This window comes from Lineus longissimus, chromosome 19 (genome assembly GCF_910592395.1).
Source record: "Lineus longissimus chromosome 19, tnLinLong1.2, whole genome shotgun sequence".
Classification (NCBI taxonomy): domain Eukaryota; kingdom Metazoa; phylum Nemertea; class Pilidiophora; order Heteronemertea; family Lineidae; genus Lineus; species Lineus longissimus.
Genome location: NC_088326.1, coordinates 10,422,943 through 10,495,031, shown reverse-complemented (window position 1 = coordinate 10,495,031; position 72,089 = coordinate 10,422,943). Strand labels below are relative to the sequence as shown.

The 72,089-nt window shown below is 41.7% G+C and overlaps 1 protein-coding gene and 3 non-coding genes across 4 annotated transcripts; 1 reads left to right on the top strand and 3 right to left on the bottom strand.

Moving 5' to 3' along the window:
• Window positions 1-53,168: 53,168 nt before the first annotated feature.
• Trnag-ucc (transfer RNA glycine (anticodon UCC)) lies at window positions 53,169-53,240 on the bottom strand. Its single transcript has one exon. It is a non-coding gene; the product is annotated as a tRNA-Gly (tRNA).
• An 829-nt stretch (window positions 53,241-54,069) lies between these two features.
• Trnag-ucc (transfer RNA glycine (anticodon UCC)) lies at window positions 54,070-54,141 on the bottom strand. The gene has a single exon. It is a non-coding gene; the product is annotated as a tRNA-Gly (tRNA).
• A 658-nt stretch (window positions 54,142-54,799) lies between these two features.
• On the bottom strand, window positions 54,800-54,871 carry Trnag-ucc (transfer RNA glycine (anticodon UCC)). The gene has a single exon. It is a non-coding gene; the product is annotated as a tRNA-Gly (tRNA).
• A 6,850-nt stretch (window positions 54,872-61,721) lies between these two features.
• LOC135502939 (hairy/enhancer-of-split related with YRPW motif protein 1-like) lies at window positions 61,722-71,883 on the top strand. Its single transcript, XM_064796154.1, has 5 exons — window positions 61,722-61,878; window positions 62,602-62,650; window positions 63,821-63,904; window positions 65,166-65,238; window positions 70,248-71,883. Exons 1-5 carry the CDS (start codon window positions 61,796-61,798, stop codon window positions 70,925-70,927), a joined length of 969 nt encoding a protein of 322 aa, XP_064652224.1. The 5' UTR covers window positions 61,722-61,795; the 3' UTR covers window positions 70,928-71,883.
• The last annotated feature ends 206 nt before the right edge of the window (window positions 71,884-72,089 follow it).

Here is a 72,089-nt window from a genome sequence, read left to right as displayed (position 1 = left end):
GGAATTTTTGATAGAATGGAGATAAGTGGTCTCAAGAAGGCTTTCCTTTCTAGAAAATTGCACTGCAAATAGGCGGCATCGGAATATCTTGCATTTGTTGTGAAAACAAGAATGTTAAAAAGTGTATGATCCACGACCCGCTGTTATTACAAAACAATCCTTTGTAGACTAACAAGGAATCCTGTAGTAATTTTACGAAGATTGTTAAAGAGACACGAGTTCTACGGTGCTGTAGCTTCTGACATACCTCAGGACCGTAGATGAGGAAATAATGATTGAAAATAGGGCAGATAATAGAACTGGACCCAATGACAGGCAGCGGCCTTCCCATCAATGATAGAATGGCAAAATGCTGTAAGCGCCATATCCAGCGTATGTGTGTTGGAGTCAACCATACCACGGCATGGCCCAATGACTGATCTGTCCTCCAAATTTCAGAGCATTCGGGCCAATAGTAGACCTTCGTGAAAAAAGTATCCAAGACTTTAGCATCATGCATTGCCATGGTTCATCCAATGCTCAATCAAGGTAAAATATAGAATGTGCCATGCCTTGGTTGTTCAATCTAAACGTAGGCATTGAACTGATCCTCGTTGATGTTGAAGAAATCCTCGGTTTGATATTTGTGAGATTTTTTATTCAACTTAAATTTCCGTTGCAAGATTGAGAGTTCTTTTCGAAACTTATCAGATTAAAACCTGCTTTGATGATTTTTTCAAGATTCCGGACACGTCGGATCGCTTCCGATATGCCGCCTACGTTATTAACAATCATATGCCAAAAGTCATCCTTTGTTTAATTGAATAGATCGTACACAAGTATTGCGCAAGTCGGCACTTTAATTCGGCCTTTAATCACAGGTTCTTAATTGTTATCAATGAACTTAGCAATTAAATTGAAAGATTTAATTAGTGGGGTAAGCGACTGAGACACGTGGTACGCGCGTCGTCTGCGCCGCTAGATCGTAGGCTTTGTTTACCTTTTTCAAAGTAGAAACCACATCAAACAAAATGGCAGCCGACTTTGGTTATGCTCCCACTTCAAAGTATAGCAAGAACAAAGAAGAATGTGCACTTCAAACACCACAGCGTGTGAAAATTGAAAGTTGACATTCTTAACGTAATAATGCGCCACTTTCCACGTTTTTATATTTCCCCATTTTATGAGACTTGATCGGTTTAGCTGTGAACGCCTAATTAGTGTTTTAAACATCACTGAACACATCCTTTCTCGATTCTTATTGACTAATAAACCAGCGAAATATAAAGCAAAGAAATTGAATTAATCGTCGCAAATTAAAGGCTTCCGAAAAATCGTAAACTAAAACCGTTAATTAGTGTTTTGCTGCATGTTTTTTTTAGAAATTTGAGCCGGATTAAGCGCCTTTTTAGAAAAATACATCTGTTCTTTTAGTCCGTATCACCTTGATGCAGGATCCTGTGACAAACAGGCTCTGCCTCAGCAGTAGAGATCAGGTGTCCACAAAGTGTCCTATCCATTAATTTACACTTCACAGCAAGACTATAAAACCCACTGTACATATTTGTTCAGTGCGAGTGTGCATTACACACAAAATTTGGTCATTCTTGTGATGGGGTCGGGGCAAATTTACGTGGCGTTTTACCTTTGAACTGATTGCTCTGTCGCATCGGGGGTTCGGGTTAACACCCTGGTTAACCTTGGGACAACACTCCAATGGGATTTAGTAAATGATGGGGGAACAATCTAAGCGTCGCTCTAACCTGCCCGTCTCACTAAGTCGATTCGAAGGATTTTCGTCACTGAACTGAAAACTAGGCTGGTTTCGCAACACCTACGGAAGAATAAGTACGGACAGCACAGGTCTGGCGTGTCATTAAGTCATATGGCTATTCATTTAAACGGTACTCACAAATCATCTATGCTTAGGTGTTCGAGGAATCGGTGATTTTTTCAAAATGGCGTCAATATTAAAGCACATTTGTTCGTACTTCCACAAGTACGTTTGTAGTACTTCTTGGCTGCGAAACTAGTCTATTATCGTGTTGATACAATAGTGCGAATGACATAATGTAGGCCTAGGCCTTTGCTTGTATCCAATACACCACTGTTGATTTACTCTTGCCTGGTTACACCATTGCCCAAGTAACATCAAAGAGGTTCTATTTACCTACATTTCCTGCAGTCGCTTGACGATAAGTCGTAAATCGCATACTAACAAAATCTTATTTTCGGTGATATTAAACCTTTTCAGGGCGTTTCCACTCCACTGGTGCCCCTGGTGCAGGACAAGGTCAAAGGCCAAAAATGAAATATTCTACTTTCACACTTCGGTCCACGGCTTTTGTTCCCGTTCCGCTGATCCTGCTGCGCTCAGTCAGGGGGTTTGGAATCCTCCCTGACTTTCTCACGCCAAATCTCCTCACCCACGCGAAACTGTCACAACACAATCTCACCGCATTGTCCGCACCTTTCATCAAGTTCGTGATAACAGAAAAAGAATAAAAACAGGCAACAAAGTCGTAATGGCGTGCGCATGCGCCGTGGGGCGTTTTAAACAGGTGCGTGCTCCTGTTGACGAATTTGTGGATGATGTCATTTGACCTTTGACCCGAGACTTGCTCTTCCTTTCAACGAAAGAATGTGAGGTATTTGCCTCGTGTTGTTGTTCCTGGTATCTTCTGATGTCAAACCTCTGTTTATGGAAATATTCGTGCGTGGGAGAGTGGCGGATCTAGAAATCTTGGAAAGGGGTAGGGCCAGATGCGCCGACTCCTAATTCGAGACATCATGCAAGGCAGACTTTGAACTCTCGACACATGCGTCTAAGACGTCCATGATATGAGGCTTCCCGTGATTAGAGTGCACGGAACGACGTCATAGCCAGTTTGAACAAATCGAAAGTTCTCTCCCGTATCCGTATCGATTTTACGTATGATGTAAGGCAATTTGTGACGCGGCCATATACATATACGGAGACGTCATACACGAGGATTTTTGATTTCCCCAAACTTGCTAATAATAAGAGTTCAGGCATGCGCGAGGAGACTGGGGTTCTTAGATTAGCGTATGGATCAACACCAAGCCTCTCATGCATCTGACCAAGACTTCATAAAGACTCGTCTTTATGAATTCTTGATTGGACTACATCTTTATCAAACCACTGAGGGCCAAGCAAATCACACCGGCAGTCTCGCCAACTCACCATAAGATATCTTAAGTACTGCTATCAAACCACACACATAAATAAGATATCCATGTCAATTGGCAAACCAACACTCTTCGACAATCATTTCACCTAATCGAGTGGCCGGGAACGCGCCTCAAAGTCTAAAATTACACAGAAAACTTTGTTGTCGGTCTTTTCACGATAGATTTAGTAAATATCTTGGAATCTTTCAAGGACATGTCTGACCATCAAGTGGTTGTAGGCAGGTGGTGGTCCGATTTTTTCCTTTTTCTAAAAGCTGTTGACTTTTTCAATTTCTTACATATTAAATTTTGATGAGATTTTCAAGTCTCGTTGAAGTATTTTTTATAATTTCCTAAACCTACATGTATGAATGTATTTCTGTTGACTTCTCATACATCTTTTGGATGTAATAAATGCAGTTTTACGGTCCAGAAATGTCTTTCTTCGGAAGTGCTGCAGCAACCAAGTGACCTCGAGAAACGCTTCCTTGCCTGAAGCCTCCCAGAGGTCAAGGTTAGATGGTACAACGGCGTTTGTGGGCGCCAAGTAGATCAGATTAAGTTACACGATGTCATCGATAGGGGTCTCTCCCATCTTAGATTACATGACAACTATTCACGTTTGTACGAGGACTGTATCTAATGCTGCATGAAAACACATCCCAGTCTACCGTCTTGTACCGTTTACTCTATAATAGTGCTATATCGAAGTCCCAACTTTAATTTTAGTCCCCTTGGTGACAGATAAGGCTCCAAATTCAAAAGTCCCTCGTCGAGGATCAACCAAATCCTATTTCAATAAGAACTAATACAATTTTAATTCTCAGCGTGTAGCCCAGCGGTCACTAACTTTCCCAAGTGACCAACAGCGAATACGGGAGATTATCATTAGGTTATCCCTTGACGTTTCTGGGGGATCGAAAAGGCCGTTAGGGCCTTAGAGTCAAATCCAATATGCTTCACAATGCCCCGTAATGAATATTAACATACCTCTTGGATCAGTTTTTTCCTTCGAATTTTGTTATGCTTATCCGAATATTTTGAACTTACAATAAAGTTTTGGATTTTATATTTTTTTCGCTGATTCTGGATGATTTTAGCAATCGATGTTTTGGCTATGGTATGTCAAGCGGCGATCACAATACCGGTGCAATGTTTTTGAGTGTTTCTGTTTTTGAGTGTTTCCCCTCATTGTTTGGGAACGCTCAAAAATAGATTGACAAGTTTTTCTGTGTATCCCCCTATTGAAAAGTCGTGGTCTCTCTAGCTGCCTATTGTTTGGAAACACTGACACATGGGGAACAACCACAGATGTTACACCGGCAACTGTTCAGTAAGTTGTATGTCTGTTTCACATCCTCGGAAGTAGGCCTTTAGATCTCTCCTCAACGATACTCTCACATAGTCTGTGTAAGACTCACACCTAGCAAGGAAGTTTACCTCTATGCAAATAGTTGTGTGAGTGTCTGCTACGAGAGGATGCTGTTTCAAGACTGTTTTAGACCTTGTTTATAGTTCAGTCGCTCTGGTTAAAAACAAACGGAACAATTGGAACTGTTTTTGCAGGCATTATCATTTGCAATCGGTCCCAACACATACTTAATTATAATGGAATTTTCTAACAGTCTTTACAGTGCACCCCCCTCCCCCAACCCCCTCCCCCCCACCACCACCTTCGTACTTATTCAGGCTCGAGGGGGAGGAGGCAAAATGCCACTTTTTTATTTTCAAGACCAAAATAATTTAAAAGCTTAGTGTTCGCCTAATTGTGGTCATGCTCACTTTTGAAAAACGCCGCATAGAGATAATAAAACCAAAATCACAACTGACGATGAGATGCTCCCTTGCATTCAAAGGTCATCAGCCTAGCTGATCACAGCCCTGACAGCAGTGGTCCTTGGCGGCGGTCACAAATCGTCCAAGTGTGTTTATGGGAACCCCATGATATTATGATAATCTTCCGAGGTTGTCTAAATAAAGCGGCAAATCCCCTGTGACCGTGCTCATTTGGGGTCCAAGCTCAACTGGATGTGTGATCTACCGTCCATGATCCCTAAATCGCATTAACAGACGACAAGTTGACCACAGCCTGGTCACATGACGACCGCCATTGTTTTGCATCCAGGGTCATCAAAACCTCGTACCAAGCTTATTATTGTGTAATTCCATTGTAAAAAGCATTTGGAACACTGTTTATTGTTCAAAATACGAGGTTGAGTGCAAATAGGGGTCACAATCGCGTGGATTTGGCACTGGTCGTGCGTGCTGAAGTCCCGAGAACAGCCGATTAGAATTCGTAGATGATTGGAAAAACATTCCCCTAATCAATACGATTTAGTCCCGATGATCCAAAAACCTTATTATAGTTGATGGGATTTAGTGCCGCTTGTCAATAGGAAAAGTACCCATGTTATGCAAGGCGCATGGTATCTAACGCAGTTGTCGTTACACTGTTTTCATTTTGGATAAAAACAAAAAAAATCATAATAGGTTTACTGGCTCACAGCTTGTTTTGTTTACATATAGGTTTATTTCAAGATGGCCACTAACTTGAGAAAATGCAATACTAAATTTTATTTAGATGACGTTTGTCCCAAATCCAAATAACTAATTGAAATGTTTTCATTTTGATTACCAGTAATTCTTTTATAGTTAGCAATCACAAAAAAAGAATATTAAGCACAAAATGCGATTACCCTGCACAAGATGTTTTCGGCAATTGAGGTTAGTTGAAAGTTTTTGGCCGAGCTGGTTCGTCGCCTTACGGACCATGTTTATCTGACTCATTTCCTCCAATTCTGAATACAATGGCCTTAGTATGTCCATCATTTTCTTAGGCCTTTAGACTTGGTCATTTATCCCACATACCTGTTCTCATCGAATAATAAGCTTATACTACCAATCAAATAAGTCCCAACAACATACTTAGCATACCTTTCATTGTTAGTCTTAATATTCAAAATAATGTTCTTAATTAGATTTAATGTTTTAACAATAGTAAAAGCAGTTTAGAATAAGATTACTATTATTTGCTTGGGCCTTTTCCCATGCTAAGTTAATGATGGACACCTTTCTTTAGGCCCATAACATGATTAAGTTGATTAGGCCTGGAGCCCCGTTATAGTTGTGACAATCAGTTTAGGCTTATTCTGCCAATGATAAGATTGGTGCTTGGTAAACGTTCTGATACACCGTGAGAATGGAGAAAATTCGAAACATGCTGTCTGAAATCCTTAGCAAGTGGTGGGGCTACGAAGAGGCGTAAACAAGGGTCATGTCCGTACAAAGATTATCGGTATTTTTTTTTTACAAATATCAGGAAAAACTTAAAGTAGCAGCATAACTTTATGATTAAGTTAATAAATATCATCCCACGACAAGAAAGGAAAGCCTGTATCAGAAATTTATTGAGGGACGGCATTTCCTCTTTTACTTCAGTGTTCGCTCTCCACTTGGATCTGATGAGTATTCCTCCTCCAAGGCGAGCTGCATGCACGTTTTACGTACCACGGTCTGGCGCCAATTGTGTTAATTGGCCTTGTGACCCTGTGTTCGGCCAGAAAAAGGTCCAACGTAAGATATTTATGTTATTCAGTTGATTGTGCATGCTTTTGCTTGCCCTCGCATCGACTCAGATACAAGACACCTCAATGCACCTCTCATTCGAAGAACTGTGCAGTGACATTTTGCCAGGATGTATTTGACGAACTGCTTAATATGAAAGATCATACTGCGATGGTGTCGTGATATGCCATGCTGACTGCTTCCCATGCATGCATGTCCGTGCAGTTCCTCGGCAATCTCGGAAGATTCATCTCTTGATACAAAGATACCATCAGTGCCAGAGGGCAACACCTTTAATCCGGACTTCTTAACTTAAAGTATCGGTCCCTTTCTCTTTCTATGACCTTTGCCTAATATTTCTGTGACCCTGCACATCTTGATAATATAAATTTGGCATCAAACTTGCTATACTTGGGGTAATCCAGGTAATCCCTTCTTCACTGAGACCCTTTTCTAATTCAAAGTTTCACCTCTGGCATTTTGATCCCACCTGACTATGCTGATTCTTGCATCTGACCAAAAGTTCAAATTTTGAAGTCAACTTTTCACCTTGGTGTTCCGATTCTTCTGCATATGAAACTGTTTCCCCGTGCGACATCTTCAATACACGTGCGGTAGCCATTTTGAAAAGCGCACGCGCGCCACAGGGCATGATGGGACCGTTACGTCATTTCCTTTGTTATTATCTCAGAGGAATACAATATCCTCTTCCAAAGGATGGCTAACTTCTTCGGGCAGAAACGGATTCCGTGGTCTTTAATTTTGATTAAAGGAAGTGAAATCGTTTGTAAAATATGTTCAGCACGTGGTCTCAAGTTTCGGTTATTTCGGGTACGAATTGGGCAAAGTTACGCGATGTTCTGTGAGGATTCCAACCCACCGCGCGAACGGTTGCAATATCTCACCAAAATGAGCATCTAAGGACGTAAAATTACGCAAACTGTGTCAGATATTCTGCCCCGTCGTGTTCCAAACATCATCTCATCAACTTTATGAATTGAAATTAAATTCCGAGGTATGAATTAATGGGAATTGCAGTTTCGGTCGGTTGGATTTGCCGAGTTTCAAGCAAATTTGATTGGGGTATGGGTCCAGGGACGCTATGGTCATTCCAATTGGGTGGTTTATGGACTGTGGAGGGTGTTGGTCACAGATGGAATGGGACTAACTGATCGGGTGTTATGATGATGTTACGTAGTCCTTGTACCCGCTTTGGATATTTTCGGTAGGATCCCGCAGTGTTCGCAAGCTGGTGGTACCAACCGAATAAAGTTTGGTGAGAAATTTCGAATCACAGATGAGATTTGAATTTGAACAAATTACATGTAGGTCATTTCCAACCTTCGGCAGCAGCAACAGTCAGAAAAAAAGACAAGGGCTATAGACCAGTCATCCCAAATGAACATACAGTTGGAATTCAAAGTAAAATGCCCTGGGGATTTTTCAAAAGCGGTCACTCAACCCCCTGACAATAACGTTTAAAATTTTAATTGCTAATCTAACAGATTTTTCTATAAATTAAAAGTATTAGCCCACATTCTAGACAGCAAGTCAGCTTCTCTGAGGAAGATGGTACATTGCACTTGTGAGAACTATACCTGTAATTTTACTTTTACCAATAAAAGTTTTTAAATTGTCCGTCGGCGAAATCTTTTGTCTGACAGAAAACAACTTTCTTGTTAGGCTTTATTGCTTTGAAACCTTGATAAAACCTTGATTTCAGTTTTATTGCATGATTAGATAGTCACCTAGATTAGTAACTTCACCAGACACGATTCTCAAAGTTTCAGTTAAAGAGATTTTTTACAGTTATAGTGAAGATTTTCTTAGAATTTACGGAATTTGTCTTGATTTTTTGTATAAATATTGATACTGCTCGTGGACAACGAAAAGGGTTTTGATGTAAGTCTACACGAGTAAATTAATAACCCGCAGATGTCGAACCTATGGCTGACTTGGAGACAACAAGGTTCTGAAGAACTTTATGGCTCAAAATAAAATTCCAATTAAAAGCCATTTACAGAATTCCATCAGCCTTAAAATAGATTTAAAGCGTGTTATGAGGGCCCTTAAAACACAGCATGATTTTGAGGTTATTTCGCGTTATGTTGTAATTCTTTTATTTGTGAATAAAATCACTGATTCCACAAAAGGTGTCCCATTATATCAAACTGACAATCCATTATATCTCAGTCACCTCCACGGTTTTCAAAACAGACCTCCTCTGGTCGAAACTCTTTGAATCCGACCCCAGCAGAAGGTATCCCCGGATTTGAAACTTGTCATCTGACCTTGGAAAAATCTCAATGACAAATCAAAATGGAAGCCCGAGGAATCTGTATTGTCCTACAGAACTTGAATAGGATGGAACGAGAGTTCTTGAGGCGTTCCCCTAAGGTGCCACGTGGGGGTACAGGCAACCAGCGGCGAAGACAAATCTTTAGTACATTAATTCCAATTAGTATACGGCACGCCACTTTGTGCCCTTTCGCATTTTCTATAGACCCGCCCTGAAACAATTGCGATGGCGTTTGAGTTTTACAAGAACCCATAGCGAAACAATACAAGTGATATCCGTCGGCCATTTACAAAACCAATGGTTTTTAGCTGCGAAAAGAAATCTTTGTTTTCTTACCGATAAAGATCACTTGATGTTTACTTTTCGGCCATAAAGTTGTTTAAAGCCTTGATAATGAATTCTTGTCCATGGAAATGCGAGAAATTAATGTTTTCCCTTAGAAAATTGTGACATTTGGGAATTCGTCATGAGAGGTCTCTATCCGTGGGCTAAGGAGGCAAGAAAGTTATGGTTTTGAGAGCTCTCCACTGCTTGGGGCTGTAAGGCAAACATGTTATGAGATGACTTCTGGGAGTGACGCGTCGCATTTCAACCTTGTACAGCCCTGTCCCTCCCAAGGGGAAACTGCAAACGAGTTTTTTTCTATCATTCCTTTTTAATACTTTATGTAAAAACATTTAGAAATTTGCGGATATCTGACGGATATCATTATCACATCTTTCAGTGGATATCGAGTTGACATTATTGAAAGAAAGGCGTCAGAATGATGCCCCTTGAATGACTTCAGAATGATCTCGGCTCGTCATTCGCATGTTTTGCCTGTGATCCATGACATATCAACTGATGCTATCCGCTGATATTTTCATCCGTAAGAAACCCGAACCTTTTCACTCATGGACGACATTTCCTCGGGAATAGTTAGTCATGGTTGGGTCATGAAAAGCATACGATGATCGACGCCCCAGTGACAAAGTTTGCATCCGACACACCCCATGGAGCCAAGACAAGTAAAGTACTAAACAATACATAATATGTCCAATAAAAGTCTACCGCCTTCCACTCATCAGGCAACAAAGGTTGCTAATTCAGGCCATATGGTTTTTGTTGTGTATTGATGAACGTGACAAACAAAGAAGTACGAATCGATGGTTCAGTGATTACGCCATGTTATGCGAATTGTCGGCTTTGTCTATATCGGGCTAGAATAGTGCAATTCCTAGTTTCTTACGATTCACCTCATTACTTTTGAAAAAATGCTGGTGGTGAAGTGATGACTTTAATCATTTTTTTAGGAATAGAACGATAACTTTCCTTTGTCTCAATTATTTAAAAGCATAACTTCCTCCTCTCGTCATCAAAGAATGATTTGGATTGCCAAGCTACGGTATACGGTATGTTACATTCGGCAACATGACTGGATCGACGGATCGTATAAACCCTAACCTTCAAAGTGTCTTCTCTTCACATCCTGGTTGTATCTTCAACTCTAGCACAGAGCCGGCCTGATCACTGCACTGCACTGCAATTAATACATCCATACATACATACTTCACAACATTTTCAAATGTATCTATAAGAACATTCCATACTTCGGGAATTTTCCTATCACATTTTCGAATGTTGTTATGCTACGATTAAACCATCCATTTACGACATTTTCCATGGCATTTTCGAAATTTTTCGTTCTGCGATTGAAAATGCATATATACTTCACGACTTTCCAGGTGATATTCAAATGTTTTTCTAAGATTAAAACAGTCTGTACTTCAATACATTTCAAATGGCATTTTCGAGCTTTCCCCAAGAATCGCACCATTCATTCGATTCAGCCTCACCTCATATGTCACTCATTGTCGCAATTATTAGCGTCATTAATTGAACGAGTTGATTCCGGCCCGCACAATTGCAAAATATTGCAAACAGTTTTGTCACTACAACATACAATTATTGAATGACAATAGCAGTCATGGAAAAATCGAAGTTAATTCCGTTGTTTCCCGCTGGTGTCGCTGTGGGGTTTCATTTGGTTTGTTATCTCCGTCCTATTGTGTTTTTGTCTCTGTCCCATTGTATTGATTGGTGTGTACTTGGCAGCAGCATTTACTTGTCTGAATATCTCCACAATACAATTCATTCCCTCTTCCTCATGTACATACAGGGTGAAAGAAGATTGTCTTGCTATTTTAGACGCAAAAGCACGTTTTGTTCTTAACATTTTGTGATTAAAAAGTACATGTAATTGTGATAAGACTTTATGTGAATTGAGAGTTGTTGACAAAATCTCTCAAATTCTCGACAATCTTATCACGATTAGCGAGAAAATCGGCTCCGTCAGAATATGCGACCTTTTCCAGCGGCATTTTTAAGGGTAAATAGCTGAGTGAGCATCGATGCGAAATCGATCGATCGAATGCGATCGCTTCATTTTTTCATTCCCGGACACGTAATGTAAAACATTTTTTCAACTGGAAAATTTGGTAAGACCCTTTTTACACCCTGCAGAAAGACATATAAGTCATGTACGGCGCCATGAACTGTACCGAATTTTTCAGGCCCGTCCATCGACCGCCACTTGTACGATTGACAGCTTGACAGCTAATTATCGACGTAATCAAGTTCTATCTATCCTTGCTTGGGGGCGCTACATGTTAGAGTTCATTTCACCGTAAGTTGAACTCGATTACAAGCATGCATGGATTCATAAATTCTCCACTAAGGCCTATATGCAATTTGATTTCATGGCTCGTCAGTCACCTATCGGAAATGGGTGAGGGATTCTTTCATCTTTGGCTCATCTTTCATCTTTCACTCCTAAAAAAACAGAAAAACCATCGAACTCTTCGGCGAGTAAACTGAAATATGTGTGTGGCATTGGATATTTGTCATCAGCAGGGGTTAAACCACACTCAATTTTGGAATTTTAGATATTATTGTAGGTCTAGCGATGCAGGTAAAATATCAACATAAAGACCTGTTTTCGATTAAATTAAACCGACAGAGGGTCGTAATTAACCTTTTCGTTTTGTTGGGGGGGGGGGGGACAACACTTTTTTCGGTTCAAAAGAGGCCAAAACATGGGGTAGTTCCTCCCCACCCCCGCTTAATACGCCACCATATAGCTTTACTTCAACATCGGAGATGTCGATGTTGCTCAATCTCTCGATTATCTTAATTCATTGGTGACACTTTATTCCAATAGGAACGTACAGTCTGGACACAATGCGCCAGAAGCTCTCTGCATACATAGATTGTATTACAAGCGGCAATATCTCCGGAGTAGGCAGGCTTTCATGCATGATATGATATGATACTTTATTTCGTAACGAGTTAATGTTACAGACAGGTAGATACAAAGTCCAAGTACAAACTATATGTACATGAGCAAAGAATGGTGCATATACTAAATCAATGGTGCCGGTGTAATATATGTGAGTGTTTCCCGTGTGTGAGTGTTTCCCCTCATTGTTTGGGAACGCTCAAAAATAGATTGACAAGTTTTTCTGTGTATCCCCCCTATTGAAAAGTCATGGTCTCTCTAGCTGCCTATTGTTTGGAAACACTGACACATGGGGAACAACCACAGATGTTACACCGGCCAGCAGTCGAACTACCTACATTTGAAGAAATAAATAATATTTATAAATCACTGGAGTAGGCAGGCTTACATGCATTGTGATATTAAACCAAAGTTTATAATGAGTTAATTGATTACCCATATTCATGACAAAATTAATTTGGGAATACTCAAATTTCAGACGCAGCCACCGAATCGATTTAATCAATGTAAATTATTAAGCAGGAAATTTTAATCAAAATTTATTTCGTGCATTGTTAAAAAGGCCTCCATGAGATATATATTGTGTTATGGATGTCAAGTTGACTCCTCTCGGAGCAGTTCACCTCGAATGCGTAGATCTGCTTAAATTTATTTCAGTGTTCATGGTCCAGGATTCGGCTGGATACAAGAATACAAATTGACTTATATAATGTTTAGGACATGTAAGATGGCCTCTAAAATCTAAAAAATATAACAACCCGTTTGAATAATGCAGATAGTTCGAAGGTAACTAGTAATAAGATAAACCAAAAAATTGGTAGAGAGCCAAAAAAACTTGTTTCGTGTTCAACTTGTGTACAAAATCATAATTGTATTATCTCATGTTCAAATAACAAAACACAATTTGGACGTGAGCCAAAATATGTGTGTTGTCCTCTGTTTTCGGTGTCATCAAAATGTCAGACTCCCACCTGCTTTTTGGGAATAAACATACAATTATTCCAAGTTTATAACCAAAAGACTCGTGCCAATTTGAAATTATTCTTAACCAAATATACGTTTTTATAGTCGAATTGTGTAATTCGCGAGAATCACCCGATCTCTGGGTGCATCTCAAAGAAGAACAGGTGTGCGTCACGTGCCGGCACGCGCCAATACATCGTCTGATTGCCTGGTACTTATGTCATCCTCCAAATCGCGAACCTGTCGTGCGTGACGGAATAATGCGATGATGAAAAAAGAGACCGCAACTTTTCGGGATTGTGCAATGAACCGGAAATTGGCGTCACTCTATCGGCCAGGCGACCATATTGGGCGGGTTGTTTCGTCATTTTTATTAGAAAGTATCCTATGTATTCATTAATCAATCGCGACATTGTAGGTTACATGGCCAAATAATTCGGTTTTTCACATCCAACTGCTTGTTAACGGCCAGTGTTACGGTGAGAGCTTTGTTTATATATTGACCCGCCGTTAATCATAATCTGAAATTTCACTGACTGCATTTTTTGAGTTGTGATAGTCTCTGTCCAAAATATTTCTCAATCTGGTTTTTTTGCTTCTACTTGTACTTGTGCTGGCCTACAAAATGCCACGATTCTGTTTTTCCGGCGCACTGAGAACGATTGACAAAATCGCATTGGCCAATACAGGCACGTGACAGCATATTTTAATGAAGGTCATCAGCTTTTTTGCAGCGGGGATGTAATAATATGAAAATAAATCAAAATCGACTGATGTTCAATTTTAAATACAAACATCCCAGAATGCCATTTTATACGAATGACTTCCGTAACATTACCAACCGGAACCGCATAATTTCCGCCCTGCGCAATGCACGCCGGGATATTTTACCAAGAGCATTCTGGCTAATTATCGCAAATGGCAGTGGTTGCCGTGTTTTAAAAGTTAGAATTCTCTGATGTGCGCATGTCCATGGCAAACTGACTTGTTTTCAAATTGTAACAAAAGAAGGCCGACATCACTTTGACGTCTGCCCTTTTCTGCGTTACGTTGATGCAGTTAACGGCAACAGCATGGCGCCTTGTATGCCAAGTGACTCCCCTCCCTCCTCAGCAAGCCTTTGGGCGCTTCTAACATACACTCACAAAAAGCCCTGCTGAAATTGTACCTCGCATCTGAGTTGGTGGCAGTCAGAAAGTCGTTGTACAATCAGAGTCCTTCATTCCGATGGTCATCACCTCGTACAAGTACCTACACATTGCAAAAAAGGAACCTTTGATGACATCATTTGCTAGTACCTCGAGTCGAGTTCACTTTTGTCTTACTACATATATGATCGCCGTGTAGAATGTAGGTAAATTATGGGTCACTGGTTGACACGGAGTCACATAATCAGAGGAGTTTACGTTGGAGTGCTGAGTCAGCTGTTTTTAAACTGCACTGGACAGTGGAGTGATGCACATCGATGTAAAGGCCACGAATAATTTGAAGATTTTCAGCATATTTATATTTTAGGAACGATACAAATGCCTGCTTGGAGGATGTAGATTTCTTTTCTCCAATTTTGTAGGCCAAGTGACTCCAAATACTGCCGACAGGGATATGTCTGTCTTTCAACTTGTTTTCGGTTCAATTAAACTCATGCGTTCGTCTTTTATGGGTTGCGGTGTTATCTATATTGCTGACTTTTTAAACAGGGTTTATGACCATTAAAAAAAGACATTGCTTGCAAAAGTGATTTTAAGAGACATCCTGGATATAAATGGCAACTTCGATTTTTGATAATTGCTCCACTTTACCCATGCTGACACATAACCTACCGTCTGATGACGTGATTGTGCATTATGAGAGGAAATGATGACTTAATTACCACCAATGTCTACGAGATTCTGACATCGAAGCTACTCCATTAACTAACCACGTGGCACGTCGATCAAACACAAGAAGATAAAGAGGACATTGTTTTGAAAAATCCACCTGTTTTAGGTAGCAACGGCGAAATATCATAATATGATTCTCTTAAGAAAATATTCAGATTTATGCTAATTTTCTTAACTTCTAATTAGCCAGAGTTTGATGCGGAGTGGAAAATATGACAGATTTCTGTTCCCGAAGAAAATTGCTAATACGGAGTGAAGGTACTTATTTCCTTGTGGCGCACGCGCCCGGAGTGCGTGTTGGCACGTGCCTGGTGATGTGTAGGAAAGCGCGGCAACTAGCGTAGCAACGCCGCGCTGAGGGTTTCAGCGGATAATGAGAGGCTATTGGATGAATGGGCGAAGGATGATATATCAATGGGCGATTAAAGGGCAAGTCTGGGTAGTAAGCGGTTGAGGAAGTTTGCCAAATAGTCGAAGAGGAAATGGAAGTTGTGGTGAAACATAATCACAACTTAAAGTATTTAAACTGATCGACTGATGGGCTATTTTACATGGGTACCCACAAAGGTAGTTTGATATGAAAGTCTTCAAAGTTATTTTTCGTCTTCTTCTTCTTCTTCGTCCCCATCGTCTTCTTCTACTTCTGCGATCGCACTGTTCCCGGATGTGATATTCCACTTGAGAGTTTCCTGCTCCAAGGCGGGATGAGTATTTTGTGTACCAATATTTGGTCACACGATGTGCCAAGTGACCAAATATTCTCAACTTTTTGGTGATTATTTTCTCCTTATTCAGAGTCTTAAACAGATAAATTTGAACCGTTGCTTGGAATATGGTTAAAAGCATGTTTTCATCACTCAAGTGAAGTTAGATTACTGAATTCCTCCAAATAAGGGAGTTTTGTGTACATCAGTGTGCTTTTTGGCACAGCACTGTATACCTCTGTTTGTAAACAAACCCTTGTCTTAGAATGGAGTATTGCATTCTATGACAAAGATTCATCAGAAACCTAGGAATAGGCGACAACATAATTTCCGTCAGAATCCCAGAATCACTTAATAGCAAAGATGCAGGCAGTCCTTGGACTGAAGAAGCTATTATGGTGGCAAAATGCATGTGGTTTCCAGGGACATGAAGAGCCCCTGGTGGTTTTTAGAAGCTGAAAGCCTTTGGAAATTTTTCATTTTCTCCAAAAAACTTTAGGCATATTCGAGGTGCCATATTTGTGTTGGCCGAAAAACACCAAAATGGTGCTTCAAAAATCCTTTATTGATAAGAAGCAGGGTCAATCACGGAAGAAAACTCATCTTTCATGTCTTTAGACATTATTTGGTCAAAGAAAGGGCCTTCTTAACAAGAACTTGGGAATCTCTGAACGAAATGAATGATTTTACGTTTTAAAATTTTAAAAGGAGAAGAATGTCTCAAACATTTCCAGTGCTTCATCACAAACGGCTTGATCACGAACGCACACACGAAATAAAAAGGCTACTTAGAGCGATATCAGGTTGTCTAAGGGTCTTGTGGCCCTTGATTGCAAACCACTCTCGGGATAAGCACCGATTAGCCCCCAGATGACAGGGTTTGGATGACAAAGTGTCGTGGGGCCGCTCATCAAGCGCGCACGTCCCCTGTCAGGCTAGAGGTCCGCGGACTCGCGCGGGACCCGTCGCTAGGCTGCTAGTAGCGGGATGGGCGGGGTGGAAAACAAAGGCTTGGTCCATAGGCACACGAGGAGGCCCGGAGTCTGTTTCTATGTTATTTCGATGAATTGTGCTACAATAAAAGAGGTAGGGTTTCTTATGAGTCTTATGTTCTCTGACCTTGATGACTTATGAGACAATATTTGGAAACCCAAAACTGAAATTGCCGTGATTTCGAACAAGGCCCATTTAACTTGATTTGAATGTTGCGAAAAAGTCTTCATTGTAGAGCAAAATACTGTTGCTATGAAAAAAAATGCGTTGAGTGGTAAATGATGTTTAAAGCAAAATTCGTTCTTCTCTTGTCTCTAGTTCTTCAGTAAAAAAATAAATCAGAAAGAACGAGGAACTTAATCTAGTTAACTTCGCATTGAAAAAGTAGCTTGACGAGAATCGGCCGTGGCGATTTAGCGGAATTTGCGTAACTGCGGAATCTGGGGACTTGATGCAGGGCGAAAAGTGGCTCAAAACATTACGAGAAGATCATCATTAATTATGTTATAGATATGTGTAATATTCGCCACGTTTTGACTTCTCTCCATTCCGGCAGATGTGGAAATGGCCAAAGAAAAAAAAACGGTGTTCTACATCCGTGATTTTGGTTTAAACAATTTAAGACTTATCGAACGTTGCAAAGTGTTCATCATACATTAGATATCGTTCTTCTCATACTGTTTCTTTTTGCCTTCACCTCCCAGTTTCTGCAGACTCCGCAGTTTCCGCTCAATCGCCATGGCCACGCAAATGCATCGTTCGATTTGTTTTAGATAGAAGTTGGCCTCTGCCAAACCTGCTATTGCAAAACTGTTTAGCAACGCCCTTGATTGAAGGAACTACCTTAAATTGCCTTCTTGATTTCAAAATCTGACTTCGTCAAAAATTCCATTGAATGCTTAATTTGATCTGACCTCATCAAACGTCTAATTTGCAGTAAGAAGCCACTAAGATGATAAGTTTCACCTTGCAGACGTCACAACAAGTGACCCCACCACGGACGGTCTGCCGGGAAGCCCTCAACGGTCGGCCACCGCCCATGACGCTGGTCACTCGTCTGCAGAGTCCTAATATTTGGATATCAAAATGTGGCGGTCTTCCTTCATGGATTCACCAATTCTGTAATGAACCATGGAAAAGTTTATTAAACGTTGCGAAGTCGGCGTAAGCGGTGGTGGCGGATTTCTCGACGGCTCCTGCGGAAACTGTCCACATCCGCCGAGCGTTTGTGCGCGTGTTGCGCTCTCCGGCGCATGCGCTGCGCGTGGTGTTGCTCAAGACCGTCTGTGGTTTCCTTAAGACGTCGGTTTAACATTATGGCAGTAAGTGGCATTTGATTCTCTGGCGAATGAAGCTATGCAAAGACAGCAGAATCACTCGCGCACTGAGTGGTCGGAATACTAATAACCCTCTCTCTACGCGAACGAAAAGCGCGAAGAAGGGCCAAAAAACAGATTATATACGTGAAAGAAACTGCTGCAAATGTACTCAATTACATAATTTAATGTACCTCAGTAAAAGGTAAATTCAATTTAGTGTGTGCCTCCTGAATTAATAAATGTGATATTGATGGCAAATAGGCACCCACCAGGCCTCATCGAATTGACGGAATGAATGGAATATGACGGAACATGATGAAACGATGATGCCTAAAACAGTTGCAAATGTTCTGCATAGTTCAAGGGAGGAATAGGACTGGTTTCTATATAGAGGGGTGCCAGAGATGTACGTTCGTAAGTTGACACGAAGTAATACTATTTGTGTTGATAAATGTCAGAGCTGCCCCCTAAGACATTAACTTTATATAACATTAGTGTCTTCTGCCACTGCTCCTCAATGATCAAGAAGGATTATATCATGCAATCATAGTCTACTGTCTACGTGGATCTCCCTTGTAGCAACTTATTTTGCAAACTAACTCAGACGCTTTTTTGAAAAGTTTGCTTAGATCATAAGACAAAAGTAATGTTAAGTGTTAACGCACCTTTACGTCGTCAATCCGTCGACTTCGACTGTTTTATATTCAACACAGACCTCATCATTATCTTTAAAAAAAAACTAATCCCAATAATTACGGGTCTTATTTTGTGGCACCCGTGATCTGTGCGCGGATCGAGCCTCAAGTGGTGGATCAAGGAGAAAAATGGTCCGAAGATATTAAGACTTAATTCGGCCGTAAAGTGGCCGTGGTCACACGCGGCCTGCGCCGGCATCGCACATGGCGCGGATATGCCTCCAAGAAAAAAGAATTATCTATAGACCTCTTCCCTTGAAGTTTAGTTTTCTTTCTACTTTCCTGTTTTCTCTGGGTTTGCAGTATACATGTAGTTCGAATAGGTTAGTGATTGAAGCCGCCGAATATCAGTTTGACAAGGCGTGGCCGTTGCATGGTTGTTACCAGGATCGAAAAAGACCAGTGTAAGACATCTGGTCAAGTCTCGCTGAATCTCCACCCCAACCCTCAAGATCATATGATAAACAAGAGGAATTCTTCAGCTATTTCCGACGAGCCAAGGCAATTCATTCCCGATAAAACATACTCATGACAATCTAGATACGCTATGTACATGTGCTTCAGAATTACAACATTTATCATCACAATTATTACGAAAGCTGATCAAATAGTTGGTCAAATAGCACTTCATCGATGAACAAAGGTTGTTTCGATCGCTAATAGACCGAAAGCGCTCTAAACGAATTCAATCTACTTGCATCGGGTTGTTGCCGCCCTGACGGCCTGCGCGCGCATGTCATGAGTGCCGGGAGCCGTTGGTGCGCGCGTCGCAACGCGCGCACCTGATCTCTGACGTCAGCAACCCATTAATTTGATTACCATCTCCTTGTACATCTACTGCACTGATTATAGCCCTGGGGTCGGACATTTGCTGCTTCAGGGTTTAGCGGAGTTTGACGTTTAGGTTGATAGAGTTATATCCATAATGGTTCTTTTAATGTATGAATGACCTCAAGCGTTATATGAATCTATCTTTGATATAATAAGCATGTCTATTGACGCATACGTGTCGTTCTTATAAGTTGCTGCCGCGGTAAAGGCGGGCTGTTACGTAAATTATGGAGACTTAATCAAAAGGGCGTTTGGTGTATTTTACATAAGATCATGGACTGACTCGAAGCTGTTTTTGTCGATACATTTTCGATAATGAGAAATCATGAAATAGTGGCTGTATTGGTTCATAGTTACACCAGTTGAGGATATCCGTTAGGTTATTTTGCCCTTTACCCCGCAGTTAAAAGAATGCAGACCTAGCCCAATACAGGGTGGTTTGTCTTTACACAATGCCCGCCCGCACCTAGGCCTAAGTTCCCATTTTCGTACCGTCTTATCAAAGGGTAATCAAGGCAACTCTTGGTACAGTGGTCCCAAGAAACAGCTTTTCTGCGAGTCGATAGGCCTAAATCAGCAAGGGCAATTGGACGTTATGTTGTAGATAAAATGTGGCACAGTGTCTTTCAATGGTGACTGCCATTTTGGAGGATACTTATTCTATGTAGGGGAGTTTTGTGGGGTAAATTAATCATAGTGAATTGGCCACCAACGTTCTGCATACGTGCCAAAAGAAACTACTTTCAACCTGCATGTCTTGGAGCATGTGCTACTGTTTCTTATAATATCTTCAACACTGTTAGGTAAGCCAGACTTCCAACCCGTTCCGAACATTGTTTATAAGCTCATTGGCAACACTTCCTTTCTCGACAGTCAGACGAAAAAAATGTCTACTGTGTGATTCTGCGTCTGACCTTTAAGAGCAAATCTCACTGAGGCCTATTCCAAAGTAGGAGTGCTGTCAGAATATTAGGTCCCTGATTAAGAGTATACCCATAGACATCAACACTTCACTAAAACGATTTGAAAACCAATTTTTTTAATTTTTCTAATTCTTATGCACCAGTTGTAATTTGTAATGCATCAAGTTGTCAAATATCAAGTTGTCTAACATGACAAAACACGTATTGGAACACGTACCCATAAATCCCAACACTTTATCAAAACTATTTTAACACAAAATCGTATCATGGTGCCTTTTTACGCACAACTTGTCATTAGTAATCCATAAATATCAAGTTGTCTGATATTTTATGACAGAAAACTGATGATTGTGCAAAAATAAATTTCGAATCATTTCCTCGGTAACGGAACCAAGTTTCCAAAAACTGACACTGATGACAACTTACAAACAGATGGCAAACAGACAGTTCGATATAAAAAAGGGGAACAGTTGCGTTCCCATGTGAATTCCATGGCAATATGTAGGACATCATTCCTCAAACTTTTCAACACATCTCCTCAGCAACGGAAACAAGTTTCCGAAAATTCGACGTGGAAAACTGACAAATAGACATTTTGATGCAACAAATTTACTTTAATGTTTGCCTTAGTTCGGTCAATAAAAACACGTGCCAGGATGCGAGGTATCCTGTTCGGGCGGAGTTACTAGGGAACCACGAAAATACCGAAAAACTCTGACAGAGTCTTAGGGCAAAATGGTGCCTTAAGTCTAAAGGCATTGACCTCAAAGTAAAGAGCCTACACCTTAGGGTTGGTAAATTGTGCTAAGTATGGAAAAAACAAACAACTTTTCCACCTGGGGGTGAGTAAGTTGTTCTCGATATGGAAAAAGTAAACAACGCAAGAGTTGAGAAAACAAATATGGCGGAGTTTCCGGCCATGAGGCAAAATGGCTGCAGAGCAACAAGGCACGTTGTTTCGCTCGATCTGATCTTATTTTAGACCATTTTTGGACCAGATTTCAACCCCTAAGGAAAAGTTCAAAACCTGCTCAATACAGATCTAACCTTTGTGCGAAACATTTTTAACTTTTTTTTTTGTAAAGGAAAAATGGCGAAAATCTTATCAATTTTTGTGTTTACAACCCTAAATATTAGACATTGAGATATTAGCGTCCACAAAAGAGCGTACAGCTTCGGATCATTTATTCAATTTTGCGGGTATTTTTTAACATTCGGCCTTTTGTTCCGTTAAGCTGATTTTCATTTTGGGATCTTTGTAACCACTGAGCTGTGTTGAGAAAGATTTAGAACACCTCAAGCTACTTTTCCGAAGCTATGACCAAAGACAAGAAAATAAAAAATCACATAGGGATTTGTTTAGTTTTGAAACTTGGGCAAGGGCGTGGTGAAATCGTTTCAAACTTTGACATCAAGGGTGAGCGTTTCATTTTCTTTGTGAATTAATTGATTTAAGCTTGATTGTCTAAACGGTGTCAGAAGTAGGTTTTCAAAATGTGCATGATTTGACGAGGGGGGAGGGGCAGGGGGCAGGGGGCAAAGGCCGAGAAAATAGTTTTCGACCATGATTTTGGGAGAGAAATTTCAATAAAACGTGCAGTTTTGCCCCCCCCCCCCGTGAGATGGATATCAAATTTGCTTGGAAATAGTTTCTAGGGACAACCTCGGATACCATAAAGCCGCCTTACTTTGTATCGGCCTCATCCTTCCCAAGCCAATACTTTCGTTTTTTTTCTTCTTTAGGTGTTTCGAAGACTAGACAAATTATTGAGTTTTTTGCTATTAGGTAATAGCTATGAAAGACAAGACGATGGTATTGGGGCAAGCTTTGCTTGACGGTTGCTCGTGATTTGCAGCAGTAAATATCCTATTTGTGATCTTTCCGGCAAAGCAAACATCAGAGTTTCAAGTGTTCCTTGCTTAAAAGAGTCAAATTCCCAGAAATCATTTATAGGACTCAGCAGGTGTGTATTTTCATAAATCCCTGCAGATTTTCTCGCATCGAGTGTGTTGCAATGACCGTCAGACGCCATGGCGTTACGCAGGTCGTGTGCCTAGTGCGTGGTTAAGACCAATTGTCACGGGTTCGGCTACTCATGCCGACTGTACACAATGACCACACTGTAGCCAATTCATATATTTTTGTTGATTTTTCGTCGTCTGGCTTCGACTCTTATGAGCGATGGTACTCAAATCTACAACACGCATAATAACTCAAAATGGGTAAAATTTCTCAGGCACTTAGTTCTTCAATCATACAAAGAATAGTATAAGTGAATACGGTCAAGAGGAGAGGTTTCCGGTCAGCCGTCCTGAAATCGTCACTCAAGTGTTTAAGATTTTTTACTGGTCAACCATTATATTTGACAATATTTAATATAAGTGGCCGGACGGAGTACTGGAATTTGCATAATGAGGTCATATTCACTGCGTACTTGATTTTTCCATTATTTGACTTTCTCATATCTTTTAACCTAATTGTTGCACTGTCATCGAAATTTTGTCTCAATGACCACGTTTGTTTTTTACACAATGGATTAAATGCTTTAACACGGTTTGTACTATTGACAATACTTTTGTTTTGGGTCTGAAGGTACTGGTCAGCTGCCTGAAGATCTCGCTCACCAGTCAGAAGAGCACTTAAGATATGAACTGTCATTTTCGTCAATTATTTTGATTCCCCTTGAAAATTGCATTCATGCGACCTGGATTCTCTTGCAGTGCTCATTCAGATTCTCATGGGGTTTTGACTTATAAAAGGGCTTCGCGTGGCGGGTGAAATAGGAAAGAGGTTGGTACTTACCATTTTCTATTGGCATGTTTCAACAGTAGAAGAATGCTAATCCTTTTAGTAGGTTAATTTATATGTACTAGGTGTCAAAAAGAAGTGGTCACTTTCAATATTTTCTAGTAGCGATATTCTGTATGTCAAGCAGCAATTCATTTTTAGAAACACCTGCAATTATCAGCAATTTATTTTAGGCTGTAGTCCAATTCAAGTCAAATAGCCTATGTCTATCACATCATACTGCCTTATGAATATACTTACCTGGTTCAATATGAAAATAGACCCTGCTTGATTATGAAAGCTCTGCTTGGTAAACCGAGATCAGCTAATTTTGATTGATTGGTAAATGTCTCATCAGGTTGACACTGTGCTGCTCAAAGCAGACCTGCAGATATCGGAAGATTAATACTGCTGCTAATCAACTGCTGCTAGTATCAAACTAGAAATGCTTTTTATAGTTGACCGATTTCGTCACCACGAGTGCATGAGAGGTCATGTGGTTACTGGTTTTAATCTGGATTCCAAGTGATTCGGACTATCGACCTCTCGGTTAGGAATCTGGCAACCACTTCCTACCCTTCGTACAGCTGGTCCTTTACTCATTTTACCGAAGAATTAAGCTTCAGTAGGGGAATTAGTGCCAACTTCCTGTCGTGTGACCGACATGCGCGGACGCCGCCCAAGCGCGAGGGCGCCGCAACGCCGGTTTCTGTGTCTCTAACCACTTCCCCTTTCAGGAAAACGAAATCCTCCACAGCTGCGAGGAAGAAACCCGTAAGAGATACCGCTAGAGGCTTCGCACTCTGTTTGTACGCTGTATGATAGGTTAAGGGGAACAATACCCGTAGGCTAAACACCGGAGGGAAAGAAATTTACAAAGCATTTCGGGCTTTGAGTTCGTTTCAAGGGAAATTGTTAGCAAATCGGGTCGAAATTGCAATGGAAGGCCTGGGGACCTGTATCAATTATGAGATGGAATTTTACAAATTTTATGCGTTCTCAAGTTAATTCTGTTCTTATTTGTAATTTATTGGAGGCAAATCGTTTAGATGTTGTATTTTGTGTTGCCGTCCATGGCATTTTGGGCGCGTGATGGCGCATGTTTCAGGGCGGGTATTGCTTCTCATGTGCTGATGAGGCAACGAGGAATCACTGGGCACCTTTTGTACATACTGAACATTTCTGATTGCACGGGCAACAATCATCACGAAAGCATTTAAATCGGGAGGTGATTTTCCTAAAACTGTTTCATCTAACTGTTCCATGAAGAGTGCAATGCCTAGTGTAATGCCTAGTGTAATGCCTAGTGTAATGCCTAGTGTAATGCCTAGTTTAATGCCTAGTGTAATGCCTAGTGTAATGCCTTGTTTAATGCCTAGTGTAATGCCTAGTGTAATGCCTAGTGTAATGCCTAGTTTAATGCCTAGTGTAATGCCTAGTGTAATGCCTAGTTTAATGCCTAGTGTAATGCCTAGTGAAATGCCTAGTGCCTAAGGCCTAGTGTCTAGTTACTCAAGCGGCGTTACAGGCAAACGTTATCATTAGCTCAAATAAGCGTCACCTCATTTAGAAAATTTCATTCACAATAAGAGTGTATGGGCTGAACGCTAACGTTATTGCAAACGCCGATTATCGAACTAAGTCCTGATCATTGTTATCACCACCTTCAGTTATGACCAGCAGGCAAAGATACACTGGACCCATAAGTTCAAGGCAAGATGACGACTGAAAAATCGAGCATATCCTCGTCCATTGACCTTTTTGGGGAAATAGGTTTCCGCTGAGTCTGAGGTACCATCTGCAGTGGTGCCTTGGCACTTCCGGTCACGTGCTGGACAGGCGGCCAAGGGGTAAAGGTGTGGTTGGGTTTGTCGCAATCTGCTGTGTAAACGTCACCATGACCATGAGGCGTTCAACCAGTCATCGAAATGATTTAAATAGAAATACATGTAATAGCAACGTTTTCATAAAAAGAAAAAAAAACGATTTTCAATGCACGTCACAGCACACCTTGACCCTCAATGTTTTTGTATCGCTTTGCTTTCGATAAAGCGTGTATACATGTACAATCTTTTTAAAGTCATACATTTGCGGAGAAAGCTAATTTGGAGGTTCAGAAGGATGACAGCAGTGGCCTGTGACTGCCTAGAGGACTTAATCAAGAGAAATTCATTTCTTTAAGTAAATAATATAACAGCGTTGTACTATAAGTCTCATTGTACTGTCTAATTCCTCCTAATTCTTTTCTAAAATTTTCATTATTAGTAAAGCCAGTGCAATTAGTTGTCTCTAAATCTTTTGTCGGACGCTCTAATTGAGATATAAGCGATTGTCGGATTTAATTGATATTTTGTCCAAATCCGTTTCTGAGACCTGCATTCAATATTTCTTTCCTTCAAGAGAAAGACACCAGATTTGTTCACCCTTTAAGCCAATCATGATGCACATTGTTCAAAACAGCCGCCGCCCCCGATGTTTTGTTCCCGCTGATACGATCTTAGACAACGCATTGTTACAACTAGCGTAAAACAATTTACCCATTGTTGTTTCTGAGAGTGCACGCGTGGAGACCGTGGCCGGTCCGCAGACACTTGTTTCTAAGGGCCCAGTTTCCGGGTAGGGGACATTTCCTGCATCCTCGGGTCCAGGTCGAAGAAGAATCCGATATCTTTTTTAATATCGCATATCTTTTATCTTTTGTATGTTTTTGCCACGAGCTTAATTGGGTCACGTGATTGCGTTGATTGGATGGTTTGATTGACTGCTTTCATCTGTCTGTTTCCCACAAGGGTAAGTAAACGTGCAGTTTAACCCTTTGGCTTTAACTCTTTTGGGATGAAAAGTAAGAAAATCCCGATAACCTTTTAAAAATCAGATTCTTAGTTATTAAGATCCTTGCTAAGAATTTTACAAGATCTTCTAAAGATAGTACACGTACATGTTTCTAATGAAACAGTAAATGATATCCTTACAACGATTTATTCAAGAACCTTATTGGAACATTCGACGTGGATAGGGTTGACGTAAGGCTTTAAGGTTCTCTTATCCATACATTTTTGCTTCATACATCATGTACAAACTCATCTAAAATCGCTTGAAATGCATACCAGGCAACAGTTACCGGCTACGGAGCAGTTTACCAAATGATCTGGCATGACGACACGTTTGACACAGGTGCAATGTCCTACAGTCTAAACGAGGTATTGCACTTGTTTATCAAATGATCTTAAATCATTATAAAGTGACAACCGTTGTGACAAAAGTCACCGGACATGCCCAAAGCCACACCCACCGACCTATCGCCAAGTTCAATTCACAAAATGAAAGGGTCGGTATCACGAAAATCTAGTCTTTCACAAACCCCGATCACGTGATACCTGGCGAATATTCTCCTGCATCATCGATCTTCTTGGTTAATGTGACATCTTCGAGAAACCAAAACAGTCAGTGGAATTCTATTGTTAATTTCTTTACAAATCTCCCTAAGATTACGCCATTCGTTGTCAAAAGTGAAGAGGCCAATTGTTCGGCACATTTTATCCATCCGGGTATTTCCATTCATTGCGGACCGATTCTATTCACTGCGGACTAGCCCTCGCCTGAGCGGAGTGCACCGAACAAATTCATATTTTCTAAAGTTTGAAAATTAACCAAAAACAAATTTGAACGCTTAAGATTATTTGAAATACCAGTATCAAAGGTCATATGGTGAGTTGAGGGCACCGATTTTGGAAACTGGGCATTAGGTAACTAAAAACCGCTTTTGACCTTCAACAATATTTTGCGGTAGGATTACCAATCTTTGACTTGTTTCATCTTACGTCAATTCTAAATTTTCAAATTTTGATTTTCAGAATTTTTGATCTCAAGTTCTAAAATTGGGGCTAATTTTGTTACAGATCATCTGGGATACGATTTCTTTTGTAAATTGATATCCTAAGAGGGAATACATCCAACTCAAGGGTAGCTATTATCCTAGATTAACTTTTCCTCTTTAAACTTCTAGATTGACCCGCATGTTTCACACCGGACCCCCTAAGTTGATTTTCAATCAGGAAAGATTGCTTGCGTTTAGAATTGGTGTTGAATTTCCTTCCGATGAAATAGCAAACTGACAAAAACTCGCGCATTTCCTTGTGTGATTTGGTGAGTTTTATCGACCAAAATTAGTTCATTTGTTAATTAATTTCACTGTTTCACACCCCTCGCAGGCAAAGACGACACTGAAGTAAATCTCAATGTGAGCTTGATGATAACAGGCCAAAAGTGTACTGAGGTTTGTTTTTCAAACCCTTGTAAGTTAGAATGTTGTTGGAGGTCATCGGAACTATGGGATCAGCAAATGGATGTCCTTTAGTTATTGTATTTATCTGCGTCTTTCGGGAACATCACAGTGTTGAACATTTTAGGAATGGTTTAAAAGGACCTTAGAACTTAAAAACTGCCTGTGGCCAAATGTTTGTGACGCTAATGACCGCCATCTTGGATTTCTAAATGGCCGCCAAAAGCGACACTTCGATAACACTTTATTTAAACACATGGTGGGTATAGTATGGAAAGGATCAGGTTTTGTCATCCCCTCTTTTACCCACTGCTATACAAATTTAGATTAGCTAAGAACTAGATCGTCCCCAGGAAGCCTATGTTAAACCCACATTTGATGCTTGCAGGTGTTGTATTGGCTGCCTGGGAACGAGAAAGGTGCAACCACATTCGCTGCATCAGGTCAGTAGGAAGTACATAAGTTGCCAGCACTGTGTCTTTTTCTCAACTTGGCAAGACTTGGCAAAACGAGTGAACGCAATGAGCTATAACATCACCACCTCGTCTCAGGCTAATCTGTAACACGAATTCCGGTCTCTAATCAGCGTGACCAGTCAGGTTCTCCGAGTGAAATGCCAGGGGACCCTAAGAATGAGAAAGTCCTATTGAAAAAAGGCAAGTTGCACGCGATGTTCGTAGCACCCCAGCAATCATGTACAAAATATAAGCTCTTCCATCGGGCAGGTCCCTATTAAAAAATCTTCAACAGCCGCCATAAACCAGCCTCATTGAAATCGAACGCGGCACGCAAGGCCTGCACATCCCATTGCGTCCCCACAAAGGGTGCATCTATAACTTGGCGTGACCTGGCATCCGGACCAGCGACCAAGGAAAGAATGCGACGTAACGATGTCACCTTTTATGAGGACTCCATGATGTCCAATGTTCTTTGGTTTGACTACCGGTACGTGTCCATGGACAGGTTGCTGGGGAGGGTACCTGAAAGTGCTGACCGAAATCTCAAAGTAAATTGACCGTCTTGGAAAATGTAAAGAACTTATAAGCACGTTCGCCATCGACCTTGTAAACCAGGCTTCTCAGCACACTCCTTCCGCTTGAATGGTTTTCTTGCGTAGTACAAGCAAAAAAGGCCTGACTTTGAGGTGATGTTAGGTCGACACGTACGAGACAAACGTCTCTTTTTTTCAATAGGTTTTGAAGTGCAATTGAGTGCAACTCAACATGCGTATCTGGAAATGTAAAAGAATTACTCCTGAACATAGGATCATATTTGCTCCTCTTTGATCATGAGTGATAATCCAGCTGGCGTCACCCTACCATTTCAAAAATGTGCTCAGTGGTTCAGATGGGGATGGCAAGCATCTATATCAAGGACGTTCTTCTTCGGAATACATGCCCAAAATCAACGGCCACAGGAGTAGCATTTTATCCGCGAAGAGTGCGTGTTGGACCCACCACTTTTCCTAACAGGCAATGTGATGTGGTGCTTGGTATCTAAGCTTGACTCCTGCCGTGCCTGCCATGTGTAGCCAAAAGATTGGTTTAGATGGGATGGCAAATTAGCAGGCCTTGCGTGACCAAGTTGTGACAGGCATTCTGTTTTCAAATGTCCTTGCGTGTTATATTTTTGCGACGTAGGTCTGTAACCATGCGTACAAGTTGGCCTTCTGTGGTTTTCGAACTGTAAGAGTTTCATGTCTTCTGTTGGAAATGTGCTTTGATTGTGAATCTTATACCTGAGCGTTTCCTGGCGACCAGAAGACGCAAAAGTTACATTCTAATTGCTAAATCATAAGTTAGTCAAGTTAGTTGAAGGATGCATAATAGTGTAGGACTATAGTCTAAATGTTACTTTTCCAGGTAACATCCTTATTCGATTCTAAGTTAAGGTTTATTCAGTTTTCTATACGTGTATAGGTAAAATCTTTACAAAAAATAACTAAGAATATTTTACAAGAATCTTGTATCGAATGTACATGTAGGCCTACATGAACACGAAACTTAATAAGATCGTAACTATAAGAATATCATCAGAATAGAAGCTGGATTTTCAACCTTGCTTTGCAAAATGAAAAAAAGAAGAGCAGAAAAAAGATCACAACTTTCGAATATTGAACCATGGTTTAAAAGAAAATTCATGCACTGTGCCCGACAAAATTATGCTTTTGTGTTCATGAAGTATGACTTAATTACGTGTAATTGTAAAAAAACCCAAACGGTCTTCGGAAAAACGGTCTTCGAGGTATCTCTCAATTGGAGTTACCTTAAAAACACAACACAATATAAATTTTGGATCTGACAAATGTTCCTGATCATAAAACATTCTCTCCATCAAAGAACACAACGAGTTGCCACAGGAAATGGAGAAAAGGAACATCCTTTTGTGCCAGAGTGACTGGGTCAAAGAACGCTTTCAACTCTGGCAACCGCAATCCAAGACTCCGAAACAATCCTTAAGAAATCACCAGAAATGCCTAACAAAGGCACTCCTGTAACAGGACATAAGAAAGTCTTAGCAACACCGCCCAGAGGTCATGCGAGCGATGCTTCAGCAATTACAGTATTTCAATTTCAATCTCCCGCGACCTTTCAGCAGTAAAAGAAACATTTTTGTCGTCGACGCAATACAGGAAGAGGAAGCTCCCGTGGGAAACTGTCGACCAAAACGTAAACTCATAAAAAAAGACAATATTCTGTCACGCTCGGCTTATAATCACAAAGAAAGTGACTTTTTAACATTTTTGAGAAAGTATTTGTTTGCCCAGTTCTCGATTGTGGTATCATGCTGTGTTACGTATAAAAGTGGGTCGGGGGCACTCGGGCGGAACGGTACTTCTGGTAAAGTGCGGAAGTATAATTTGTGATGCTGCCGAGTCCTGGGGTTAAATTTTTTCTGCGTTTCTTTTCGTTATATTATGCAACATGATTTGTCTCTTGTGATGCATATGCACACGCCCTGCAGTTACCAAGTTGAGAAATATAAACTTTAGAGCCACGAAAATGTCGAAAGAGTACAATTTTTCATTAAGGAATGAGAAAAATCTCGTATCATATACGGGCGATATTTTCTTTCGTTTTATTACAATATTGTAATTTGGTGTAAAGAATATTGAGTTGAGAACAGAGTGTCAACTTGGACATCATTAGCTCTATAAACAATATCGGGCAATTGTGAGTAGGAGAAAACCGGAGACCCCGAAGGAAACCGACGTTGTCGACGACTGTGGCCCTCACTATCCCATCAGTGTACCGGGACCGAGGTCAAAGGAGCTGATACTTCAACTGCCCCGCTCCGTATATATATATTTTTTTCCCCCTGTATCGCTTGAAACGAATTTTCAGTTGAGTTGCACCCTTGTAGATCCAGATTCTGTACTTCTTGGCTCATAATCTTTGCCCATGTCAATATTCATTGCAGAAGGTTCACGTTAATGTGGAGGAGGGGGGGGGGGGGGGGGGGCAGCGGGGACAGACGTCGCTGAAAAAAAACGTGTTCTTATCCTCTCTTATGACGGAAGGTACTGCCACATCACGCACGAACAGAAATGATGTTAAGAAAACTGTTCAAATAGACCTACTCGAGTTTAGGACGCCTACCGTCCACTGCACTATCAATGCCAGTGTATGTGTACATTAGAAGTAGGCCCACGACGAGAGTAAGTTTATTTAGGCCAAGACTTGATTGGCCAGCAGCGTCATTGGCAATAGTGGCTCTTGCGATTCACATTCAAATACTAGCAGGTCTAAAAATTACCCCATTTCGGGCCTAGAAATGTGCACTCTGTAAAGATCTGGCTGGACGTTAGGAGTACGAAACTCGAGTATATGTAAAGAATATCCCCTTCTTACATGTATCCACAAACTTGACTAAACCATATTTTCATTATCAAAATATAACTTATCGAAGTGGGTGTCTGTAAAACGAAAAATCAAGAAATCAAGTCAAGCGCCACGTAAGAGGAAGTTCCCTGCAACATAAGCAGTCACACAGCATATACAGTTGGCACACACTCCAACCAGGCTGACTTAACCTTTAAAACAAGATTTGCAATTTTTCGTTCCAACCAAGCTCTTTTCTCCAATCCAGTTTTTATACCTACCTAACTCATTTCTCGTTTTACAAATCCCATTTCTCATTTTACAAGATTTCATTTCTTGATTTCTCGCTTTACGGATACCCTATTGATAGCCGGTACGATCAATATACCGGGCTTTGAAATTATCATAACACTCATTCCACTTGGAACATAGATAAAGACTAGTTTATGTTTGACTGAAAGCGTCATGTATATTTACACAATACCGTTCCGTAGAAAACTGAAGTAAAAGCACTTTCTAGTCTTTGATCGTATCACTAAATTACCAAATGATTACGGTATCCCCGCCATCTCTGTCCTCTTTTGAAAAATAATAAAAAATAATAAACTGCTTCCTCATTCCTGAGACCGTGGGATTCCTCTCCGAGATGACAGTAGGACCATGCACTACAACCTGACGAAGAAGCCTTTATCTCCCCTTTGTGTCCCGGCCACAAACTTCGTGAGACCGACAAAGCATCGTATCCGATTAGCAAATCTTCCTTTGAGCGGAGTCAAATAATCGCCAAAATATTCTTTTGAATACGGAAGTAAATTGCAGGTCTTTCTGTGAAAGAACTCACAGCAGTAGAAAACATCTCGCAAAGTGCCTCCAATGTTTTGTCCGCCATATTTATGCAAAATTAGAAAATTAATACGCCCGGAACGATGAAACCATGTCCCTAGTTACGAAAGGTCTGGCCGGGGTGCTTATCTTGATATTTCAGTCTTCAAATCTAGGGTCCTTTTATATCGTGTATGAATCAGTATTTGATAGTGCAATAAGTGCACTTCATGTTTGGAGAGTTGACAACCCACATGGCGCGTCCGACAACAGATCCAGACTCTCCTGCCAAAGGAGGTAGAAGAGTACCAATCCGCGGTTGCGTTTCCAAGCAATAAGATTTTCCCTTTGTTATGCAAATGAGCTCTATTGAAATTCATGGCTGATCACCTGTTGTTCTTCGCGATGCTACAATAGAGATTTGAAGAATTTTATTCACGGAGACGTGTGACCTGGGTATTGTTGGGGAACAATGGGGCACTCATGAGGAAGGGGAGTGAATGGGCGGACAATCCCGCGCGTCAAGCGTCGTCGGGGCTCCTAGGACATGGCAACGGAGATCTCTCTTGACCACAAAAGATGGTCGGTCCAGGATTTATTGCTAAAAAATACAATGCTTTATAAAATGAAAACTCTCTCAAACAAATCCGTCATAATGCAACCATAACCTTCCTTCCTCGTCTAGAGATTTTTATCAATCGGATTTTTACTTGAACCTGTTGGTGATGTCCCTGGGCGAACTCTATTTCAAGTTGATTTGAAATGATATTTGCTTTTTATGAAGTGAATTTTCCGTTTTGAACGCCAAGTGTCTTTCGAGTGTTTGTTCGAAAGAAGATAGTTTTTGCCGAAAATGATGGGTTGTTTTGTGCAGTCTTGCGAAATACTGGCGTTCCTTTTGCCCAAGAAGGTGTGAAGATGAGGGATAGGAACAGTAAGAAGAATCACCTCACTGGAAACCGGAAAATTCTCATTTGAAGTAGTGTTTGCCAAAAGTAAATTTTCCGTTAGATCACATGACAGTATTTTCTAAGGCGTATTTGTTTAAAAGGATGTTCGGTTCTCATAAAGTAAATTACGGCCGCGAAATCGCACGTCGTCTCCAGTGATGTTGATTAGGATAGGCCGTCACGAGGAAGACACTGCATACTGAATATGTATAGTCCTGCCAAATTATTGCAGCGTTCATTCTGACCAGGAGAGTTTAAAACTATATTTTGCCTCGGGATGAGAAGAAGAGAAACGATTGATCAGCTCTTGAAATTGTATTTTATGTAGATAAGGATAGTTTAAAACTATATTTTGCCTCGGGATGAGAAGAAGGGAAACGATTGATCAGCTCTTGAAATTGTATTTTATGTATATAAGGATAGTTTAAAACTATATTTTGCCTCGGGATGAGAAGAAGGGAAACGATTGATCAGCTCTTGAAATTGTATTTTATGTAGATAAGGATAGTTTAAAACTATATTTTGCCTCAGGATGAGAAGAAGGGAAACGATTGATCAGCTCTTGAAATTGTATTTTATGTATATAAGGATAGTTTAAAACCATATTTTGCCTCGGGATGAGAAGAAGGGAAACGATTGATCAGCTCTTGAAATTGTATTTTATGTATATAAGGATAGTTTAAAACTATATTTTGCCTCTGGATGAGAAGAAGGGAAACGATTTATCAGCTCTTGAAATTGTATTTTATGTATATAAGGATAGTTTAAAACTATATTTTGCCTCGGGCTGAGAAGAAGGGAAACGATTGATCAGCTCTTGAAATTGTATTTTATGTAGATAAGGATAGTTTAAACTATATTTTGCCTCGGGATGAGAAGAAGGGAAACGAAAGTAAAGTCTCCAGCTCGCCAAACAGGGTAGATTTTTTACCTGTTTGGCAAGCCCGGCTGGCCGAACAGGGTGGCTTTTTAGTGTTGTTTGGCAAGCAGCTCTCTAAACAGGACAAAAAAAGATGCCTGTTCGGCAAGCGGCTTGCCAAATAGACCCGGCCTTCACTTATAGTTGCCTAACTCGTAACATACTATGAGATGTGTTTGTAAAAGTTTATGCGTCATATCGAGGTGTAGTTGAATGTTAAATACGAAATGCTATCTCGATATAGCCCCCCTTTAAAATGTTCAACAGGCCAGCCAGAAATTAATCAGTGATGTCCTTTCATGGTTGCGTCCTATTGTGATGCGGCCACTGATTGTCTCGGACAAGAGACCACGGTCCATTGCCGCCGGTAGCATAACGTTATGCATTCGTTAGCCAAGTCCTATAGAATTCCTAGCAGCCATAATAACCTAGCCAAATTTAATAACTGGTTACTGGAAATATTATCTGTATCTACGTGCGGACGGAGGCTGACCGGAGTTGCCGGATAAAAGGTGGGGTGGTTGGACACCTGGCGTTGAGGGTCGCAGCCCGGCCGACGCGAGGTCGTCTCTAAGAATTTATGTAATGCAACGTGACGTGCAGGCGTCCTTTCGTTAATTCCTTTAGAATGAAAGCATTAGTTTTGTGAAACTGAGGTTAATTCCTTTAGAATGAAAGCATGCATTAGTGTCAAAGACCTTGGGTGTATCATCAGAGTAAACAATAGGCGCTGAAATTCCGTGACTCTTTTGGTTCTGGTTTCTGATTTTGATGGTGTGGCCATGGGTCATGTGGAGTTATGTTCTGCATTGTGACATGCAGGCGGTATTCGTTGATTCCTTCAGAATAAAGCAGAGTTTGTTGCTAAACTACTACATGTACCATAAACATTTAGGCCCAAATTCATAAAAGGCGTTTAAGGGTTAGACATGTTCAACTTCTCTCTTATCAGTTTCAGGGCCTATTCATATTCTGCGAAGATTTGCATGAAGGGCCAGAATCTGTCTATTCAGTAGTTAAACGCTGTTTTAAGCTAAACGCCCTTTATGAATTTGGCCCTAAATGTCTACGGTACATCTCAGTTTAACAACACATTTTGAGGTAGGTTTCATGATAATAAAGGAGCAATCGTGAAAATGACAGCGACATGTAACATTCTTTTAACATCCTGCACCAAACTTTAGAGATTAAGTTGGAAGAAAATCATGCAATCAAAAACAACCTAGTCCAAGGCTATGTTTCACAAATATGTCTCTCAAAAAGTTACAAGAGGTCAGCCAAGTATCTCTGGCCAGTTTTATGTGAAACAAACACTATAGCATTTGGTTGTTCCCGATAGTTTTCAGTGTCATGCAATATAATAATGTAATAAGCAGCTATAGGGACCATTGATTTTCAGTAGGGGGAAACGCAAGAAAACGTATCGATTTTTTATCAGCGTTCTCAAACAGTGAGGGGAAACACTCAGAATCGGAAACCATTAAAACGTGGCAGAGGTTTTCGATTCCACAAGGTACAGGCACACAGACCTCTCATCCCCCCCCCCAAAAAAAATCAAAACAACCATCGGATATAGCCGGGTTCATGGAATATTGCAATTGGTACATGTCCGACGTCCTATCTAACATGGACAATAACGGAACTACCACTGTTCTTCAAACGGCCCCCGACCCCCAAAGACAACACTCGCGCGCCGGGCGCGATGCCCTCGCCCACTTGGCAACAGGCCGCTCCATTAAGACTGTTACACTTTACAAGCTTAGCACAATGCCGAGACATTCAAGTTCAACAGGGCATTATCAAATTAATTAGCATCGTTTCGATAATGTCTCAGATAATTCACATTTTATATCATTTCTTCACCGTCTACAGTTTCGCATATCGTAGTAACAAATTCATTCTTTTGTGTTCCTTGTTGTGACTGGGTATTCTCAATGATGCTTCAGGGAAGACGCTTGGAATTTGAATGAAATTATTCGTTGATTTGTATAATTCGCATATTTGATAAATAACTGGACTGGCATAACATCGGTGCTGCATAGTGACACTGTCATTCTATATGGCAATTTAAGGAGTATTTGTATAAAAGTTATATGGTATGCGCAATTGCCCGAAAAAATAAATTATAATCGTTGCTCTTTTGATGGTAACTGTTGCATAATTGAACTTGGATACGGCGGTACAGTTTAATAAACTCGATGAAGAAGTTACTATGCTATCACGCCATCCAAGTACGAATCCAAAGGGGTCATAACCCCCCCCCCTTCCCCCACTTCCCGCATGGCGACTAGAGTATCGACCGCAGACATTTGTATGAAATCATAGCACTGTATAATTCAAAATGCTCTTAAGGGAGGCTATAAGTCAGCTTCAACGGTGAACTCCCCCTCAGAACATTTGTTCATCCATTCTTGCCACGTCAGTTAGAAATGCAACCTTTTCATTAGTCTTCTTCTACATGTACATGTACACTATATTGTCAACAGAGTGCTTCCTGTCACACACAGCCTAAACGGGTATCTAGTATGGTTCACATACATTAACCTTCGAAAATAATGTTCCATCACTATCAATTCCAAGCCTGGTTTTAAAACAATAGAAATAATATCGACAACCGTATCATACAGAGTGCCCTGCCCCACCCTACATCGATCCCATTGTCCGGCAAACGCATCCGTTTGCTTGCCCATTGACTGCGTCACCTTGGGTGAAGGTCTTGCGCCCGTTGCCGTGCGCGGTGGGGAAGGAAACGCGTTCCGCGAGTGCCGGGGCTGTTGCGGGGTGCGCACCCTCTTAGGTAGCGCAGGCGACCCCTTGGCGCTTCCTGGTTGGTAAGCGTCCACACCTGATGCGCCTTCCGGGATAAACAGCTCATGCATGCGTAGCTATTTTGGGGAATCTATGAACGTAGGACAGACGTTGGTATTGGAAATGACAATAATATCGTCAGTTGTGGGGTGCACACCCTCTTGGGTAACGCCTGCGACTCCTTGACGTTTCCTGGTCGGGACAGTATGCGTGCACGCCTCATGCACGTTCCAGGATACAATCATACATGTGTAGCTATTTCGGAGACGGACAAAGGACAAACATTTGAATTGGCGATAGCCCATTCGACATTGGTCATGCCACGCCCTTGCATGATGTCCTCGTGTCTCAACCGGGATGGAGATGTCGCGAGAATGTGCAGTCATTCCTCTAGAATTTTCGTTTGGCTATTTTTATTTCAGGCATACTCTGAAAAGCGAGGTATTCATCAGTTCAGATGAACATTAAGGTAATCTTTCTCTCATTGCCGCTGAGGCAAAGTAGAGGTCAGTCCCTAATTGGACCTTGCCAAATTCCGATCCTTCTCCTAAAAGAAAGTCGTCGATAAACACATCAGCTAGATTTCGCAAAAGAAACACTGGCTTCATAGTATATTATTTTACTGGTACAATTATACTGCTTTGTTTGGTAGCTATGCCATTTGATGCAAACATGGGTTTGAAATGGCCTTCTCTCTGCTGGTCTTCTAGGTTCGAGAGAAGAGACTCTTGTCGCACTCTGCCACAGATCTGAACTATTGCTCGCATTGCACCCAAACCGACTTAAACGTATGTTGGAGGGCCTTCGGGAGTTACATGTCGAACACAGATTTGGTCATGTTCGTGATACGCTAAAGTGTATTCCACGTCGAAGCGCAAGATCAGAGAATGTTACTAAGCTTTCCCAAAATGACATTTTGATTACACCAACGACGCGGGCCTGCCCTATCGCAACCGTTTGTCGCAGCCGGCAGCGTCCGGCGGGGACACCGTCTCAGCGCTCGGCGGGCGTGGCCCTCTGACGGTAACACTCTGCCCCTGCAAAGCGCTGCACGCCGGTGTTGCTCAACCATATTAAGCGTCGGAACCTTGTGCATGCTCGTGTCGTAGCCGGCTCGGCATCCTGCGTCGACATCACGAACGTCCGTCCAGCAAAACATCTCCGGGGTGATTATTGGCATTGCAATTGCAGTGTGTGTGCTTCTAGCTAAGGTTGTTGGGTTTCCTCAACAGTATTAGAGCCACGTTTGCTTATCTTCGTCGCAGCCGGCTGGACATCCGTCCCCGCCTGTCCAAACGTCAGCCAGCGTGCCCCCGCCCGGGAAGATTTGCGTCTGTATTGGCATTTCAATTCATGTATGAGACGACCAAAAGGCGTTTGCCAATGCTGTATTTGCTGTGATGGAACTCGGAAGTGTTGCTGTGTACAGTTGTAGATGCCAATACTGTGACACTTTAAGGGGTACGTCGTTCGTAATCACTGGTGGTCCAGGTAAATAGAAATGCAGTTGTCGCAATGCTGTAGTGCACTTATTATTCATACAAATTAGCTGAAACTTTGTATTTATAGTGTTTGTATATCTGTCATAAAAATTTGTTGGCCTTTTTCTGGAAAACCGAGAATACTATGGCAGACTCCATCCCTTGAAATTGGCATTCTCTTACTTTTGAAAGAGTTCTTATTGCTTAAGGATTTCAAGTTCTAGCCAAAATGGAGGTACATATGGTCAACTCTTAAGTTAGCACCGGACCCAATACGTCTGCGCATGCACTCAAGACACCAAAAGTACTTCCATCACAGAAGGCATCGTGTCACAGCTTTAGATTTCCATGTCAAAATACCATTTAACATTTATCATGACAGCTAATAGGGATGATGAAAAAAAGGTTTGATCTAATTCTAATTCTTACTAAAGAATAATGCATTTACTTTACAGGAGGAATAATGAACTAAATGCTTACTAATTTCAGAGATTAGGACCTTTGTACGCCGTGTCTAATAGCATAAATAGTCTAGTTAACATTCAAAACGCACTGAATTCTTCAATCGACCAGCGGGTGTTGCTTTGAAGTTTCCAAAGGTCTAGGAACAGTTGCTAGTGGCCGGCAACCGTCCCCCACGCGCCATGACAACACGGTCAGTTGTCCACTCAGCGATCTATGACAGGTCTTTTATAAAGGCATACCTTCCCTTGAATAGGGATCTCCAATAATCTTGTCCTGAGCGAAGAACAATACCAAGCCGTCATGGAACGCGCCTCCCCGAAACAAAACGTATCCTGCTTCGCCCGAATCGCCAAAGTCTGATTTTAATGAATACGCGCTTATCTTTTCACATCTCAACATCATTGATGACCAGAATGACAATTTTCCCATTAGCACCTCTCTAAGCAAGCCAAACCGTGGCTAATTACTTTGAACTGATATTCAAAATGGCGGACTTATTGTCGTATATAATTGCCGGTTTGTAGTGCCGGAAATGGTCAGGTTGTCGTAATCGGCGTGAGACTGTCGCGAGGCGAATGGTGACTCTTCACTCCAGGATGGGTCATTGTCCGGAGTCCGAGGGATGGGCCAGTGCTGTCATAAATCAATGAGCACATGATCAAACATGTCATGGAACATTGAATCCTCTATTCTGTCGATGATGATTTTAGATGGTTACACCGTGCGTATTCTATTGGTTGGACAGGAAAATAGAAAATGCAGTTGTACACAATGCTGTATTGCAGTTATTTATACAAATTTGCTAATTATCTGTCTACATAACGGTATTGTTGAAATTTATATTCACAGTACCGATTTACACGATTTAAGAATTTAAAATCAAATTACTAATTTTGAATTTAAGCAAACGAGATAGGCATTTAAAATGAACCAAGGCGTTCAGTAATGAGTTGATGGGTCAGCATACACGTAGTTTTGTAGATGCAATAGAATCAGCTCGCTTTTTAGCGTTCGCCTTAGCACTTGAAGGTGTCATTTTCGTGAATGAGAGTTCCTCCTCAAAAGCTGGCTGAGCGTTTTTACGTGCAACTACGGTTAGGCGCCGTCTTCAGCCTGGACAGCATCGATCACCGCGGTCTGTCTTATGATAGAAGACGAGTTATTGTTCTGTCCAACACTTTGAAAAGCAACTAATTTATTCGTAGGATGGGCCTTCGTTCGTGTTGTCAAATAGAATACACGTATACATTGCTCTCTACACAGTTACACTTCGCTTCCATGTTCCATAACTGTAAATATTGAAGCAACAATCCTTCACTGCAGACACAGATAGCATTGAAATGCCGATACTTGCACAAGTCACGCCGGGAGTGGCACGTTCGGCGACGCTCGGACAGTCGGAGGCGGACGCCCAGCCGGCTGCAACACAATTTGGCAAACGTGGGTCACTGCTGGCGAGGAAACCCATGCAACCACCATTGCTGAAATCACACGACAAACTGAATTTATATTGCCAATAGTCAGTCCGGGAGAGGTTCGGACCATCCGAGCAGGAAGCCCAGTCGGCTGCGCCAAAAGAATGCAAGCGGTTTGAACGTGTCGCTAATATGGTTCAGGAAACCCGACGAGCAGTGCTTCGCAGGCCACCAAGCGATGTATAAGCAGAAGGGGTTACGCCCGCCAGACGCTGGGGCGGTGTCCTCGCCGGACGCTGCCGGTTGTGACCCACGGGAGCGACAGGGCAGGCCCGTGCCGTCAATAGACCAAGGAAGCCCAAAGAGGGGGTGCTTGCTAAAAGTTGCTTTCCTTGGAGGCTAAGGGGCCACATTAATTTTGCTAGAGTTTACAATACAATATAACCGCGCTGGCGCATTTACAGGCATACGAAGTTGCCTACTAGCAGACGGACAAAATTATCGCTGTTACGCAACAGCGACACGTGTAGTATGAAGGAAGGTTGGTTTCGGTTCTTCATTCGTCAACTCATGTTATCAAACGAGAAAACGCATGGATGTCACAGAATGCCATACTGCATTAGTTTACGTTACTAAACAGACAATTGGATCATCACAATCGCATGTTGACGAGACTTGATAACATTATTGACTTAGTCGTATTTGCTTTCCTCACGAACAAAAATACATTTTATTGTCGAAACAAACTTGTTTCTGATATCATGATCATCAAACACGGGCCAGACATTAAAACAGTTCATTCGTCATTTTTATATCGTGTGGTGGCGACAGAAGAGAAAAACGGAAGATAAATAAAACGACACGGGCACGACAGAGATGTCTGGAATGTTCTGTGTCCGTCTTTGTTCATTCTGGTATTTACTACCAAATTATTGATAATATCCTTCCCAATATTTTATAAGTGTTACACGACTATCATATTTTCACGACCAATTGCTGAATCATGTTTTTATTGCAATATTTACAAACCAAAAAAATCTCGTGACAAATAAATAAATCGGAGTCTTTCAAAACGGAACAAAAATAAACTCGAATGAAACGAAGCATAAAATTCAAGGACATTTTGTCCCTTTTCACAAAAACTCGCCTGCCATATTTTTGACCCGAATTTATGTAGCATGTCACATTTCGGCGTAACTTCTAAAAGCTAAATGATCTGTTGTCGCATGTAACTTCATCCGGTGACGAAGTCCCCATGAAAAGATGCGTCTGTCAATTGTGAAAGTGAAAAAAGAATTTTGAGCTGTCAGTGTTCGGACCACAATGACCTCTTCGACCTTGAAAATTGATCAAGGACAAAGATAAGTCGAGAGAATAAGTCAAATGAAAGGGAAGATTCATAGCCGTCAATTAGGATTATCGAATATGCGGCTGATTATCGTTGTTTGAAATCTACTTCAATACGCTGCGCCCAGGAACGTCCATGAACTGAGGCGCCTGGGGGAAGTAATTTCAAGGGCCTTTTTCACTTATTGCGGTGAATAGAACAACCGCCCATGAGTTCTGACCAGTCTGGGCGCAGCGTAAGCCACTCGAGCAGATTCCAGGCAAGCCGTTTCCCTCTCCGCCCCTGTTTCGAGGGGCTATTATCCACACCGCGTTGAGCAAATGTTTCCCGAAGCGTTCTGTCCCTGGGCTGCAGCCGGAAGGTTCGACTGCAGACCAGAAGGTGTTTCGGCGGAGTCATCTGGCTTGAGTGCCCTAAGGGTGCGGGGAGACTGCGGTGCCCCGGGCCGCGTATCCAAATTTCTAAACAACAAATTTACACAATTTGCGGCAGATGAGCGTAAAACGAGCGTCACATTTCTGCCATAATTAACGGGATTTGGTGGCGGGCTTTTGAATGAAAAAATAAGAAGTCAGATGTATGGATATGGAGAGGCTGACTCGACACCAAATATCTAACTCGATGCGGATGGCATATTGATAATGGTGGACACCATGATAAAATTCCAACCACGGATTTCTGATGTTTTCGAAGATTTCAGGAATTGTAATCGCAATGGCGTTTGAGATTACGTGATACGGTTAAGGTGCAGGGCAATTTAGAGTAGGGAACAGGTCTAACAGATGCTGACATATTTTCCGACCAAATCATAGCCTCAAATTGCATGAGATCGATTCAGCAATGGTAAAACTGCATTTCGACTGTAACATCTAAAAGTTCGACAGGAGTGTACAGCGGAACCTCTCTATTAGGGACACCCTTGGAACTGACGTATGCTCTCTTTCATCGAGAAGTATCCTGATCACAGAGGTCAAATTTAATGGAAATTACCAATGATTGGACCAAATGTAGTGTCGTTAGGAGGGAGGGTGTGTCCGCTAAGGGAGATTCCACAGTTTATACATGACATGTCAATTAGAGTAGACGATTGCAGTCAACACAGAGTATTCATGTCATTCAGAGCAGAGGTAGAGCACCTCTCTTTCAAATTCGATATCCCTGAATACCATAATGATGACCAGCAGGTCAAATATGTCAATTCATTGCTTAACGAGCCAATCCAGACAGAATTCGCGCTTGAAAACATGCCTACATTCATAAATGTGGCTATGCAGTATTGGAATCGTGGATTGGGGCATGGCCAACGGACTGATCGTTTAAAACCTAGAATAAAGTAATGTGCATGTTTAGTGTTAGTGTTAGTCCGGTCCATATTTTCGATTCAGAATTACGCATCAGTTACTAACTTAGAATGAAATATATTGAAAAATAAGTGTCAGACATTTGAATAGTCACTACGGTACAATGGTTTGCTCAATGCATGATAAAAACATTCTGACTCGATCAGCCATATCAAGCAGTGGTCAGTTAGTCTTCCAGGGCAGAAAGTGGCGTTTTATGCCAGTGTTATCTTTGTTAAGTTGTTCTCGATATTTCAGTGTTTCCAGGCAATAGAGAGATAGGCAATACCTTTTCAATAGGGGAAAATAAAGGTGTCAATGTATCTTTGAGCGTTCCTAAACAGTGAGGAGAAACACAATGGAAACGGAAACACTCAGAAACGATACAACGGCTTTTAAGTTTACCGATGTTTGGAAATGGAAAAAGTATGAAATATTTTCAATCGCTTCGACCGGAGAGTTTAGTTCGACGTCTTTCAAAAACACGACAGTTCAGCATTATACATGTAGTTCAGTTCATCGTGTTTGGAGAGTAATTAGTTGGCAATAGAAATTCAACAATGGGCTTTACATATTTTCATGTTGACATATGGCATGAAGATACAATATGATGCTTAACTGTTGCTAAAATGATGCCGGTAGAATCTCGCATTAGCTCATCCGTGACGAGAATTCGATCAGTTGACGAATCAATCAATGGCCGACCATATGGCCCGCGGTGCGCACAACAACATTAACAATGCGCAACACGAGCGGTTGACTACCTCAATCATCCGTATCTAGTATCAAACCCTGCTCTCTTGTCTAAATTACAAAGCAGCAACAGGTTTGGAAGTAACTTTAAATTCTCCCCGCACCTGTCCGGGTATCATCCGTCACGCATGCGCGACCCTGCACAAGGCAATCATCGGGACTCTTCGGCTATCTCCGCCCCTACTCGGTTCTAAAAACATTTCTCCTAATCTGCATTGTCGGTGATAATTCACGTACAGTCGATTCCCTTGTTTGTGTCACACAAAGAATTATATGATTCTACAAATGTTTATTCAGTGCAGAAATTTCTATCATATTCTCCTCGTAAACTAATTGGCGTGGTTCTAATTTGTTGTATGCCGGCGCTTTTGCTTCATGTCACATGAATGTTTTGATATAAAGTATGAAATGTATGAAAGCTGTTCCTCGGACAAGCGTTCACACAATAAAAAAATCATCACGCCAGAAACTTAGTTTCTGTATCGGCAGTAACGACAGTTAGAATGGCCAAAAGTTTTACTTTTCAACCAACGAAACTCTAAAAAAATGAGAATCTCTAGCAGCAGGGAGTCTAAGGCGGTTAGAAACCGCTACTGATTTACGAGAGATGACGATGCTGATACAGAATACGATCGAAATACGAGAAAAATACGAGATCTTGGGTTCATAGTGTTAGAGAGAGTGATGTACTAAACTCCACTCAATCTATTGGACGAGAAACACTTTTTTACATGGCCTTATGGCATTGTTACAAGGAAACCCATTAACGATATTTAGATCTCCTTATTGTGTTGCGTAATTGCGATGTACATTTCATTATCGAACCACCCATCGCCAAATGTTATCAATTTTCGAGACACTAGAAATCCCTTGAAATTAATTACCTCAGTCAAATCTCTATTATTTACTCATCACTTCAGTGTAACTTGTTAAATAAGGGTTGTTTCTTTCCAGGGCCCTCAGGGGCACAAATTGTCAATTATTTGCAAGCATGGTTCTCATCTTCGCGAAGGGTCTCAAATACTATCCTTTAGTGTCGCTGTTTCCCTAACAATTGTCTCCAGGCGCGTGGCCCTACTATTTGATATTGTCGCTGAGGGTCTCAAATACTGTTCTAGCAAATGGGCCCTTTGTTCACGGCCGCCTCACGCTGGGCGAACAAATTCAAAAATTTGAAGGGTTTAAAACATTTGACTTGTAAGGGTTTCAAAGTTTTGAATTTTGCCCTTTTCGACAATGGACGCGTTTTTAAGGGTGTCGAGTGTCACGCCGGAGATGTTGGGTGCCCCCGGCGTCAATCTGGTAGACAACCTGTGACGATGCTTTGAAAAGGGTTTCAATTTTAGTTATTGCAACTTTTAGGAAAATTGATTGGCACAAAATGGTTTGCTTGGGTTACTGGCGGATTCCATAGATACACGGTAGTTAAAGTTACCTTCTCCCGCTGTACAATTCCTCCAAAGTTAGTGTTTTTGCGGATAAGAACTGTTCCTGTTCCGCCAATGATAGGCCTATATGAGCTCAGCAAGAGGTCTATGTGCCGAGAGCACCTGAAGATTCATTTTTTTAACGGCTGGGATTAGGTCAATTTAACGTACGATTGGAAAGCGTCTCCCAGCTCTTATAGTTTATGGAACATAATGCTATGATTCGTTTCTCAATAAGACTTTCTTAGTTTTGTCTTTGCTTCACAACGAAGAAAGCTTTTCTCCACACCGGAACACCAAAAAAGAGCATACTCTTTTTCATCTTTTCTTAGCTTTCGACAAGCAACAGACGGCATCGTATCCTTTCACCATGTCTACAGGAAAAGTAATCAGCTAACCATAAAGAAGAGAAAAAACGCGAAAAAAATGTCGAAAAAACTAATCATAGCATGTTAGGATTCCGGCATAAGTTCTCTTGCGCTGGCCACTTCACGAGATCACGCAGCAAATTAGCTTTCTTACTTCAAAACACAAGTGGAGCAGCCCCAAGGAGGGGAAACTCCCCGGAACCTCGGGCGAGAACGTACGCGAGAATTTCACACCAACAAAGATATCCTCTTCGACCCGTCGGAAATGGACAAAGAATAATTTTGAGATAGTGAAAAGATTGCTATACGGCCTCTGGGTACCTTGCGGGCGGAAATGTTGCCCCGTTTTATAAGTGTTTGGTGCTCGTGTCGAAAAGGAAGGCCTTCTGTCGTACAGGCCAAAGGTGTTCTGATCACCGAACAGATGATCTCAGAGAATTTTAGTACAATTTTTTCCTTCCCCAAGGGAGGGTACGCCCTATATATTAGCTCTATTATGTCATTTATAGCGTTAATAACTTTTCTAAACATTATCCTGATCCCTTAGTCGGACAAATGAGTTTGGGTTAAACAATAATTTTTGAATTAGCAAAGCTTTTTGTGAATTAAAGGCCGTGTTAAGAATTTTTTGTTTGCGTTTGTATTTCAAGGCCGAAGGCGGTGAACTTGAGACAGAAAAACCAGGTTGTATGATGCACTTTTTGTAAGGTAAAATATTGGAAATGTCCTTGAGATCTGATTTAATTTAGGTAATTAGGAATTTAGCTTCGGGTTGTGTGATATATCAGATGGTCAAACTGTGGTCATTTCCATGTAATGGCCATGACAATGTGACGCAACCTTTTAGCAATTCTTTTTTTAATGAAGGGATTTTTGAAAAATTCCTTGTAACAAATGAGGAACCATTTAATTTTTTTTCTCAGAAGACGAGCCATTTTTGAGAAGATCAAGTCCGCGGGGCAAATTAGATTGTGCTTGTTCATTATGGCACGAGGTTTTTTCGTCCTGTACTTCCACTGTCTTGAAAATATTTTTTTTTGCTTTAAAAAACATTTTAGTGTCGTTCACTCAACACAAAAATGCGCACCTTTAGGTTTTTCAGATAAATGATAAAATCCCTGGCGGTCATATTGGTCGATGGATTTGATTGAAAATCAAGGATTGTAGAGAGTACATAGATATACAATCACATGAAATTTGGTTGCAATCCGACGTTGTTTAATTTTCAAGATGGCCGCCTGGCAGTCATATTTAAAGTCCGAGCGGGACAATTTTTTTTGGGTAGAATAGAGTATCTCTATATATATACCCTCACATGTTTAGAACCTTCTAGCTCAAATAGAAACGAAACGTAACACCTATCGGTGATTTAGTGAACTTTGACCTCTGTGACCTTGATAAGAAGATCAAATCAAAAATCCGGGTGATATGTCATTTAACCTTATTAGTTACACCCACCATAAAAATATCGTCACTCTACGTACAACCATTAACTTCAAAAACGCAAAGATGGCCGCCTGGAGGCCAGAAGTAGTATAGGTCAAATCGCGAAAAAGAAAAATAAGTCTGGGCATATTGCCCAAAGCTACCATCACATCAAGTTTTAGCCATCCAGCCCTAGCGTTGACGAAACGTGCTCCGCTAACAGACGACGACGACGGACGCCGACGGACGACGATGGACGACGGACGCCACGGTATCGTATAAGATCTCCGAGGTGAGCTAAAAACCTCGAAAGATTTTTCTTAGTGCATCTTTGTTTTGGCTGAGAATCCCATAAAGGTTTTGTAGGAGCTCAAAAACCTTTATTTTCAAGAGTGTATCATCGCTTAGACAAAGAGAGAAAAAAGCTTACGTAGCGTCAACGTATAGCCAGGTTTGGCAACTTTTACGAATAGCTACGAACGACAAAGTAGGAAGTATGCAAATTTATACTTTATCGACAACAATTGAGGCCATGGTTTTATCGTAGGTTTCAATGTGAAACTTTAACCAATGACTTCTTAAAGAGCCCCAGATTCGAATGCCCAAGTAAAATATGATCTGAATTGGGGGTTAAAACAAGGGAGCTAATATATAAAATATGGAATCGAGACTAGGGAACACACGATATGCTCAAAACCGCGTAATCTGGTGATGGTCGGTCGGAGTTTAGGATTTTGATTCTCCGGGGTGATTGATGGGAGAAGCCTCTCAAACATACCTCACAAGCCCGATTGATATACATCAGAGCAAGTATAGATCAATCTTTAATCCGTACTTTCCCACTATTCAAAATTAGAACTAAGTGCTAGTCTTTCTAACTAATAGCTAGTTAAACATTCTCCTTTAATCCATTCTTGATCAAAGTGGCATGCAACTGAACAGTTGAACCTTTGAAGTGGGGTTGAGCGTCATCACTGGAACAGCGCGATAAAGAAAAAAATGGCTTCACCGAAACAGAGGTTTAATTACTTGACCAAATGGCATGGATAATTTCAATGACATCTCGAACTCCAGCTCACAGGGTATTTCAAAAGCCGGAGAATTAGACGCGAAAAATAGAAATGAAATAGTGTGATTCTATCGAACAATAGACGTTTTTACACCTCCGGGTCAAAAACTGGCCCACTTGCTTCAGACTACTGGATTTGTTATGGGGCATGTCACGATCTCTCCGTGATGGGGTCCCAGGGGAGTTGGTACTTCCGGGCATGTGAATGATCGGACACGGCATTGGAGAATGATTGGAGGAGACAGAAATGTTTCGAAGAGGTGTCTTTATCTTTCGACAAAAAGTATCATTTCTATCATTCGTGGAGTTCTATTCATTTGTTCTTGTTTACCAAGGACTAATATTCCCTTCAGTATCTCTGCGGTTTTCTTCACGTAACTTTGCTATTACTTACACGGGTGTTTTGATTCAACTTGATAGGTTGTACATGTAGTTTTAAACTTGTAAAATATTTGATTCTCCTTAACTGGAGGTTTAATAAAGAAATAAATAAATAAAAATTGACATACTTTTAAAAACCGAGTTCCCTAGATAATTCCTCATCCTTCACTTCTGTTATGAAGAGTCAACAAGATGCACTCTCCGAGATACTCGGACTGTCCCAGTGTGTTTCTCCAATATAATCATTAAGTAGCCTCTGCTATGGAGAGTGAAACATAATACTCTCCAATACGTAGCTCCTCAGGGAGTTCATGTAATACAAACCCCTATTGTTTTCTTCAACACTGTTACGGAGAGTGCCCAGCCTCTTCCGAATCGGTGGGAAACCCCAACATAATTGAGTCCCATGAATAAAATATTAATCGATGTTAATCGGACCTCAAAGCGAGGTGGATGCAAAAAAATAATAATCCGTGTTCATAATGCAGACATGACGATTGCCCATACATAATTAATCTTAATTAATTATTATGAGAACAATTAATCATTCTTAATAAAAATGAACAAAATGCGCAATTTACTGCGAAATTTTTGACCAGCATTAAATTAGGTAACCTTAATTTACAAATGAAACCCATTCAAGCATGACTGAGGAAGACTGCAGACAATGCATTGTCGTAAAGGGTTGACTGCAGATTATGCACACTGGGGCCGCGTGGCGTGGGAAATATAAATATTGTCCGTACACGCGCATGTTATGCAACACCTTTTTAAATTCGAGCACCCCTTCGACAATACAATATACTGAACAAAGGCGAGGGACATTTTGAAGATAATAATATCTTGATGGGTTCGGATAGATAATGTGGTTGGTTTGCGAACAATCGCAGATTTCATAAAACTTGAAATTCACTTTCTCAGCTCGATGTCAAAAGTAGGTCAATATCTCCGCGATGTTTTGGGCCCGTGTGTACAAACTACTTGGCCGATGTTTGTTTTTTATGCACACCGATCATCAGCATTGGCGAACTTGTCATAACCCTTTTGTACTCTTCAACTTAAAAATGTTTATTTCATATATAGCAGTGCAAATATTTGGGTGGCCGTGATTTGAAAACTTTTGATACATCTGCACAGTCATTGCCCAAGAGTTTGTCACAATCTAACCAAGGAATAAATGTAACTGATTGATCATACAAATATAAAACAAAGAAAATACTGATATGACGCGGGATAGTTTTCCGCGAGGCGTGGGTGCGTCTACAAAACGGAACAGCAATTAAAATCCCAAGTGTTTTAATTGAGCACGATCAACGAGACTGCGCGGTCATCGCAACGCGAGTTTATTAATTAGCTCCGTCTCTAAACGGTGGGAAAGAGATACGAAGCGGGATCCATGGGAAAATGAGAAATAAGACATGATATTGATTTTTAATCAGAGAAGATACTACTTCAATCATTGGCGCTGTCGTAAAAAAGCGCGGCTTTTGGCATGGGATTTTCCCGCGTTTGACCTTGGTGGATTCTCGCGGGACGTCACGGTTGTACGGTATTTCCCGAGAGATGTTCCAGAGCTCTTGTGATTTGTTTTAATTGTTTTTGCGGGTTGATGGTGGGAACTGAAATATTGAATCTAACCCGTGCGAACTTTTCAAGACTTGATGCGGACAATTAAATCGACATTAGATGTAATGAGGTGAACAAAGAAGTCATATTTTGTGAAAAAAAATGATGAGGCGCTGAAGAAGATGGGTGCCAATGGATTCAGTTCTCAGCTAAAGATACTGTAAACGTAGTTGGAGAAAAACCTCTAAAATTGGTAACGTTTTAAATATCTCTGATACATTTGATAGGGATGAAAAATCACCCGGCCCAGCTCTTTTTTAGATTAGCTGCCGATACGACTTCGTGTTTCGACTGGTGGCCAAATAACGTCCATTTCGACCAACCATATAATGTGATCCTACACTGAAAATCATCAGTTGTAAATTCCCTATTTCAGAGGAAATGAGAAGGCCTGGGGTCTGATTTATTTTTGGGAGTATTCTAAAGTTTTACAGTGTGTACAATTGTAGACGACACCAAAGTGTACGTGACTTTCTGCCGATACCGGATAAGAACTCGAGTACTTAGACTGTTGGAAGAAAATAACACGATAGGTCAAAAATCCTAATGAGATTCCTAAAATATTTTTACTGAGGATCTTACTTACTTTTTTCTACATCAATATGTGCATTATTGATAAAATCATTGTCAAAGACATTATAACTACGATTTTGTACATACATATGTACATTGTAAACATATTCTTAGGGTTTGGGGCTTTTCAAAAACCTTTTAGAGCATTTCAGCAAACACAACTATGCCCCCGAGAAGTTTCTCTCGGATGACAGAAAGGCCACTAAAGGGATTAAGCCTGAAAAAAACTTAAACGGGTTTTCCTTTTCGTGAAAATCTCAAGGGGTTCCATTTATGGCCTAAAATCCTAAACTGTTTTCCGAAAACTCGTCGAAAACTTTTATATTTTAGAGAGTATAATACACGAAAATGAATAAGACTATGATAATACATGTATAAGAATCTTGAATCTGATCAAGATTTGTTTGAACTGGGACGGTGCCTCACTCGTTGTAATAAGCGAGCGTAGTTTGTAGTTTTTATACATAATATACTCGACAAAAAAGTAACTAAAACATTGTCTTCCATTCGTACTGCGTTGCTACGGCGTAATCCAGATACATTATAAATCCGAACGTCTTCAAGTATTTTCAAGTTGTGACAATTGTCTTCATTGAACGAATATCATGTACTTTTTGTAGCACAATTTATTTGATTGCATTTCAAGAGGCATCTCTCGACTGATTACGAGATACGTCTTTAAGTGTCCCGACTATGGATTTTAATAAGTGTCCAAGTGTCATTTCACACCTGAATAACCGAAGGGCTTGCGTTCGGACATAAGTGTCATCGTACATGTCGTTGCTGGGAGGGCGACTGCTGTTGCGAGGTATTCACTTTTTTTAGGCGAAATCTCATTTCTTTTAAAGAGACGAGAAAACAGTCTGGTGTTATGAAATTTTGAGCATGTAGCAAGAACTTAAACTAAAATCACTACCCCTTATATAACGGCAAACCAAGGGATGTCTGAGATTTATCAAAACAAAATTCGTTCTTGCGAAGACCAACTACAACAGAATGTCAATTCAATTAATTGACTTCGTCACCTTCGGGTGACCGCATGAGACCATCACTCCGGTGTCCCAAGGTCCTTAAGTGACCGCGTCCGGGGTATGCTACCCTTGAGAAACAATGCACCAAGCGCGCCAGGTGCAGCCAAAAACCTCTGACCCAAAGTTACGGCCTTAATCGGCCATAATCGGTTGTTCTCGAGCGCCTTGGACACATAATTTGACCATGAAACGCTTGGATGTGAGGCGACTTTACTCAGTTACTATACTGATTATGCACACCTGAGTAATTTAATTGCTCGGGACATTTTTGGACCAACCTTGGGGCAGATTCACCATCAGTCTCGCGGACACTGGGACTTCCCCGATTTTCATTGAGTGGAATTCCAACGCGACATTTGAAACACTTCCGCGATGCTTTAACAGAACAATACAGGTGTGACTACCAAAACAAAACGTGAACAATAGCGGCTAGCGTTCTCTACTCACGGAGGCTGGGTCGGCTACTGTTGTGCTAAATGCTGGCTCTGTTGCTGCGGGAGGGTTGGTGTTGCTGCTCCGTGCATCCTTCTGTTGTACCCTCATCACTGGCCGCGTGTCAACGTGGTGCTTGGCGTCCTTGCGCGCGAGGGGCGGGAACGCTGAAGGTTGCAGACGATCAGGTGTGGAACGAATACTCACCAAATATTGCATCTAAAATATATGATGAATCAATATAAAAATTTAATCATATCAGTAATGAAGCAAAATACAAACTACATGTATTGCACTTGTACGTTGATTTTTGCTTGATTTTTATTTTTATTTTTTATTTTGGCGAAACTCTCATGGTATCCATGCGCGTGGCGACGAGATCTGACGTGATGCCTGGCATGAGGCACCCACGTGGTGTTTGGGGAGGGTCGTGGGGCTCAGCAGAAGGTCCTACCCCAAACATGATATTAAATCATATATTCAGAAGTGGGAATTCATTCTTATTGCATCGTGCGTTGTGTATATTGATTCCAATCGGTCGTCTGCGAACCTTGATTGAGGGCCAACTGGTCGTCTGGCAGAGATGCAGGGGACACGTGACTCCAACAGCGAAAATATCGAGAATATTTATTTCATGTGATGAATAATGATATTATACAATGACGACAATATATAGTCATTATATATACAGTCAGTCTCAATATTTTTTGCAGTGATTTTAATTTTTGTTTTCATGAAGTTAGTACCGGCGACATAAATAGACCTTCGGTTTCTTTGGAGAAAAAATTCATGTTGCAGTTGGTATTATACTGAAGTGGTATCTGGTTAAAACTCGTTAAAAAACTCCCTGGAGTCGGTTGGCTTCACACTTTATATCAAGTCTCGTCGTGTCAGGTAAAAGGCCATCCTCATTGGTGTGTAATTATTATTCTGTTTGATGCGAGAGAAAAGGGTTAAATTGCCGAAAAATGCAAACACGAACATAGAAAAATAGACAAGATAAATAAAAACAAAGTGCAAAAACGTGCGCTAGCCGGGAATCGAACCCGGATCTATTGCTTGGAAGGCAACAATGCTAACCTTTACACCACCAGCGCCTCATGGAATTAATGGGCATTAGTGTACAATATGTACAATCGGCCTTGCTGAACGCGATTAGTCAGGCGGCGAAGAGTGTTACGTTGGAATCATACAGGGATTGAATGACCATTCATATCTGTGTGTTAGTACAGCGTACTTCTTATCATCGCCAATTATTTATCGAAACATGCGGGCAGTTGTCCAATGGTGGGTGTGTAAGGCTGACGTTACATAGGCCTCATTCGTTCACTTCCCACATGTCACGTTCCAGCTTTACTTAACGTTCCTCGGTGAATGCACGGCCTTGTGGCATGCATTCAGTGAGGAACGAACGCATTAAGGAGAACGTGACATGTGGGAAGTGAACGAATGAGGCCTTTGTAACGTCAGCCTTAGACAATCGGGTTTTTGAACACTCCGGACGGACCAGCCTCGTCCTGTCCGAGGAAGGGCGATCAGGATAACGAAATGGACTGCGCACAGGAGACTAGTTATTCGCAAAGGTCCTCGGGATTACCTTTTTGCACTCATATTTTTTGCAGTGATTTTAATTTTTGTTTTTATGAAGTTAGTACCAGCGACATAAATAGACCTTGGGTTTTTTTGGAGAAAAACTTCATGTTGCAGTTGGTATTATACTGAAGTGGTATCTGGGTAAAACTCGTTAAAAACTCAGTGGAGTTGGTTTGCTCCATATAAAGTCTCGCCGTGTCAGGTAAAATTCCATCCTCATTTATGTGTAATTATTATTCTGTTTGATGCGAGAGAAAAGGGTTAAATTGCCGAAAAATGCAACCACGAACACAGCAAAATTGACAAGATAAATAAAAACAAAGTGCAAAAAAGTGCGCTAGCCGGGAATCGAACCTGGATCTATTGCTTGGAAGGCAACAATGCTAACCTTTACACCACCAGCGCCTCATGGAGATCATAGGCATTAGTGTGCAATATGAACAATGGCCTTGCTGAACGCGATTAGTCAGGCGGCGAAGAGTGTTACGTAGGAATCGTACAGGGATTGAATGACCATTCATTCTGTGTGTCAGTACAGCGTACTTCTTATCATCGCCAATTATTTATCAAAATATGCGGGCAGTTGTCCAATGCTGGATGTGTAAAACAATCCGGGTTTTTGTACACTCCGGACGGACCGGCCTCGTCCTGTCGCGAGGAAGGGCGATCACGATGACGAAATGGACTGCGCACAGGAGACTAGTTATTCGCAAAGGTCCTCGGGATTACCTTTTTGCACTCATATTTTTTGCAGTGATTTTAATTTTTGTTTTTATGAAGTTAGTACCAGCGACATAAATAGACCTTGGGTTTTTTTGGAGAAAAACTTCATGTTGCAGTTGGTATTATACTGAAGTGGTATCTGGGTAAAACTCGTTAAAAACTCAGTAGAGTCGGTTGGCTACACACTATATAAAGTCTCGTCGTGTCAGGTAAAATTCCATCCTCATTTGTGTGTAATTATTATTCTGTTTGATGCGAGAGAAAAGGGTTAAATTGCCGAAAAATGCAACCACGAACAAAGCAAAATTGACAAGATAAATAAAAACAAAGTGCAAAAACGTGCGCTAGCCGGGAATCGAACCTGGATCTATTGCTTGGAAGGCAACAATGCTAACCTTTACACCACCAGCGCCTCATGGAAGTAATGGGCATTAGTGTACAATATGTACAATCGTCCTTGCTGAACGTTGTTCCCCTGTTCGTAATCTAATTATCAAACAATTGACTTATCGGCCTCCATATTGAACATGTAAGTCAGATGTTTGTCACCAGATACATTGTTAGCTGCCTAATGAGACGATTAGCTAATTAACCATTTCAGAGTCTTTCAAATAAAGTTTATGGTATAACGATCTTACAAGATGATTAGAGTGCCGATGTTGTCAAATCGAAGCGAAATAGTCGAAATAACGAGCCATGACTGGGCCCACTTGGCAACATATCCAACCCAAACCAAGCGAAAACGTAGTTACAGGAAAAGTTACTCATCCTTTAAATGATTCCCTCAAAGGGGTAATGAGCTTATTCTCAGTGGTATGTTTTTTTTCAGGCTGAATTGGTCAGTGGCCATTGAAGCTATGCAGACAAACAAGCCGAAAATTTCTGAACTCTCTAATATTCATGCTGCGATCAAAAGTTTTAAACTACACGTTATTTTTCTCCATTTCAGTTAGTCGCCCGTTATTCTGTTCTGATTGTTTCGAAATATTAAAACTAACGATCTAAATAATGTCAATAATGCCAACTAGTTAACTAATTCTCTTCCCTCAGTAATCCAAGCATAGTTGGATTTCAATGTCTTAAGACTAAGATGGTTGTAAGTACTGGCAATAGACTCCTTACAATCGTATTACACAAGACAATTATTTGTGGATATTTTCAGGAATTTGGTTCACTGTTTCGACCTGCCATATCCGCATAAATAACAGAAAAGAACAACTGAATCGGGACTTGAAAATGTTTTGGTAAATTCATTAACAATTGCTTTAGGCTTTCGTTTAACAGGCATTCATTGGAAGTATTTTGGATTAGTAAAAATACCCTGATTAGCCTAATTGGTCAAACGAGTAATCTGACACCGGTATGCACTTGTATTTTACTCAAATGAGATAATTTTTCACTCTTGTTTATCGTTATTTCATAGGCCTGCAGGTGCAGACAGTTTGTGCGGCGCCGACGGATTCCTTAAAGGCCTTTAACGGTCGATTATTGTTTTTCCCTGTGGCTCGCTAAATATAAATAAACGTTGCCGTCGAGCAATTATTATGCACGTAATTTCGCTGAAACTTGACTTCACAGTATTCGCCTATCAGTCTTCTTTTAAGAATTGTAGCTCTATTGTTGAAGTTTATTTACATGTACCAGTCTCTTCAGAACGTGATAACACTTGCAGGAGATTTCCAAATTCATGTTAGATTTTTTTAGATTTTCATTTTTTTCAACGAACGGTCTTTAACGTGGCCTTGACATTTGCGGTATATCTTTAATTCAACTCAACCGATTTCTGCTTTCAGCATCTAAGCTGTAATCGTAAATAGCTGAGAGTATATATTTTCTCAAACACAAATTTTAAAATACCTCCGAAAAAGAAAAAAAAGGTGAGGAGCAAAACACTTCATGACCACTATTCCACAGAATGCGATCAGAGTGATAAGTCAAGAATTTTGTTGGACAGCGTGGACGACCATTTTCACTTCTTTGACAAAATTCTTAGAAAATCTGACCTACTTTTCATTTTTGTGTTAGTGTAGGTCTGAACTCAGGTATCAGAAAAATACGGCAGACGTGTATCTGGCACTAGATGAGCACAATGACCCCTGACCTTCTATCTTTATGACTATAATTCATATTTCGTTGTTGACTTTTTTCTCAGAAATCACACTCAAGTATTGGCTGATGGCGTCCGCAAGGTTATCAAGGCGCGGTGACGGTCACAGCGTAAACGTGGCCTTGTTCTGGCCATACGAAACTGCTTGGCAGATCAGACACTCTTGAACGAATTAACATACAATTGACTGACCAAATTACTACGGTTGTCAAGTATTATATTGTCGAGACCCCATCTTGTGGACCTTCAAATGTTTGAATATCTTTTTCGGTGGGAAGCTGTCAACAAGATTGGGGCGCCAACAACGCCGAAATTATACTGGTCCCGATCTATTCAAAATATTGTATCGTTTGTTGAGATTGTATAATGGACGCCCCTGACACCTTTCAAAACAATGTTGCAAGTTAGTAAACATTTTCTCGTCGTTCCCTTCAGCCCGAAACAAGTTGAAAAGTTCGACGCACGCGTCGTCACGTGCGTAGGCCCATGCATCGTACATCACCACTGCCCAGCATTCCAATGGCGTAATGTCAGCCGGTCGAGCACGTGGCGTATAAATCGGGCCAACGGTTGACACACTGATATCATGCAGCTAGAAGTCGATCGTATCGTCGCACGCCTGGGTGTTTATCTTTGATATTCAACTGCTGTAGGCCCTGCTGTCTAACGGCGGGGATATTGATAAACTAGACAAATTATGTGATTTTCGAACTGACAAGTAGTGGACACACGCCGTAACGTGCGTAGGCCCATGCTGCACAACGTCGACACCACTTTCCCCAGGATTCCAATGGTGGTTTGCAAAGCACGTGTCAGAAATCCTGGTGAACGCCCCCGGTCGGTTCGGAAATAGGGCACTGACTAGGCAGCGTCATGGCACGAGGATGCTTGGAAGGCTAAACCTACACAACGTCGCCACTTCACCCAACATTCCATGCAGTAGCACGTATCATGAACGACCAAACGGTTGCAGGGACATGACCAGTAGCCGCATCCACAATGTCATGTTATTTTTGTGGCCTCAGTGTGCAGCCGAGGAACATGCTGGGCCCATCGGTGACCATGAGTTGTGTACACTCTGCAAATTACTCTATACACTGATCGCAAGTACATATGGTAGGATTTAACCACAAGATGCACGCTTGACCCCGTTTAAACCCCTTAAAATGTTACCTAGGGTGTACACTAAACTCCTTCAGCTCCTTCGCAGCCGTGAGAAGATGGAAGTGTCATGCGAGATCCGAATGCTGAACTAACATCGCGATTCGTTCGCGTGCAGTCACCTGTTAAAAGGAAAACATCCGATTTTAGATTGTGAACCCTTGGGTTGACCTGCGAAACTGTGAGAAAAATCAGGAATTATTGCTAGAGGGGAGTCTTATTTCTCTTAAAAAGCAAGGGACAGGTAAGGTCCTTCCAACAAAATCATTGCTGTGATGATATCTTTATAACAGTTGAGCCACCACAACGATGCACTGCATCTTAGGGAAATTATCTCGGACGTACTGTGCAATTCCCTTCACACTCCAGCCTCTCACATATTTACTCCGACCTGGAGTGTGAAATCTAAGATGTCGTGCGGAGGCTGCAAATGATTAGACATAATTGAGTCACGTGGCCCCGAGCTGGAGGTCTGATAATAAATAAACAATGCAAGTCGTGGGAACGGGTGTCTTCTACGAAGCTCACACTGATGTCGAGACTAATTATTCCTTGATTTAGCTCCGATCTTGACACTCGGCCTGACAGGAGGATAAATCTTCATACACTCTTTTCTCAAAGAGGTATGGCCTACAATATTAATTTCCAACCAGTTTCCTCCAAAATACAGGCCGATACGTATCCTTCAACACTCGTTTCTCAAATGGGTAGAATAAATTTCTAACTAGCTTCCTCCAAAATACAGGCCTGTACGTATCCGTCTTTTACTTAAAAGGTAACAAAATATATTTCCAGTTAGTTTCTTCCAAAATACAGGCCTATACATATCCTCCACACACTCTTATCTTTTAGAGGTAACAATACATTTCCAAACAGCTTCCTTCAAATACAGGCCCCTCGGATGTAGAGCATCCATGGACAGTCCTATATATATCATTCATTTACTCTTTTACTCAAAGAGCGAACGTAACAATACATTCCAAAAAGTTTCCTCGAAAATATTGTTCATGCCTACGTCATGTACGTATCATTCATACACTCTTTTCTCAAAGGGGTGAACAATACATTAACGACCAGCTTGCTCAAAAATAGAGGCATCCGTATCTTCAGCCAAATCAACTTGTGGCACTAAGATTTATCAGTGAATGAGTACCCCGCGCCATAGGAGTTCAACTGGGTCGTTGTTTTAAAGAAACGCTTCATAAATGTTTCTTGAGGAGAAAATTGTCGTACAGGGCTCTGAGATCGCATTTGAAGGTTGGGATTGGGACTAATTGGGGAAAGATGTTCTTGATTTGAAAGCCTGTTGATAATCAACGTGTTCGATGACACACAATTTATGAAACGGTTCGCTAATTTTGCCCTTGCTATGTCAGTGTCGTGTTCAGAAAAGCGAAAGCAATGCCAAAGACGGTGTCAGAGATGCCTTATTTTGTTCACATCGGCTGAATCTCTGGTTGAGATACCCGGACAAGACGCAGAGTTAGTCCACTTATTCTTGAACAGTCTTTGCAGCGCTTGCTACAAAGGCCTACATCTTATCGTGTTGACGTATCGCTCAGCTCACAAGCGCCTACAGCTTCCCAACACACGCCGTCACGTGGGAACAACCCCATGTCACCTGACCTCGTGACCTCCAGAGGTCTCGAGATCAACGCTCTTTCGTACATGACACCTTCATCATTTCCCGCTGTTTATGCCAATTGCGATGTTTTCTTTTGATTCCGCGGCGGCTGCGTTGGAAGTCGGCTAGCTTATACATGTACTCAGTAGGCCTATGATTTGTGATGAGGTACACATTTTCATACAACCTAACATTCTTACATAAAGAATTGCATGACCCAGCCATGGGGGCAAATTGAATTTCACATGCCAGTTGTGCAGTATACTCCAGGCATGTATTTTAACAATTTATTATCGCATACACTGAACCTTCAACATTAAGTTCGGTTTCGTTGCATTCGCTGCATCCGCGCACCTTTAATACGGGCAATACTTCGTTGCGATATCGCAGCCTCGTAAGAAAAGATTCAATGCTTTGGTGTGGCAACCCTTATCATGAAGCGGATCGCCATACCCCGATTCCTCTGAAGGATCGTGCACGACCATCGTGTGGCAACCCCTATCTTGCAGGGTATCGCCATACCAAGGTAAGAAGATTAGTGTCACGGAGGAGCTGAGCTATAAACTGGAGAGGGTATAAACCCCTGTTGAGGGACGCTCCGTTGATTTGAGAGGGTTAATTTTAACCCTTAACACTAATCCAAAATGGCATAGCTCAGGCCCCTGAATTCCATAAAAGCACACCCCGCAAAATATAACCTGAACATCGCAACCAAGGCCTTTTTACTCCTACGTCATTACCTAAGGTCATATCGACAGGAGACGTATATTGAAAATCATTGATTTTGCCAGGATGAATCTATCTAGTTTTGATATTATGAATACCTTGTAAGACTGAGAAGGCCTACATGTATATAGCGTCAACCGGTGCACTGCAAAAATTAGGGGGACCGAAGCGTGGATGGACTCTGGGCCTAACCGCTATAAAAGTCACTGGTTGTCAGGATACAAGGCCATTGTAGTCATTTCTGGTAGACTATGCTCCCCGAGTGCAGATGATCCGCGCCCCCCGGCTCGGAAGCACCGCGGCGTGTCCGGCTTGTGGCGCGCACGAGTCGCCGACTGTGACCGCACGGGGCGACACTGCATAGAGGTTTGCCGCCGATCAAGGATCGCCGTTTCTGCTGACTTCTGGAAACTGATGCTTTGGGTGATATCGTTGATGTCGTTCCAAACTTTGCATTATCCCAAAAAAGTACGAGCTAGCTTTCTTCTTCAGAATATTGTAGCGTATCGCTACGGTTTGTTGCACGTACGCGATATCCCGGCGTCGTAAAAATTCCATGCCACCTCTTTCTCTTCTCGGCTCAAATTCTGCACCTCGCCATCGGACATTTTCGAATGATATTCTCATATCTCCTGCCAACAAACCACCAGGTAATGCCTTACTTTATCGACGAATTTCTCTTTGGACATCCTCGCGATTCATCGCACAACTGAGATGATTACCATTGTCTCTTCAAGGAATCAGCTCAGGATAAGGCGTTCGTGTTTAATGGCGAAATCGGCCCCATGTCTTCTGCACACTAGCACCACTCCCTTTAAGACACCATTCACCCAAGACAGACTCCCGCCACCCCCCAGTCCTAAACGAACGAGTATGGTATCTCGGTATCCCTTTAATTGAATGCAAAATGTTCAGTAATAAGACCCATTCTATTATTCCCTTATCCGAGAATATTCCAGAAGAAAAGAAAATCATATTTGACTTCATTTTCAAGAAGTATTTAGTGACCAAAGACGTGATGCCAAGGACAATGATCACTCCACCAAAATATCAAATTCTTGAGGACAAGTTCCATGCCCCTTCGCGTTTCTCACGCAGGTTTCGGCTCCCTACCCAAAGACCCGGGGTCGCCGAAGCGTAAACTCAGCAGTCCAAACAAAAGTTCGTATTTGGATTATGATTGGGTCGCCAGGCTTTCCCACGGCCCCGCGCGTGCGTGCCTCGCGTCCAACGCCAGGACCGGGCACCGCGGCCTGTAACGAGTATAATGGGTGGCCGAACAATAGAATGGTCGCTTCGCGGGAGATTTCCCACTGAAAAATTATTTCGCACTCCTGCAAAAGTATTTGCTTTCTATGATCTTACATCTAGCAACAATTTGAAGGCTTTCTACATTTTTGATCGTATTTCATCGGAGTTTACGACATTTGTAAAACACAACTCGGACAGATCGCTATTCGCACTCTCATTATACTCGTTCCCGAGCATTCCAGATCGGAGCTATTAACAACCCATCAACCAATCGGCGCGCAGATCACGAACAATCCCAGAGTTTGAGCCGTCAATCAAAAAGGGGGCGGGCGCAGCAGCCGATCTCAACAAAACTGCAGAACCGTGGGAAAGATCATCAATTTTGAAGTTGCATCTGTGCTGAGAGGATATACTTTTACGAGATTTTTGACGCGTTTTTGGATTTTTGGATTTTTTGCTTAATTCACATGGTTGCCAGAATGAAACGGAGTTTAAGCGAAAGCTGCAGTGATGTTGATGAGGATGTATTTGATGACATGGGAAAGCCAGGGTAAGTTTGAAATAATGCTTAATTATCATAGTATTGTTTTTCAATTCATTAATTTTGTTCTCTTAATTGATATGTGTTTAATTATTTTGGTGGTGTATCAGTGCAGCAGGATCATGGTAGTAGAACAGTGAAGCATGCATGGAAGCTGAGCTCAGCTGCAGAGTGCAGCATCATGCACAGCTTTACAAGCTGTTTCAAATTTATTGAACATATCATCTTCATGACCACCACTGACCATTAAATACACCATTCAATAATTAAATTATCAATTGGCTTATTAGTCATTTCTGGACAAGTAAAGTAGGCCTTCTGGAATTAGTAGTCTGGTCGTGGTCTTTTTTGAGCTATCTTCCAAGTATTTTCTCGGTAATGTCATGTCATGGCACCATGATCATGACCATGCAGATTCACAAACACACCCCGAACATCAGCTGCTGAACATGAAATGACTTTTTTTAAATCTCAAACCTTTTCGTAGGTTTTTTTCTCTGGATTTCATGATTCGTGTTTATCGGCGAGTTTCTATTGACCCACTCTTATGGTGTCCATCATTTATTCATTGAACAATGATCAAACGCATTATCGACAAACGCATCATTTTGTTAAGGCAGCCCGTCAAAACTCTACAGTAATGTAGGCCTACTTTAATCATTTCTTTATATTATGATGAATACCTGGTTCAGATTCGTTACGATTGTTCTAAAAAGTGTCTTTTTTCTTCAGGTCACCCTCACAAAGTTGTTCAGTCAGCGACAGAAAAAAGCGAAGAGGGGTGAGTTTTATTTCCTGGTTTTCATCTTCGCCATCGCCTTATCAAGGATATGTGGCTCGCGATTTGGTCTAATCTTAAAAATGCGACAACATCAAAGAATGATTTGGCTCGTTTCTCACCTAACTTATCAAGCTATCAAGCAAGTTGGTTAAACAAAACCCACAATATTCGACGTCTATAGTGTGTGGCTACCGGGGTGTCACCTTCAAGTAATTCTGTATTGGCATTACGCGGGTCAGCGATGGGGGTGTTGCTTCGGGATGGAATGGCCGTGCCCTTGCCTATTTTGCGAGGGGCCTCGGCAATTTCTGACATGTTTAGATATCAGTTCAGTATTGGTATTCATTCTTCAACAAATCTGTTGAAAGATGCTGGTTTATCTACTGTTTATGGAGCCAAACGTTGACACGACGCACTCCGCCACCGCGCGCCATTCATGAGAGAGGATGAAACGACGGAGCGGTGCGGGTGAATGGGAGGTAATTTGGAAGTACAAAAGCTGCAGCCTGCTGCATCTGCATTCATATGAATACGGGGTAACACTAACTGGTTTTTCTGGTTGCGGGGGAGGCAGTGATGATAATTGTCGAAGATGCTGCAGACAAATGATCCGCGCATATTTGTCAGTTTTGCGGTGGGCGTAAATTTGTTAACAGAGTTTGATAAATCCTAAGATTCGCGCCAACGACAATTTGGACTAAAGCAAACTGTCCCCTTATTGTATCCATTCCACTTTGCAACCTCCTAGTTAACCCGAGAGTTAACCCTTTATTCCTGGCTGATACTGCCAGTGTGCCATTGCGCGAGATAGGACACTCTAGCATACGATACTAGCATTGGCCTAAATTTGGATTGATGCTGACAGTAGTCCATTCCATTGCAAATACTCCTCTTCTCGCATTGATTTGATTAACCTTTGTCAAAATACCTCCAAAGCGCGCGGATCCACTAAGAATGACGTTCCTCGGATCCGGCTCGGCCGGGTACCGACTTCTTGTTCCCATACCTACGGCGCGTGACCTTGCCACCGTCTAAATTGTCTTATCACGTACGAGCTCCGCGAACTGGTATCAATCATTCTGATATGCACGCGTAAATTATATATAATACTTCACTATCTTCTTTTCATATCTTATGTATATAATTAATAAATTGCTTTTTCTTCTCCAGATAATCGAGAAGAGACGCCGCGACAGAATTAACAACAGTTTATCGGAATTGCGACGGCTCGTTCCCACGGCTTTTGAAAAACAGGTAAGATTGTCAAATATTTGCACACTATTTTGTATTCGCGGTTTTAAATGGTGGTTTACAATCGATTGACAAAGGATGAAGGCACGATATGTTTCTTTTCACCAGCAGATCACGTTCAGTCTGTCGTAAGAGGGACATTCTTTTTGTTTCTAAATAAAGAGTTTCATCACGCGGCAACGAAGATTTGCACTACCTTGTCAAATCCTTGGCATTTCTCATATAGCTTTGAAGCCAATAAGTTGCGAAATGGTGCAAAAATGAATAGGGGGCCTTTGTCTCATGTTTCGATAAAACTCTCAATGTAGTTCCACCAATAGCTGGCACGACACTGGGTCATTCTGAGCATAGCTTAGCTTTTGCAAGACGCTTTTTACTCGACAAGAAGGCCCGTTAACCAATTGAACGCCCACATCACGTAATGCATCACGGCCAGTGGCACTTGCCGAAAGAGAACCAGTCATGTTGATTATAGAAAGAGCTCAACAATCCAATATAACTTTCCCTGCAACTACTGTACATTCTGCGTACACTTCACACAAAATGTGCTTGCTATCCTGGCCAAATTACATTCAAAAGGAGTTAAGCAAACGCTGGTCACTGGCAGCGGCGTCAGGCCACTCACCCCCGGGCGACAGTGACCCCTCAGAACGTGGGAATCTCACCAAGACGCACCCAGGCGTGACCAACAGATAACGAACGCATCATGTTAGAATTTTGAAAGAGTCAGAAGAAGTCATTGAAAAGACAGTTTGAAAGATGCTGTTTTTTATGTACTTTTGCGTCACTCCCTGCGTTCTAAACCAATTCTAGGTGATCAGATATTTAATTAAACGTGAATGGAAAGCTCATACAGTCAGAGTAAAATAGCATCATTGAATAACTTTAGACTTTAATTTCATTAGAGAGGTTTCGATCACATTAGGTAACGTTTACAAATACGTCGTATCGTGGCTTTGAGATGATAATCGTGTTAACTTTGGCGGCGTATCGAAGTTCGTCTCAAAGATATCAACAATACATTTAATATGGACCAGGCCATAGAATATACATGGCCATATTTAAGCCATTGGCGTTATACGCACTCGTAAACCAGGCTCCCTACAAACTCATATTGCCATCATTAATTTGAATTGTCACCTTCAATAAGCGATCTCTTTACGATGGTAATTTTCTTATGACTCTAAAATACGTGCATTGCATTGTTAATTAATTCGACTAATTAACCTAATTATGTGACTAATTGCCTTTTTTCTTCTTTCAGGGTTCGGCAAAGTTAGAAAAGGCTGAGATATTACAAATGACGGTTGACCACCTGAAAGTATTACATCAAAAAGGTGAGAAACAATTCAATTTCATTCAAGAATGATGTTGCAAGAAGTCCTATGATTCTTTTGTAGATTTTTTTCGAACGGGACTAGACGGGGTTGATATGTTATCAAGATGATCATTCTAACCACGCTTTCACGGAAAACTCACAAAGATATTTCAGATCATATTCAAATGCTTCCATGAAAATATTTGCGGACCCAGCCGCAGAGAAAAAAAATGACCAGGGATATTTCGAAAAATGAATCACCGATCCCGGGCCGGAGACCAGAAGCGTGAGAAAGCAGCACTTAATAGTAAAAATAGTAAAATCGGAATTGACATTGGGTGATAAGTCACCATATCTTCTTTAGGTAATTGTCTGGCATTGTCCGCTCATGAATGGGCGCCCTATTGTGACCGTGGCGCGGACACATCAGGCTATGGGAAAAGTAAAGTTTATGTTTGCTTGAGGAACAGGTTGGCATGCGCGGGAGGGGAGCAGGAATTGTGGTGATTCGAGTGTTGCACAATTTGAATTTTGACTCTGTTTTGTTTTCGTCCCGGTTTGTGTCATCATTAATGTGTATTTACACTACGTTATTACACCCGGTCTGGTTTTGGAAAAAAAATTTGTTTGTTCTTTCGAAGTTTTTTCCTTCCATCAGCGATTGCTAAAAAGTATGCTTATATCCGGGTGCGCTACAAATCCCCAGTCCGCGAAGCGCGGGTGACGTACGACGACTGTGAATGAAATAGGCCTACACAGACACTGTCGATAACCTGCCCGGTGTCATGAAAAAAATCTTTCTTTCTTGAACTTTGAAGAAGCTGCTAATTGGCGTTAACAGACTGTCAGTACGCAACAACGTTTCAGAAAACAAATATGAACCAGTGATCTCCTAAGCAACGACACCATGCACTCGAGCTCTCGCCAGCCATCTGTTTTGCCGCGGTAACCAAGTGCGTGGTTTCCCCAGCATCAAGTGGATTGCGCGCGTTGCTAAGGCAGAATTGCTGATAGTGGAGAGACTGGGCGCGTGGTCTGTCTCGTTTAGAGCACCGCGTGCTGTTTTTGGCCACGCCGGGGGCTGGAATGCATTCTTCTTGCTGGTGTGTGTTGTCTTTCTCCTACTCCTTGAATTGAATATTTTGCGAAAGTTCCATGCTCTGCTTCAACTGATGCAAATTGACATTAATTGATCAGGGAATAGCCAGGGCCTTCATTCATAGAAACTATCAAATCCTCATCGCGCCACCGCTTCTGTTAACAAGTAAGATAGTCACTTAATGATTCAACAATCCTTTTCTTGCGTTCTCCGTACAGTTTTGCCAGTCATATCATGTTACACGTAAAGATAACGACTGCAATCCAGAGCACTCGAATATTGCAGGGAAAACGTCGAACGCGTATGCTATCAACGGGCCTCTAAAACGGCCGCCGTAGGAATGCAACACACGCCTGTTGCGGCGCTGATACCGTTCCGGGTTCTCACGCCTTCGCCGCATTGTTTACCTTCATAGATCACTGGGATGCGTCCGTGTCACTGCGTGTTGTAAGATCATGGGTTATCTGTCGCATCGCTCGTCAGTCATCGGCCAGGTGTCAACAGAAGCGGCTGAGATACCTTTCCCACGGTTGCCTCCATTGAGGGCGACACTCACAAGCACTGCGCAGTCTTAGACAGCGGGGGTCAGTGTTCTGCTTTTTGTTGGATGATGCTTCTGAAGACGTCTGTTACGGAGAGTGTCTTATCTCCGATTGTGCCGTTCTTCGAGAGCGGAGTCCTAGTGTTGCTTTTGTGTGGGGTGTTGTTTCTGAAGACGTCGCTTACGGAGAGTGCCTTGATATCTACGATTGTACAATTCTTCGAGAGCGGGGTACGTGCTTTGCTTCCTTGGGGGTGATGCTCCTGACCGCTAACGGAGAGTGAATCATCGTTCGAGAAAAGTGGGAGTGAATGCTTAGATGGGAAGGGGTGGGGGGGGGGGGGGGTCACCCCTCACATGAGACGTTCTCCGGAAAGCAATAAATTATTTGATAGGGTGCGGGTTAGGCATTATCTTCATTGCCTGTGGAAGGCATTTTAGGCTATAGCTATCAGCTGTGCAATCGACTTTTCCTCCGGTTGAATTCTGATTGAAAAATTGATGAGTTTTTATGGTTGTAGGTATTTGCACAAATTTCTTGACGTCAACTTTACCACGTTCCCAACAACCCGTGTTTACCATAATCTGTTCTTTTGCGAGAAATGTTCTTTTGATCTTGTTATAGAGGAATTATACCGACTTTAATTTCTATAATACAGTTCTAACTATTGATAAGTCTATAAATCCATTTAAACCAATTCAAATTTTTTCAAGTTAAGTTTTCCCAGCCACTCATGGATTAAAATATGAAAAAGTTTGCTCATTGAACAGCAACATGTTTTACGATAAAACTGCTGACGTCATTATTTTTTGTGCCCTCATTTGCTTTATTCTAATATTGAAATTGTAGCTTAGTCATATGGTGGGAAAATCATGAATTGAACGATATTATTGCTGCTGCTAAAATTTGAAAAAAGAAATTAGCGAAACTCCCGACCAGCCATATAGTAAAGACTTATACTGCATGAATTTGCCCTATTCTAAGGCACACTTTCTGGATTTCAAAGCAAAACAATCGAACCCACTCGACTGCTATGCTAAATTCCTGAATAAACACCATAATTACCTACAAACCACAACAAGCGTAGAATTACTACTGTTTGTTCAGACTGTAGAACGCCATGCGTTGCCGAGCAGTTTGACAGATGCCAGCACGTGACACTCGTACAATTGCATCATCGCGTTTGCTGCCGAATTTCTATGGTCAAAGGGACCACTTGGGCGTGGTAGTTTACCTGAACAGGAGGGTAATACTCCTGCTTGACACCACACGACGCCACTTGTAGCATGACACCAATTCTGATAATAATAATAATGATTTTCGCCAGCGTTACCATGATCCTGTTTGGTGAGGTTGCGGTCCTCCTGGAAGCAATTTTCGCATACAAAACCAACACAGCTCCTGCCAAAGGTGTCACTTTAATGCACTTAAGTTGATATTTTCGCGTTTTTTCAGTTAGCGTTTGACAGTGCATTCGCGAAAAAGACGCTGGCGAAAATATAAAGGTTTACAGGTATTGAGTGTTGACCAATAAAGTGCATATGAACCTCCCTTTGCGGTCATCTCTCTATTAAGCATAACCTCTCTAATAAAGGACACTAGTTTTGGTCCCGAATTGGTCAGGTTTTCTCCATTTAATTAGACCTCTCGAATCAGGACACCTCACTATAAAGGACAGAATTCGTCTGTCCCGAGAGTGTCCTTGATAGAGAGGTTCTAATGTACTTTGATCAGTCAGATCAGGCCTGCCGTATTCTGCCTTGTCTACAGCATCGGAACGCAGCAGAGCAGCCGCCTGACTGGATCACTTTTTTCCATCAACTGATGACGCGACCTCGTGACCTCGTAGTACGCCAACCATTTGCTGGTAAGAAGTGTCATTTGTCCTAAATCGACATCTTAACCAGAGGTATCAACTCAACCTGACCTAAATATCAACACCATGATGCATACCAGTGTACATCCGCATCTGTGCAGCCCACCCGGAGCGGACTCCTGTGTACAATGTACACACAAACACGTGGAGACTTGGCGTAACTCAGTTTCCCACGGTGCGACGTCTCGTAGTGCGCCCTACTGCGCACGCGCGATGCTCAAGTGGGAAAGTGCGAACAATGGCGAACTGGAGACGCAACAAAACGAAGAGATACACAAGAATGCGTCATTGCCCTCCGGAGGACTTAGTTTATATTTTAATGATACTTCAAAACTTGTTTTAAGATTTATGTGTCGGGGCATTTAGAGTTTTTTTTAGTATTTGAAAGGCGCGGTTGTTATGATTATTTGAGTTATTATGTCCTTGGTGTATTCAACCCTTTCTGCGCTGCATTGCTGACGTGGTGCTCTGATAATTCTTGAACTAAATATGACAATGTAGCTGGCCGGCATCAAGTTTTTAGTTCGGGCGGCGGGGGGGGGGCAACGTCTAGATATGCATAGCTAGGACAGCCACAATACTAAGTGATTAGGGAAATACTATTTACTCATATACAGTGGAACCTCCCTTAGCGGACACCACTCTACTAAGGACAACCTCTCTTTTAAGGACACTAGTTTTGGTCCCAAATTGGTTGTTCCCATTCAATTTGACCTCTCTAATCAGGACACCTCCCTGATAAGGACGGCACTTTTCAGTCGTGAGGGTGTCCTTAATAGAGAGGTTCTACTGTACTACTACAATCAGCCCGGGCACTATCGCTGTATGTCCTTTCGAATGCCACTCGGTTCGTTATCGTCTATTACACTGATGGTACCAGGTACCCAAGATATGTTCCAAGTGAAGCCCGAAACTGGACGCACGTTGATATTACATAACGCATCATGTCGCTAAGCTTGGACACCCCGTAGTCACAGAAACCATTGAAATGCCCTCTAATCATAAACTGGGCATGAAATTATTAGTAATTGAATAATCTCAAAACTTAAAATAGACTCAGCAATTCCCATCACGGAAATAATAATCCAAATATAGCGTAAAATGAAACGATTAAAAGCTACTCATAATTTCGCGTGATTTCTAAAGGCAACTTTATATCACAATTTGTTGTAAGAAAGTCCAATTCATCATAATGTGAACATCATTTCCAGTGTGCATTGTGTGGACATTTTGTGTGCGTTCTCTGGTCTCGTTGGCGTGAAGTTGTTTCACAATAGACCAGGCAGGTGTGGATCAGTACAGAATGTCTCAAAATGCATCCCTCCGCCATCTAATGGGAGTGAGAGTTCAGGGTTGCGATGAAATTCGTTACATGGCGATTGGCCGCTGGGGTTGGGCGTTTGGCTGTTGCGATGGCTTATCAGAGCCGGTATGACGTTATGTACTTTTGCTTGTAGATAGCACCCTCTTAGCCAAATGACTAAATTGTTCTTGATCTTGTGTCTTTCCAGGTCTAAATGGAAACTACTACGATCCCACCTCGCTAGCTATGGATTACAGAAGCGTAGGTTTCAGGGAGTGCGCCGCTGAGGTCGCTCGGTATCTGGTCACCGCCGAGGGCATGGATATCCAAGACCCCCTCCGTCTCCGTCTCATGAGCCACCTGCAGTGCTTCTCAGCCCAACGCGAGCTCGCCACGAAGGCCTGCCACCAGAACACGTCATGGAACTCTGTCCCTAGTCACCACGGATTAAACTCTCAATACGGCAGCTCACCAGCAACGTCAATGTCGAGTTCAATGATCTCCCAACACAATACTCAGAACGATCAACTCAGTATGTCACATTTAGGGGGAATGCCCCCATGTACTGATACCATGGCAAGGATTGGACAATCCGACAGTATGACGTCATTGAGCAACATGCCACACAACGTGAGGATTCCCACCACTGCGAGTGTTGCTCCACAGATGCCAAACATATCTACTTCCTCTGCTCAAATCTCCCACGCGCAGCCATTGTTACCCACACTTTCGCAAGTCCATACGCAGTTTCCGGTGTCTCTGAGCGTAAACTCTATGCCTATGATGTCCCCATCCGGGCACAGTTATAGTCCCACCACAACCTCTGCCCTGCACGCTGCAGCTAGTATCAAGCCCTATAGGCCATGGGGTGCTGAGTTGGCCTATTGATAGTGAGTTTCTAGACTTTAGATTACATCCATTATGACTATATCTAAATTCTACACACTGCCATTGCAGCATTGCATTTAGGATTTTTACACTTTGTGCTATACGCAAGCAAATTATGTGCAATCAGAGGATGGATAAAGCTTTAGCTGCGTGTGACGTAAGCAAGTATTGTGGACGACACGTATGATGTAAGCATTTCTTGTGTATGTAGCATACGCCATCGGACGTACACTGAACGAACTAGTCTTGACAAATACGTGGATTTATAAAACATTTTTAATGCTAGTCCAACCTGACAATAAATCAACGAAATAGCATTAAAGGCCAACATTACTGTGCTAATTCTCGCACAGCAACATCGATACCTCTGCGAAGCTCCGCCATTCAACCGCTAGGTGCGCTGGTATGGAAAGGCGAATGTTGGTCTGAGCGAGGGCTAATGAAAATACCGTGTATCTTAAAAACTGTGACATAACAAACACATTCCAGGAGTTCACTTCACCATAACTTTGACCGAACCACTTGTATATTATTTCCATTGTTCCATTAAAAAATGAACACGTGATTTGGGCCAAGTGATGTATTTACTCAACACATATCCCGTTGAAGGATGGCGTTTTAATCCTATCGCGTTGGCCGAGGTAAACAGTTGTTGATATTGTCCTTTTACCTCATACCTAGGAATGTATTAGCATTTGGGTGTGAGAGCGTGGGGAAGTTTCTATGCAACAGTGAAAATGCTCAATTTCAATCAAGTTAAAGCCTTTGTCATTTTATGCAGTTTTTTATAACGTGCTCAAAAGAGGGCAGCACCTGTTGGTGTTTCTTTGGGTTCAAGAAGGCCAATGGTTGCGCCACAATCAATTTTTGGGGTTGTATATTGATATGAATGACGTTTAAAGTTGCCTAAAAGGAATTCGTTCAAGGCAGTTCTGACACTGGCAGGTCTGGTGGGGTTTGGGTTGAGTGGGATGGTGGTGTGTGGGTGGGGGGGGGGGGGGGGGGGTCGGGTTGTACTACAAGGGGTAATTTCCCTACGGTTCAAAATGTGTCTCAATATCGGCTTTTGAATCGAAGACAACGAAGCAGTTGTTGGATGTTGATGAACGTAACTGTACATTTTAGGAAAATGAAAATAGGAAAGTAAATCGAAAGTAACTAA

Coding starts and splice junctions, on each gene's coding strand:
- LOC135502939 (XM_064796154.1), top strand. CDS start 61,796: ATGGTTGCCAGAATGAAACGGAGTTTAAGCGAAAGCTGCAGTGATGTT. Junction 61,879..62,601: donor GATGACATGGGAAAGCCAGG/GTAAGTTTGAAA, acceptor TTTTTTCTTCAG/GTCACCCTCACAAAGTTGTT. Junction 65,239..70,247: donor GAAAGTATTACATCAAAAAG/GTGAGAAACAAT, acceptor GTGTCTTTCCAG/GTCTAAATGGAAACTACTAC.